Consider the following 72,089-nt stretch of genomic DNA (forward strand, 5'->3'; position numbering starts at 1 on the left):
TCGAATAAAATAATACCTAGGAACTTAAACTTAAATAGCAATGCAAAATATTTATCTATCTACAACAATGCTATTCTGAATGCATCATCCTATCTCTCCTCTTCGAATAAGGAATGAAGATTTTGCGCGCTTGCAACCGCGGGACTAATCTCACTCACTAACAAATAATGAAGATATCAAATAGATTCATACAATGTCTAATCAATTAAAAATGGTACTGTGGAAGCAAAAAGATCACTAAGGGCTTTTCGGTTGAAGCTTGGTCAGGTTAACAAACAAGGGTCATTTCTAAGGCCATTGAAACGAAAGTGCCGATGCAAAAGAGACATTCACAATATTATTCACACTACTCGACTTGTTTCATCTGTTTCTTATTTGTAACCTTCACAACACATATTCCACAACTCAACTCTTATTTTTCACTATTTTTCTTCCAAGCAAGCATTCATTTTCATTCTTTATATTTTTGTTCTTTTCTTTCACATCAAATGTACAAAATAGATGTTTATTTTCTACATTTTCTATACATATATTTTTCTATGCTTGCTCGGTTTTTCTTTTCTTTTTCAAGAGTTGTGGTGCTTACCAATTCTTTTTCGTTCTCCCCAACTTATTTCTTCCACACCCTAAGTGAATGCTCTTACCTTTTTACGGCAGAAGAACAATAATCAATATTTTCCGGGTTGTAAAAAAAAGATTTTTGAGATCTCGCTTTATTTCAAGCCGAGATTCAACTGTTTAGGCTCAAAGGGGTTAACAAATACTCTCTCTACTCACAGGTAAGTTGTTTTTGGATGTAGTTGTGCTCGAAAGAAAACAAGTGCCTTGATCATTTCTAATTGCTTCCACAATTTCACAATAATAACAGACAAATAATGAATCACATGAATCAACAAAACTTATTAGAATCCAGCATTTAAGTGAACAATGGAGGTTTCCTCACACTTTGTGGTTTAGGTTCTAGATGAAACATTCATTCAATTATGTTGCACAAAGACAATATTCAATTTACCAAAAAGAGTAAAGTTCCTAATGCATTCTAAAATTCTAGCCGACGGTAACCATGTACCTTAGCTTCATTCACTTGTTATTCTTATCATTGCCATCCAAGCTCGGATGCACCTTCATTGGGTACTTCTTGAGGAGCAACCAATCTAGAAGGGTTTGCCACTCATTCAACCAAAAATTTTATTAAACACACAAAATTAACAACAAACAAAAATAACATTAACTGAAAAATAAAAATTTTGTTCGTGGGGGACAAAACACCCCAATAGTACAACCCATGGTCAAAATACAAAATTCAAAAGTACAAATAAAAATGCCATAAAAAAAAACTGAAATACAAAAAAACAAAAACTTAACCCACAAAGGGCTCAAGACTCCTCCTCACTACCGGCCTCAGAACCGGTCGCCTCATCATCATCCTCATCATCATCATCAGCTCCCACCCCCTCAGAATAGACTGGCACGTCCACGGGCCAATTTGCATTAGTCAGAAACTGCTCCCGTGTCATCAAAGCATGTGCACCACTACCCTGCAGCTGCAAACGCTGCATCGAGTCGTGCATGTCAATCATAGCCCTCTGCGATGCTGCCATCCACTCGAAATTGAATTCACACGCAGCCCGCAGGTATGGATCGACCCTGGGAGTAGAAGCACTAGGACCATCAGAAACCCTAGTGCTACCTGAGGCTGCACTGCTGCCGGTGGCCTTAGCTTTGCAGTATTTTGCCACATACCGGTCATCAATAGGAGCTGGGATCCTAACCTGACCCCGAGACGGAAGTCGCACTCGTGCCTTAATGCACAGACTCATAATCAAACAAGGGAATGCGAGGGGGCAATTCACCCGAGCCCCCGACTTCAGTCCGCTCTCTATTACCGTCTTCAACTCATTGGCAATGATCCTCGCCACATCAATCTCAACATTGGCGAGGATGGAATGTACTAAATGTGCCACTGGGATCGGCACAGTAGATGTGTGGGATTTGGGTTGTATGTTGGTCAAAACCAGAAGAAGAATCAGCTGAGCCATGGGAGTCATATCCTCCCGATGATATCTCATAGGAACCCCAGATGGGTTCGGCTCTACTGATTTCCCTGGTAAAAGCAGGGCGGCTGTAATTGCTGGGATATCCTTGTGCAGCCGGAGGTCAATATGGTACTGGTCTCTCTCATCAGCACCCAGCTGAAGCGGCTCCCCGAGGATTTGGTTGATTGTATCCCTGTCAAAAGGAACTGGCCGACCGGCCACTCTAGAGACCCAAGTGAAGGGCTCATCATCATCAGGCAATGCGTTAGCGTAGAACTCCCGCACTGTAGCGATGTCATAGTGTTCCAAGGGATTTATCAACCTATCCCATTTCTTTGTATCGATCAACCCGGCAAAACTCCGATACGTGCCCTGTGGGTTGATCAGAAACCGCTTCTCAGGCAAAATGTTTCGCTTCTCCAAAGCGATGTACCGTGCCGCTTGTTTCGGGCCCACAAACTTGTCGTGGTCGAATTGGATCGGCACGGTTCGTGAAGTAGTTGCCGCTCCCTTTCTTTTCTTGCCAGCACTAGCTCTTGACTCCATTCTGCAAAACAAGAGATAAAGCAACAAACACGAAACAAACAGATTAGAACCAAAACAGTTTTATAAGGGACTGGTTTGCTCGCTGCTGCTTCGCCTAGCGACAGTGGCAGCGAATGCTCGCCCCAGGTTCGCCTAGCGAGTGCTAGCGAACCTTACGGGTTTGGGGTTTTCTGCATTTTCAAAATTGTTTCCCCAAAACCTGTACATACAAGGTTTCCACAGCAAAACCCAATGATTTCTCATGACTATGAATTGTTCTATGCTATTGGGGATACCTAATTTCATGGAAAACCTAAGTAAGAGTAAATCCCCAATTTAAAAACCTAAATGCACAACATTGCAAACTCCCAAAATTTCATGCAACCTCAAGGTTCCTATCACACCTATCCTATTTACCATTCAAATTTGGAAATAAATAATGCAACAAAAGAAACATGCAATAGGGCAAACCTTGAGGTAAACGGATTTGGAAAGGAGAAGTGGGAAGTGTTTGCAATTGACCGACACACAAATGTTGTTGATATGGATGCACGGTAGAGAATTTGAGAGGCCACGCACGAAATCCTCAGCAGAGCCGTTCAGACAATTTTGAAGGTAGGGCAAATTGGCTCTGCTGAAGTGTTTAAATAGAAAACAGTACTGCAGCGCTCGCTGCTGCCTCGCCTAGCGAGCAGGTAGCGAGCGCGCTCGCTGCAGCCTCGCCTAGCGAGCTGCAAGCGAGCATGACAGCAAGTGCATTTGCAAATGCAGCACTTGCAAGTCATCCAGCCTGATTAAGCACACAATACTCATACAAGATCAAACATAAAACAGGAAATACTTACAATGTTGGGGTGCCTCCCAACTAGCGCTTGTTTAACGTCGGCTAAGCTCGACGGTGCGATGCTCACAGAGGAGCATCGAGCGGCTGAGCACAACTCTCGCGATCAACATGACCGCCGAGATACACTTTCAATCGTTGGCCGTTCACGGTCCAACTGTCTTTCTCGTCCATGTCTTCAATGATAACGGCCCCGTACTCTTTTACTTCTTTCACCCGAAATGGCCCGGACCATTTCGATTTCAACTTCCGGGAAACAACTTCAACCGGGAGTTGAACAATAAGACCAATTGTCCGGGCACGAATTCTTTGGTTCGGATCTTCTTGTCATGATATTTCTTGGCTTTTTCCTTGTACAACCAACTTGAGTGGTATGCGGCATTGCGCATCTCCTCCAACTCAAGTAGTTGTACTTTCCTTTTTCACCGGCCGACTCATTCTCAAAATTTAAAAATTTGAGGGCCCACAAGGCCTTGTGCTCCAATTCAACCGGCAAATGGCAAGTTTTACCAAATACCAATTGAAACGGAGTTAGGCCAATTGGAGCTTTAAAGGCCGTACGGTAGGCCCATAATGCTTCGTCCAATTTTTGGGACCACTCTTTTTTAGAATTCGACACGGTTTTTCTAGGATTCTCTTAATCTCTCGATTAGAGACCTCCGCTTGCCCGTTAGCCTGAGGGTGGTACGGAGTTGTCACCCTATGCGACACACCATAATGTTTTAGAATTGTTTCCAAAGGTGCATTGCAAAAGTGTGACCCTCCGTCACTTATCAACACTCGGGGTGTTCCAAAACGAGAAAAGATGTTTTTCTTTAAAAATTTTATCACCGTTTTGGCATCCGCCCGAGGTGAGGCAATCGCCTCAACCCACTTAGAGACATAATCAACAGCTACAAGCATGTACTCATTCCCGTAAGAGGGTGGGAAAGGTCCAACAAAATCTATGCCCCAACAATCGAACACTTCCACTTCTTGGATATTTTGGAGAGGCATCTCATCTCTCTTACCTATCCCACCACTTCTTTGGCAACTGTCACAACTTTGCGCATGGGTATGTGCGTCTTTGAAAATAGTTGGCCAATAAAACCCCGATTGAAGAATTTTTGTGGCCGTTCTAACCCCATTATAATGACCGCCATAAGGCGAGTTGTGACAATGCCAAAGGATGCTCTGGGCTTCATCACCAGTTACGCATCTCCTTAACAGGTTATCGCTACCCAACTTAAACAAGTATGGGTCATCCCAAACATAATACTTCGCATCCGAAAGGAACTTCCTCTTTTGGTTCGAAGTTAGATCGGCCGGCACACAACCACTAGCCTTGTGGTTTGCAAAGTCTGCAAACCACGGCCTAACTTGAACCTTAAACAATTTTTCATCAGGAAATTCTTCCCGGATTTCCTTTTCAGATGCGGTAACCTCGACATTCACCAAGCGGGATAAATGATCCGCTACCAAGTTTTCCGACCCCTTCTTGTCTTTAATTTCGACATCGAATTCTTGTAACAAGAGGATCCAACGGATGAGCCTTTGCTTCGAATCCGGCTTGGTCAGCAGATATTTAATCGCCGCGTGGTCGGTGTACACCACGACTTTAGACCCTATAAGATAGGACCTAAACTTTTCTAGCGCATACACTATTGCGAGTAGTTCTTTTCCGTTGTGGCATAATTTATTTGAGCCTCGTTAAGAACCTTACTCGCATAATGTATAGCATGAAAAGTTTTGTCCTTTCTTTGGCCAAGTACCGCTCCAACGGCATAGTCACTCGCGTCACACATTAGTTCAAAATTTTCATTCCAATCGGGAGCGACTATTATTGGAGCGGTAACCAATTTTTCTTTTAAAACTTCGAAAGCTTGCAAACAATCGTCGGTGAAGAGAAATACCTGATCTTTGGCGAGTAAATTGCTCAAAGGCTTAGCTACCTTTGAGAAGTCCTTGATGAAGCGCCGGTAGAACCCCGCGTGCCCCAAAAAACTATGGATGCCCTTCACATTGACCGGAGGGGGTAATTTTTCAATTACATCAACTTTAGCTCTATCCACTTCAAGCCCCCTTTTAGAGACTTTGTGGCCTAGCACAATCCCCTCGGTCACCATAAAGTGACACTTTTCCCAATTTAGCACCAAATTAGTCTTCACACACCTTTCCAACACCGTCTTCAAATTTGCCAAGCATAGACTAAACGTCCCACCAAACACCGAGAAGTCATCCATGAAGACTTCCATTGTTTTCTCTATTAGATCGGCAAAAATAGCTTGGACACATCGTTGGAATGTCGCCGGCGCATTGCAAAGCCCAAAAGGCATTTTTCTGTATGCGAACACTCCAAACGGACACGTGAAAGCCGTCTTCTCATGATCAACCGGGTCAACCGCAATTTGGTTGTACCCGGAGTAGCCGTCTAAAAAACAGTAGTATTGTTGGCCCGATAGTCTTTCAAGCATTTGATCCATAAATGGGAGTGGAAAATGGTCCTTACGAGTCGCGGTATTCAACCGTCTATAATCTATACACATTCTCCATCCCGTGGCAACTTTAGTCGGGATCAATTCGTCTTTGTCATTACGGATTACGGTCATTCCACCCTTCTTCGGAACCACGTGCACGGGACTAACCCACGGACTATCCGAGATCGGGTAAATCATTCCCGCATCCAAAAGCTTCACCACTTCCTTTCTTACAACCTCTTTCATCGTAGGATTTAAGCGGCGTTGTGGTTGAGCCACCGGCTTGAAATCCTCCTCCATCAAAATCTTGTGCATACAATAGGATGGACTAATTCCTTTAAGATCGGAAAGAGTCCAACCCATAGCTTCTTGATTGGTTTGAGCACAATGATTAGACGGGCTTCTTCTTCATTTGTCAAGAGGTTGCTTATGATGACCGGCTTTGCCTCGGTCTCATCTAAAAACACATATTTCAAAGTCGAAGGTAACTCTTTTAATTCAATTGGCGCTTTCTCATCAATTACCTCCTTCTTCAAATTTTCTTCCTCTATTTCCACGGTTGTAGGTCTTCCAAGCTATCAAGTTCCTTCAAGCATTCCTCAAGAGCTAGCTCCTCTTCAACAGTGAAAACCTCCAATGAGTCGTCGAGAGCTAACTCCATAGGAGATATCTCGTGAATATGCTTTGAAACTTCCATAATAGCGTCTTCGATCACATCGATTCGAAAGCCATCATGTCTATCTTTGGAATGCTTCATCGCCTCGAATAGATCAAAGGTGACCTCCTCATTTTGAACACGCACCTTCATTAAACCGTCATCAACATCAATCATCATTCTTGCGGTCTTCATGAATGGTCGGCCCAATATGAGCGGAGCATCATCATCTTCCTCCATATCAATTACAATGAAATCCACCGGGAAGAAGAATTTGTCGACCTTCACCAACACATCTTGGGCTACGCCATGAGGATGGGTCGTCGACTTATCCGCCAATTGTAATGTCATTCGGATAGACTTAATCTCGATGTTGCCAAGCCTCTTGATAATTGACAAAGGTATAAGATTTATGCTCGACCCCAAGTCAATAAGTCCCTTTCCGACATACACATCACCAATTTTAATCGGCAATGTAACTCTTCCGGATCAACCTCTTTCTTAGGAAGCGTCCTTTGAATGATGGCACTACAGCTCGCATCAAGGACGATGGTCTCCGGTTCCGTATACCTCCGCTTTTTGGTTAGTATGTCCTTCATGAACTTGGCATACTTTGGCATTTGTTCCAAAGCTTCAGCAAACGGAATGTTTATTTGTAATTGCTTAAAAATATCCATGAACCGGGCGTAATGCCGTTCATTCTCCCTTTTTGACGGGGCGTGAGGGTAAGGAAGGTTTTGGACAGGAGTAGCGCTCACTACCTCCTTCCCTTTCGCTATTCTAGCGCTTTTCCATCTCGGCTTCTTCACTACCTCCCTTATTACCTCATCATTTTTATTCTCCTCAATCTCCACATTTTTTTCATTTTCAACTTCACCATTATTTTTATTCTTTTCAACTACTTCCTCATCACTCCACACTCCTACTTCACCATCAACATTTTCTTCCACTATTTCCTCCTCAATCTCCTTCTCTTTCTCTCTTTTTCACTCGCCATTCTTTTTTCGTTTTCACTACCCAACTCCCTTCCACTTCTCGTCACAATCGCCTTACAATGCTCCTTTGGATTTGTTTGCGTATTGGCCGAGAAAGAAGGACCGGTTTGTTGTTCAGCTAGTTGCTTGGCAAGTTGCCCAACTTGAGTTTCAAGATTTTTTATGGCCGCGTCATTACTCTTTTGATTGGCCATTGACATTTGCATGAATTGCGTCAATGTCTCTTCCAATTTAGAATTGACTACCGGGGGTTGTTGAGATTGATACGGATTTTGGGGAGGATTTTGACGGCTAGAAGAACCACCTCCATAACCTTGGTTATGATAATAGTTGCTTCTAGGTTGGAACCCTTGGTTCCCTTGGAATTGTTGTTGTTGTTGTTGTTGTTGAGGGTGCGGTTGATAAGGTTGTTGTTGTCTTGGTTGATAGTCCCGTTGATTGGCCATATAGTTCACTTCGTCAAAGCCGGGAGGTGGACAAAATCCGGTGTCATGTTCACCTTTACAAAGTTCACAACAAGCTATTTGTTTAACTTTTGACGGTTCTCTTAACTCTTTGATTTGTTGCGTTAAAAGTTCCACTTGTTGTGAGATGAGCTTGTTTTGGGCAAGTATGGCATCATTCGTCCCTAACTCAAGCACTCCCGCCTTCTTCAAAGAACTTCCACGACTTTGACTTTGAAGATCATTCAAAGCCATACGGTTGATAATGTTGGTGGCTTCTTCGGCACTCTTTGACATCAACGAGCCACCCGAGGTGGCATCCAACAACGTCTTACAGTTTGGTTGAAGTCCATTTCGGAAGATATGGATTTGAGTTAATTCATCAAATCCATGCCCTTTACATTTCCTTAGCATGGACTTGAATCTCTCCCACGCTTCATTCAACGATTCACTGGTTCCTTGAGAAAACACCGAGATGGCCGTCTTTGATTCCATGAATCGGTTATGAGAGAAAAATCTTTCAATGAATTTCTCCTCTAACACATTCCAATCTGTCATTACGGCAGGTGTTTGATCGAGATACCAATCCTTTGCTTTACCGAGCAAAGCGTGAGGAAATAAACGTCTGAACAACGGAAGCTCCTGAGCCTGATCCACTCCGGCAGCCAATGCTATCTCATAGAATTTTGTGAGAAAAGCAAATGGGTCTTCATGGTCCATTCCGGTGAATGGACTCCCATACAATAAATTCAGAGTTCCCGTCTTCATCTCAGCTTGCCTTCCAGTTTGGTTGGCAAACTGAGCGGTGTTCCTTGGACTGTTGATACATGGAGTAGAAATCGGTGGTGGTGGTTGTGGCTCCATGTTTGGTACGAATGTGTGTGGATTGGTGGTTGAAGAACTTTCTCCTTGCTCTTGGCGCTGCCTAGCCTGTTGCCTCCTACGTCTTGTTTTGCTATTGAGCCTCCTTGCGGTTCTCTCGATCTCAGGATCAAAAAGAAGTTCGTCCACAGGGATTTTCCCTCGCATAAAACATAAGCTGCACACTAAACCAAACAAATTACAAGCACAAGTCAAAAATTCACAAGCTAAAACTTAAACAACCAATGCGATGCTCGCAATATCAATTTACAATCCCCGGCAACGGCGCCATTTTGTTGAGACAGTTTTTAAGTGTCGGGTTTTGTTATCGTATCCACAGAGATTGTAAGATATCGCTGCCGTTCAATGGTTGAATTAATCTTAACTTAAAGTAACACTAGGGTTTTGGGTTTTAATCAAGTTATCTTGCATACAAAGTAATTAATTGCGGTAAAAGTTACGTTTTGATTAATATGAGAAATATTGTCAGAGTTAGGTTTCAATGATTACATTTGCTTTGCATGTTTTTGCACGTTCAACAATATTATAAACTCCTTTAGATGATAAATAATTTCACAAAGTCCTCTCAATGCGTTTCTCTCGAACACCCATTGTGAGTTTTGTCATTTTGATCCATTGTTTCTCTCGAACACAATCTATCAAAAAGACAACATTTTGGTTCAACCTTATGGTGAACAAAATGATTCGTTACTATCTCTAGCTAACAAACAAGTTTGGATGAAAACCTAGGTCAAGAATCGGTAAACATCTCTCGATCAAATACCAACACAAAGAGTTTTAAATAGAAACAAAGTTTTCATCATATATTTACCGTTAAAGAGTTTACAAATGAGGATCCTTACATTTACACACAAAGCTTGGAAATCACCTACATCTAACCTTGACAAATGGAGACTTAGCTACTCATTTTCATGGTAGCTTGGTCGGCAAGTAAGAAAAGAGGGTTGATCAACATCCAAGTCGAATGATCGAGGTTGGATGGGAATCTACCTTCTTTTTGTGGAAGATGGTTGCTAGATGAAGAGAAAATGAAATTAGGGCATAAAATCTCCCTCCAAACAATGCTGTAAAATATCTAAGAGAAAGTACAAAAAATGGAAAAGTTGGTAAAAAGTGGTATGGGCACAAAAAGTGGCACCTGCTACTTATAGACAAGTGCAGAACTGTCACGTTCGCTAGGCGAGCAGAATGGCTCGCCTAGCGAAGGCCAAAAATGGGCACAAAATGCCCCTGCGCCCAGAGAAAACTGGGCCTGTGGAACTGTCATGTTCGCCTAGCGAACAGACCTTCGCCTAGCGAAGAACTCGCTTCAACCTTCGCCCCAGCGAGGTTGAGAGGTTTTGCTACTGGAATGCTCGCTGGGGACTCGCTAGAGCCTCGCCTAGCGAGCTAGTGCTGGCTGCTCATTTCACCAAAACAGACTGAATTCGCTGCCACTTCGCCTTCAGTTCGCCTAGCGAATTAATTAACCAATTTACTGGAGCCTTTCGCCAGGAGCTCGCCTAGCGAAGGTTTTGCTTCGCCACATCCTCGCCTAGCGAGCTGGCAGATGAAATGCTCCTTTGCTTTGGTTCCTTTGCCAATTCTCTTGTGTCTTTATTATCAATTAATTCATGCCTTTCCTGCACAATAACAAACACATCAAAGGCACCAAGCTTGTTTATCAATGTACGCATTCCATGTAAAATAAATGTGATTTTGGCAATTTGAGCAAGGCAAAAGAGTGAAAGATGCCCACATATGATAGCTCAAATAAGCACTTTTGGGCATCTAACAGGACCGGCTAAGGAGTCCCGGACTTAGTGTTTTGGGTGTATGGCTATTTGGTAAACAATGTTTCTGACTGGTTGAAAGAGTGCAAACGAGACTCTTGACGAGTCAGGGAAGTAATAAAGGTAAAATGAAAAGTAGAAACGATAAAGTACTGAAACAAAGAGGATAAACGATAAAGCGAGACAAGACAAAAGATAAACTTTGCAAAGATTAAATGACTTATAATTATAAAATGGAGGCAAAATACATTGTTTGTGAGGAGAGTAACTTGTTTCTCGTAAACGCTTTGATACTTCAAATTTTACCCCTACTGCCAATGTTCAAATTGTCACCCCCTAGAATTTCACCTAACATTGGCTTAAATTCTAGTTGAAAATAACCGTTGGGAGGTTACAAAGCCTTCTCGTAGTGCCACGTGTCGGTCCACTTCCACCATCTTGACGCATAACTACCCACGACCTTTTTGCGTGCCCATGTTCTCATTCTCCGCTCAAAACCTTTCGACTTCGACCGAAGCTTGCATGTGCCGACCGACAGACTCGTTCACCCTTCTGTCGAGGAGCTTCCGACAGAACCCCTGGTAGAAACTAGCTTTTCCCTTAGCCGAAATTTGTCAGCTAACAAATTTCCCCCTGGAAAGGCTGGCTTCGACATGAGCAAATCGATCGAGAAGCTTGCCTTTTGATGTTCCATATTTTAGCTAGCTGTCTTGTCATTACTCATGACTTCATACGCGATGATGATTTTTTTCGGACGCGCGATTTCCAAGAAACTCAACCATTATTAGCAGCCGTCCCTGGGTCGTGGGATCTCAACCGAAACCCACTAACTTTTCTGATTACTTCCTAGCTAGCCACTTTTCAAACATCTACTGCTCGACTGTTCACCTCACTGTCTTATAAATAGTGTCTTCTCCTTATTTACACATTCTTCTACTTCCATACGTGTGTATCCTCTTGTTTAAACCTTAGGCATACTTCTGCATTGGGCTTTCTCACGTAGCATTTCCAAAACCCTCAAACCTTTGCTTCATTTCCCCAATGGCTTCCTTATCTCTCGCGAAAGAAACTGTCTCTTACGGTACTGGTCACAACCCCATCGCCTTCAAGCTTACTACTAAAGAAGGGATGAAAAGCATTCCTCAACCTTCATCGTCTGATGAAGCCATTCTCAAGAACTGGCAAAACCAGTTGGCGATCCCGTTTGGAGTGGACAAAAAACTATTGGCTTTCCACGGTCCCCTTGTTGATACCAAATTTTCCCCAACAAAGGTCACACCCTTCTTTCCTGGGTATAAACCCGCTATGCCTCCTGCTTTCGACAGATCTGTCGCACTTGATGTCAGGTTCATGGAGGCAAAAGCTAGAGTTTTTCCCTCCACGCCCACTCCTGGAAACAAGGAGTATTTGGTGTGGCTTAATAAGGTCTAGAGCAAGCGACAAGACCAGTGGAGGAGTGCTGGGATTTTCGACCTCATTCAGGTCTCGAGGTACGCCCGTCGTGTTAACCCTTGCATGTTGCTGGCGTCCCTTTACTTCTGGGAAGGTTTGACCAACACCTTCCAGCTGCCATGTGGGATGTAGATGCCCACTCTCTTCGACGTGGCGGCGATTACCGACCTTTCACCCCGTAGCGGTAAATTCATGACCATCATGCTATGAATAAGCTAGATATTAATTAAACTAGAGTCGCCACCACGTTTTTATTGTTTCCAAGGGAAAAGGGAAAAGTACGAACAAAACCCAAAGATAAGAAGATTTCAAATCAAAACTAATAAAATGCCAGAGATTACAGGTAAGGGGGTTGGTTACACAGAGGAAAGGTGTTAGGCACCCAAAGTGTCCTAGGTACTCCTTTGGAGCCCTTTTTTGTGTGCATATGTATTTTTGTACAAAAGATGTTTGTAATAAATAGAGTGGAGGGATGAGAAAAGAATTCATTAATTATATTTTTTTGTTTGACAAGACCTTTGGACTTGTGCCTATGTACCAAAATAAAATGAGGGATTAAAACCTCGTAGTTCGTGGTAACAATTTCAAAATGAGTGGATTGCTTTTAACAAAAATTAAAATTTAACAAAGGTATAAAAGGCCTAAAAAGGTTTGAATGAGTGTTAGTTCTTTTTGTCTTTTGAAATTTTATGTCAAGTATAGTTAAGTTCATTTACAAGTTTGATTAAGAAAATGATTAAAAAATGCAATGACATAAGGCCAAAGTTTCTAATTTACAAAATGGTCTAAGTTTAGAAAATAAACACAAGCAAAGAAGATTTTTAAAAGAAGGGAGAGATTTGAAATTAAAGAAATGTGGGAGGAGATGAAGAGACTAATCCTAAGCACAAATTTAAAAGTTAAGAGTTGAAAAGATCTGACCAATCGGCTGCAATCCAATAGACAAGAATGTCATATAGAAACCCAAATTTCCCTTGGACTTTAGAGTCAAGCAATATCAATACACAAGTAGCAAGATGAAGAGCAAAGCATCAAATAAAGATAGCCACATCCAAGCTTAGCAACTTCATGATCTTCTTCATAATTTCCCATGCATCAGATGAACTCAAAGATAGGCACTAGGCACAGGTTCAGAGTAACAGCTCCACAAGACCGTGTAGTAGATGAACTCAAATGGGATCACAATACTTGCTTCAGATGAAGTTCAAATCACAAGCACTTGGTTCCATGAAAGTTGGCATTGGCCAAGTTCTTTTGCATAGGGAATGTTGCCTAATTCTAAGTCCAAAGTCTCAGAGCAAACCAACAGTCCACACAAAATGTCTTTTAGGGTTTTTGTTGTTATTATGTACATTAAGGTCAAAAGACCCCAAACACAAACAAGTATAAACAAACACAATATAATCAGAAGATATGGCTCAAATGAGCAAAGTGAAAATGAGATTAAAGTAAACAAGTTAAATGGTATGCATAATGGCAAATGAATAAAGGCTCAAAATTAAAGTGCATGAAAGTAAATGGCTTGAAATTAAATGTTAGTTGTTAGTTGATTAGAAGTTACTATTGCTTTTGCTTTTGTTTTTTTTAATTCATTCTTTTGAAAACACTCAACCCACTTGTCACAAGCATGGATCCTTGAACCAAGACATCTTCTAAAGGAAGGAAAAAAGGCCAAGTTTCCACACAATACCATGAAAGAGGGGAGACTTACAATCTCACTTACTAGAATTCTATTCCTTTTGTGTCACAAATTTAGCGTTATGTTAAGCAATCGTAATTGGACTTATGTAGAAGTCACAACTATTTAAGGTCGAGCAATAGAAAATTTAGTGTTAATGCATGTTAGAGACATGGTATTATGAACCGTGCTCCTAAAACATACGACACTTAAAAAGAATATGCAAAAGGGTGGACCTAATCTCATCCACACTTATGTTGATTTTGCAATCAACTAGCCTTAGGATATAGAGATATCATGGGTCCATGACATGAATGAAGAGAGAATGGGATCAAGATGAAGAGGGAGGGAAATGGAATCAACTCAAATTGGTCAAATGAGGACTTTTATCAAATTAAAATCATTCATTCATTTTGGGAGATGAAATGTACATTTTATCAATCCCCTAAATTCAATGATTTTAACTCAACAAAGTCAAATCAATCTTGACCAAGGCCCAACAACATAAGTCAAACTCAACAAGTCAATATCAGATGCTCAACATAATTTATTTTACAATTAAACAATTAAAATCAATTAAATAATGCATTAAATTAAATTATGGTTTGTCAAATTGCTAAAACCTCATCAAAATATCAAAGAAATGGCCATGAGATTTATCATAGGTCAAACAAGGTCAAAGGACCTTGGAGAAAAAATTTCATAATTTTTGGAAACTTAAAAGTATTTTTAAACAATTAAAAATATTCACAAAATCAATTAAATCGTGAAAAATATTAATAATGATCCAAAAAATGATTTTAATCCAGAAAATGAAAGAGGGATTTATTTTAAAAAATTTAGTGAAACTCTCATATTTTTTGGATCAATATTAAAATTAATCTGAATTAATGAAAATAAACCAAATAAAAGGAAAAATCAGAAAATAGAAAAAAACGTGGACCACTTGATCTGTCTCATTAATTGAGGTGGCAGATCAAGTGGCTGCTAGTGCGCTTTCCACCATAGTCATGAGTCAACGCGTAACACAAGTGGTAATCCAAACCAACGCACAAGATTAGATCAATTCAAATGGATCATGTGGCTCTGATAACTGCCAATTCACCACCGGAGTCAAAGCTCCGGTTTCCTTCTCCGGTGAGCTTCACCGGACTGGTTCAGTCACAACCATCACCAAAATTAAAAATAAGGACATGAATTTAAAGTAAAAATGCCACTAAGCTCGAATCTGGCCTTAATTTATCCTAACTCCAAGTATATTGAGAGATACAAGGAGTTGGAATTTGAGGTGCATGATCTGAGTTGCTTCAATTTGACCTCAAAGCAACTCAATCTTGTTGCCTACATTGGCAGGACTTCAGACACCCAAGGATCCAAGAAATTATGGAGAATTTAGTGAGAATCGAAGAGATGAAAATTTCTGGAAAATACCTTCAATGCAGGTTTGAATTCGATTGATCTTGCTTTTGCTTGTGCTTGATCTTGCTTAGGACACTTGGAGGAGTAGAATTGAACGATCAAAAGGTTCAAGATCCTTGGAGATTTGAATCTCAAAACAGTGAGATTCAAACTCAATTTCCAATGGAAATTATCAAGATTATCCTCTGCAATGAAAGGGTTTGAAGGTTTGGAAGCAAAGTTGGCGCACAGGGTCCTCAATTCTGATGCATAGAGCCTCTATTTATAGCCAAATGGTTTGATATTTGCCCACTTGAAATGGAATCCAAAAATAGCAATGTGTATTTTCATGGGTGCATGGGCGTGTACAGGCCCATGAAATCAGTTCTTCTGATCCATTATTGAATACAAGCAATACTGAGATCATGTTGGAATGCAAGGCAAAGGTATATGGAAGTTTCAAGTCCAATCTTGCCAAATGATGATCCAATGTTCAAGCCATGTTCAGCCCATTCAAATCTTGTCCAAAATGGATGAAATTGGAGTTTTTGTAAAGGTTAGATCAAGAGGAACAACTTTCATGTTGGACACTTTTTCATTTGAAGCTTGGATCATGATGAATGTTGAGGTGGAAGTTGGGAAAATCAAACATGTCAAAATAAATTCTAAGTGTCAAGCCATATGTTCACTTATTCCACCTTGGCTAACATTTTATGTGAGCTTCAAATGAGAAACGTCCCTTCATCAAAGTTGCATCTCTCTAAAAGTCCTTAAAAATGGTCACAAATTTGACCTCATTTAGATTTAATATGAAATAGTTATGCATTTTTGAAGTTGAGGAAAATCACTTGTTCAATGGCATTGGTTCAAAATGACCTATAATGTATCCTCATATCATATGTACATAAAAGTTAAATTAGCTCTTCCTCCAAACATAAAAGTTTAAGTAGACATCTTGAATTTGATTTTTCAACTTGGAAATATTTCATCTCATAAAAATTGAGCAAGTTATGACCTTGGGAAGTTGATCTCCTAAATTAGGGTTTAGACAAAATGACCTATAATCTTTCACCATAATAAATGACTTTCGAAGCAAAAGTAGCTCTAGAACTCAAAATGAAAGTTATTTGGAATGTAATTTAGAGTAAAGTTGCTCTTGGAATTATTTTCATATGACAAACATTGTAGGAGATAGGGTCTAGGGAACCCAATTTTGATCTGATGAACTCCTCTGGTCAACCACCATCAACCAACTTGCTAACTTGCAATTCTATTGACTTTTGGAATCCATGGAAGATAATATATGCATAATATAGTGAAATTTGAAGTATCCCTTGAATTATTTGATCAGTTGTTGAAGAAGTTACACAAGATACCCAGATGAATTTGGGCTTCCAAGGCAAACAAACTCCAAACTCTTGATGATTTCTTGATCAAACTAACACGTGAAGATCATGGGGATCCATATATGATGTCTAGAGCCATAGTAAAACACTTCTTTATTGAGCTTCTTGCAATGAGGGTCTTAAACCCTAGATGTGAGCTTGATGAATCAAAGGTGAGCACATGCCCTACCTACAAAAAGAGTTAGTGCATACAAAGACATATTTTTGGTATTTTGGTTAGTAAAGATGATAAAATACAAATTATGATATAATCAAATGGTGCTTGATGATCTCTCCCAATGCAAACCCAATGAATGAGGGGTAAGGATGATGCCAAGATGTGATCCCAATGCCAATGCATATTATGAGATAGCATGAGGGATCTTAGGGTCAAAATTGGGGTCTTACAACTGCCCCTATTTAAGGACGTTCTAACTGAGGAGATGAAGGTTAAAATCTTCACATCGATTCAGTAGAATGGGCTTAAATAACAAAATATAGAAACAAATTTTGGTCCTTAAGAGACCTCATGATGCATATCTTATGAAATGTTAAAATAAATCTATGTGGGGAAATGTTGCTACAAAGGAAAAGAATCCGGAGAGACTGAGAGTCCTTCGGAGCGTAATGCATTCCGTAAGAAAAACTCACTAGGGATACAGAGACTTTGGGGGGGGGGGGATAAAAAGGTTATGCGTAGGCCAGGCTATGACTTAAAACTGCTGGGGGACTAGAGGGATTCCATGAAAATAAATCAATGGAAAGACTCGGCCTGGGAAAGAAGAACATCTACGGGGGAAGCGAGTAGATCAGAACAAAGCTGAAATACTCGAGCCAAGCAGGAAAATGGCGATTTCACTAAGGAAATATGCACTCACACTCAACTGGGGGAAGAAATGATCTTCAACACAGGAGTAACATAAGTATACTATCCACTACCGGTTACTGGGTAAGTAGATAACAAGATTTGACAGAGAGGACATCCGTTACCAGTTAGGGTAAACATATCAAGGATGACTCGCTGAAGGCAACCAGGAGGCGTATTCATTACCGATTACTGGGTAAGAATAAACTGTTGGGAAAAACCAAAAATAGGATTTACATCTACCAACTACTGGGCAGAAGACCAAAGAGAGAGAATATCTGTCACTGGTTAAAGTGAACATATCAAGGATAGACTCAAAGGAAAGAAAATATGTCATCGGTTAAGATGAACATATCAAGGATATACTTGCTTGGGGAAATCAAGGAGGATATCCGTCACCGGTTAGGATGAACATATCAAGGATATACTACCTGAAAAAGTAGGAATTACATCTATCGAATGTTGGATAGAATACCAGAAAGAGAATAGCCGTCACCGTTAGGATGAACATATCAAGGATAGACTCCAAAGGGGAAGAATAGGAATTATATCTATCAGTTACTGGATATAACAACCACGAAGAGAATATCCGTCATCAATTAAGATGAACATATCAAGGATAAACTCTACAAAGGGGAGAAAAGCAGGATTTACAACTACCAGTTATTAGGAAGAAGACTGCAAATAGAAGGAAACCCGTCATCGGTTAGGATGAACATATCAAGGATTAACTCTATGGGGAAAGAGAACAGGGATTAAAACTACCTTTTTACTGGGTAGAATACCAGAAAAGAGAATATCCGTCACTGGTTAGGGTGAACATATCAAGGTTAGACTCAAACGAAACGTGAAAACGAATCCGCTGGGGAGAAAATAGGGGTTACTCCTGTCGGGTATCGGACTGAAGTAACAAACTGCAAACTAAGAAGAATATCACCAGTTACTGGGTAATAAACTCTTAGAGGACCAAGGGCATCTATCTAGGTAAGATCTAGAAAGAAACGGTCAATCAAGACTCAACCCAATGAGGAAAAAACTCAAGGGGAGTGGTTCCATCCAGACAATCAACTGGGGAGGAAACTGAAATAATAATCATCCACGAGGAAATAACTCAATGGGGAATAAGAGAAAGGTTAAAGTCTTTCTGCTTAAGGGGCTGACACTCTACAATTGAAGGAGGACAGACACACCAAACCTGCATGGGGATAAAGTACCGCCATAGCAGAGAGTTAAAGTAACAATGAATCACAAAATGTAATGATGCAATAATGAAATTTCTAAATGTATATGTATATGTATATGTATATGTGATGATTATGCTGACAAAACGATCGCAAAATATACATCTGTCGCTGATTTGAATCATCGATACAATTCTTGGCCAATCCACACAAGAGGGAAACAACTGCTGGAGAAGAGATCACACATCTCGAAGACTCAATCCTGGCTGGGGAAAGCACAAGGATCTGTTGAGGAAACTGTTATGAAGCCTGCGGGGAATTTTAGGTCAACATCATATCAAATGGGAGACAACCCTGCAAAGGGAAACACAAATAGCTGCTCAGAGTCAGAGAAAAATTCTGACTGGGAACGAATCTGATGGTGATTTACGTAGAAGCCAAAATTCTGCCCAAACCAAACAAACAGCTGAAATAGCGCGCCTATTACTCAATGGAGGCCAACAAACTCGACTAGGAAAACCAACAAACATCGGATGCTGACATGCTGCCGGGGATGAAAGACAAGGGTCACACCGACTACTTGGGGAGAACCAATAATGCTCCACACTTAGGGCTTACCTCTTTTCAAACCACTGTTGATATTCTTTTAAATGAAATCAATTGCTTTTAAAATAACTACTTTTAAGAAAACATGATTTTGTTTTAAAATTTATCTTCAAAAATGATCATAATAAAATTTAAATCTATTTGGCTGAATAATAAATAAGAGTAGAAACAATTGGATAAAAGCTCAACTTTATTTAATAGAATGGTAGTCTGTAAATGACAAGACTCCATAGATCTTTACAAAAGTTGAAAAGTGGTAATTTACATGGGAAAGGGCTACATTGACTACAATGATCACTAATCCTTCTACTAACTTTTGATGTCCACTATGCTCTTGGTGACGATGGGAGATGATGAATCAGAATTGACCGACTTGCTCAAGAATGTCTTCAAAACTGAAGATCAGCAGGATGCAGTTACTTGTCATAATCCCTAATTTTTGCATAAATTTCCCCAAGGTGGGGTACTCAATTTATCGGGATAATTCTTTTTCTGTTTTATGTCTCTAACTTTTGCCTGGATTTCCCTTTCAGGTTCAATCCACCGAGACACTCATTTTTTCCTAAGTCGCCCTTTCAGGTTTTCAACTTAGCGAATTGTTTTTTTCTTTTTAGGCGAAGCATTTCTTGACTGCATCTGCATTCACAGGACGTGTGAAATCTTCACCATCCATAGTTGTAAGAATCAAAGAGCCACCTGAAAAGGCTCTCTTAACAACATATGGACCTTCATAATTAGGAGTCCACTTGCCCCTAGAGTTTGGCTTGAAAGATAAATCTTCTTGAGCACAAGGTCACCTTATCTGAATACACGAGGTCTGACCTTCTTATCAAATGCTTTCTTCATTCTCTGTTGGTACAACTGACCATGACACATGGAAGTCAACCTCTTCTCTTCAATCAAATTCAGCCGATCATACCTAGTCTGACACCATTCATCCTTGGTCAACTTGGCTTCCATCAGCAAAAACAGTGATGGGATCTCAACCTCTACGGGGAGAACAACTTCCATGCCATAAACAAGTGAGAAAGGGGTTGCCCCTGTTGAAGTGCGGATGGATGTACGATACTCGTGCAAAGCAAATGGGAGCATCTCATGCCAATCCTTATATGTCCCAACCATTTTCTAGATGATCCTCTTGATGTTCTTATTTGCAGCTTCAACATCCCCATTCATCTTAGGTATGTAGGGAGAAGAATTATGATGTGCAATCTTGAAGTCTTTGCAAATAGCTTCCACCATATTGTTATTCAAGTTCGATCCATTACCAGTAATGATCTTACTTGGCACACCATATCGGTATACAATTTGATTATTGATAAACCTCACAACAACTTGCTTGGTTACATTCGCATACGATGCCGCTTCGACCCACTTTGTGAAGTAGTCAATTACCACCAAAATGAAACGATGTTCGTTTGAAGCTTTGGGCTCAATCATGCCAATCATATCAATTCCCCACATGGAGAAGGGCCATGGGGAGGAAATGACGTTCAATAGTGTTAGAGGAACATGAATCTTATCTGCATAAATTTGACACTTATGGCATTTCTTCACAAACTTACAACAGTCAGATTCCATTGTCATCCAATAGTAACTTGCTCGCAACGTCTTCTTTGCCATAACATGTCCATTGGAATGAGTACGAAAGGAACCTTCATGGACTTCAGTCATCAACAGGTCTTCTTCGGGTCTCTCCACGCATCTGAGCAGAACCATATTGAAGTTTCTCTTGTAAAGCACATCACCATTCAGGTAGAAATTTCCGGCTAATCTTCTCAAAGTCTTCTTATCTTTCAAAGATGCCCCAGGCGGGTAAATTTGACTTTGGAGGAAACACTTGATATCAAAATACCACGACTTCTCATCTTTGACCTCTTCAACAGCAAACATATGAGTTGGCCTATCAAGACGCATCACAGTCAGATTGGGAACTTCATTCCAATACTTCACTACAATCGTCGAAGCTAAAGTTGCAAGAGCATCTGCCATCTGGTTTTCATCTCGAGGGATATAATGAAACTCAACCTTTGCAAAGAAAGTTGAAATTCTCCTCGCATGATCTCTATATGGTATCAAACCGGGTTGGTTCGTCTCCCATTCACCTTTGATCTAATTCACAACCAAAGTTGAATCTCCATAGACGTCCAAATACTTGATTCTGAGATCAATGGCCTCTTCAAGACGCATAATGCAAGCTGCATACTCAGTCATATTATTCGTACACTTGAAAGTCAATCTAGCTATCAATGGAAAATGCGTGCCTTGAGGAGTAATAATCACTGCCCCAATGCCATTACCATACTGATTAACAGCCCCATCAAACACCATGCCCCAACGGGAACCAGGTTCTGGCCCTTCTGCAAGCAATGGTTCATCATAATCATTCATTTTCAATTACAAAATCTCTTCGTCACAAAACTCAAACTGCACTAACTGGTAATCTTCAATCGGTTGGTGAGCCAAATAGTCAGCCAAGACACTACCTTTGATTGTTTTTTGAGATTGGTATTCAATATCATACTATGATAACAACATCTACCAACGGGCAATCCTCCCAGTTAAAGCAAGCTTCTCAAAAATATACTTGATTGGATCCATTCTGGATATCAACCAAGTGGTATGATTCAACATATATTGACGCAGACGCTTAGCAGCCCAAGCCAATGCGCAACAAGTCTTCTCAAGCATAGAACACCGAGTCTCACAATCGGTGAATTTCTTACTGAGGTAGTAAATAGCAAATTCTTTCTTTCTAGTTTCATCTTGCTAACCTAGAATACAACCCATACTCTCATCAAGCACAGTCAAATACATGATTATCGGTCGTCCTTCAACAGGCAGAGACAAAATCGGAGGTTCAAGCAGATACTCTTTGATACTGTCAAAAGCTTTCTGGAAATCTTTGGTACAATCACAAGACTAATCTTTCCGAAGAAGCTTGAATATAGGAGCACATGTGGCATTCATGGGTGAAATGACTCTGGAGATATAATTCAAGCGGCCGAGAAAGCCTCTGACTTGATTCTCAATTTTGGGTGCATACATCTCTTGTATTGCTTTGACCTTGGCGGGATCAACTTCAATACCCTTCTCACTGACAATAAAGCCCAACAACTTACCAGAACGAACACCAAATGTACACTTATTAGGATTCAAGTGGAGTTTGTACTTACTCAAACGCTGGGACAACTTCAACAAATGCTCAACATGTTCCTCTTCATCAATAGATTTAGCAATCATATCATCAACATAGACTTAGATCTCTTTATGCATCATATCATGAAAAAGAGTAACCATTGCTCTCTGGTAAGTTGCACCAGCATTATTTAAACCGAAAGGCATCACTCTATAACAGAATGTTCCCCAGGGTGTAATGAATATGGTCTTCTCCATATCCTCGGGTGCCATCTTGATCTGATTACATCTAGAAAATCCATCCATAAACAAAAAGACATTGAACTTAGTTGTATTGTCTACCAACATATCAATGTGTGGCAGAGGAAAATCATCTTTCGGATTGGCTTTATTCAAATCTCTATAATCGACACACTTACGGACTTTTCTGTCCTTCTTAGGAACATTCACAATATTGGCCACCCACTGCAGATACTCAGTAGTAACAAGGAAACCGGCATCAATCTGCTTTTGCACTTCCTCTTTGATCTTCACGGCCATATCTGGATGAGTTCTCCTCAATTTCTGCTTGACTGGCGGGCATTCTGGCTTCAACGGAAGTCTATGCTCCATATTCTCATAATCTAAACCAGGCATGTCTTGATAGGACCAAGCAAACACATCTGAATACTCTCGAAGAAGATCAATCAACCCCTTCTTCACTTCTGGGCACAGTTGAGACCCAATCTTGACTTCCTTTACATCATCTTTGGAACCCAAGTTGACTAACTCAATCTGCTCTTTGAATGGCTGAATGGCTTTTTCCTCGTGCTCGAGAAGACGGGATAATTCATCAGATACATCTTCATCACTTCCCTCCTCAGCCTTAAATACAGGGAATTCAAAATTTGGCGAAGGAGTAGGATCATTGTATTCAATGGGTTTAGAAACCAACCTGCATAATGATTTGATATTTTGATTTTAGAGAAGTGAATTGGTGACCAAATATTATGCAGATGGACAATTATTATTTATTGATTTATGTTTTTTGTGATTCCATTTTCCAGAAAAAGCGAAAACTAAAAATAAAACATCATAGATGTGGATGAATAGAATTATATTTTATTGATGATCAAATTTGAAATGCCTAACAATGTTCACTTCTCCCTTAGGCATAGGAGAAGGATTTTCAAAAACAAATAAAAGCAATTACTTAGATCGATGCACAATAATGGGAACATCAATAGCAGTCCAATTGTTGTAAGCTTTTCCATGCATCACAAAATTGGTGCATTCTTCATCTTCATCACCCTCGATTACGGCATCTAAGTGTTGTTCATTACCATGAATGAACCCTCCGCTACAGAAACTAGGTTGCACATCTTCAGCTCTAACCACAGATGAACCTCGCTGGAAACCCAAACCAGCTTTGCTCTTATTGTTGGCGACCTCTACCATCTGGCCCCATTGATCAGAACTACCATCTTTGACAATCTTCTGCGCATCTTTGAATAAGGACATAGGTGCCCCAGCTCTCTTTTCCTTAGCAATAGATAAGGCTTGGAACGGAGTTCCAATCTCATCCTCAGCTTCTACGTAAGAGAAAGACGACAGGTGGCTTACCAATAAATCCTTCTCTCCATCGACAATAACCAGCTTACCATTCTTGACAAACTTTAATTTCTGATGCAACGTTGAAGTAACGACCCCTGTCTCATGTATCCATGGTCTTCATAACAAGCAGCTATAGGCCGGGTGGATATCCAGTACTTGGAAAGTAATTTGGAAATCACTCGGACCTATCTTCATAGGAAGGTCCACTTCACCAATCACAGTCTTGCGAGAACCATCAAAAGCCTTGACGATCACGCCACTATATCTCATTGGAGCACCTTGATACGAAAATCTTGACAAGGTTTATTTGGGAAGTACATTCAATGAAGAGCCAGTGTCGACCAACACATTTGACAAAGCGTCTTTCTTACAGTTCATTGATATGTATAGAGCCAAGTTGTGACTTCTACCCTCCTTGGGGAGTTCTTCATCACAGAAGCTCAAATTGTTGCAGGAAGTGATGTTAGCCACAATATGATCAAACTGATCCACCGTAACATCATGCTTAACATACGCTTGCTCCAATACCTTTTGTAATGCTTCTCTGTGCGCTTCAGAGTTCATAAGCAGAGATAAGACTAAAATCTTGGAAGGAGTTTGGAGCAAATACTCCACCATATTAAATTCGCTTTTCTTAATCAAACGAAGCACCTCATCATCATCGTTAGGCTTCAAACTGCTGGATTCACCAGACTGACACTTTGGAGCACTAACTGGATCTACTGCAGGCACTTCCACCTTCTTACCAACTGAACAATCTTCCACATTCTTTGGGAACACCGACCCAAAAACTCGACCGCTACGGGTCACTTTTGTAACATTGGCTATGCTCACAACAGAACTAGTCGTAGGAAAAGGAACCTCTTGACCATTCTCTAACATGGTTGCATTATACTGATACGGAACAACTTTATCGGATGCATACGGGACTGGACCCGCTAACCGTATTACCAACGGTGATACCGATCTATTGCTGACACTGTTATTGTTGTTGCTGTCAAATTGGATCACCACTCTCTCTGGTGTCTTGAACACAGGAACTATTACATTCACATCGTCATCCACATGACGGGACTGGAGATTTTGGATCATGCCTTCATCCATCAACCTTTGGATGTCTCTCTTCACAACCACACAACCTCGGGGGTTGACACTGCAGATTGCACAACCATCATGATCATGCTCACAATTGCTTACCAAACAGATATCCTTGTGCATCATCACCAAGGACCTTCTTATAAAGCGGACATCAAATACCTTGGACTCCCCAGGACAGCCATCCACCATATTGACAGAAGGGTTGCCATGAGAAGGTAGTGGATTAGCTTTGACATTTGGCGCACGGTCCTCAAAGGACACCATCCCACTTTTCACTAGCTTTTGGACTTCATACTTCAGGGGGTAACAATTCTCAATGTCATGACCGGGAGCTCCTTGGTGAAAGGAACAACGAAGTTCCGGTTTATACCACCATGGAAGTGGTTCAGGAATCTGTGGAGGATTTCATGGTTGCAAAAGGTTCTTGAGAACCAGAGATGGATACAATTCAGCATAAGTCAAAGGAATTGGGTCAAAAGGGACCTTCTTCCTCTCAAAATTTTGTGGTTGTTGATGATTGTTGGTATTGTTGTTGTTGTAGGTGTTTGTTTTTTGCGGTGGTTGTTGTTGATGTTGTTGTAGAACTGGTGTTGACTGATTGTTAGAAAATACCGGAATTACAGATGATACTTGATGATGGTGTTGACGGGGTTGTGGATTCCTCCTAACATTAGGCCTCATCTGAAGGAGAATTGCGGTCCAAAACGAAGCGGAAATTAAAATTTTCTCCTTTAGAGATCCTTACGAATGGTCATGATCAGTGATAAAATATTTACCTCTTGTGACGATTGAAACCTTTGGTGTAGATCTCTTGTGACGATCAAAACATTTGATGCAGATCCACGGAGCGATCACGAACGTTGAACGATGACAACGTCTCTACTCAGTCCACACGAACGGATTCCTTCAATCTCAGTGCTAGCTGGTACGAAAGAAGGCTTTGAGTGAGAGAGAGAGAGAGAGAGAGAGAGAGAAAACGAAAATAATGCAACCGCAATAAATGCTTCTGCACAAGGGTTCTATTTATAGAACCACTTGTGTGGGCTTCAAGCTAAAAAGCCCACTTAAGTGTATTTTGGCCCATATCTTATAATATGCCCAAAATCACTTAAGCTCATGGTACCTTACCATATTTCGTATTCTACTTAAGTACACCGTAACTTTACGATGTTCTACAATTCACTTAAGGGCACCGTACCTTACGGTGTTCCTTAGTTACTCTATCTCTCATCAATCCGTCCTTTGTGTGTCACCCTGTAGGTTTTCGCGACATTGGCAGTTATATTAAATCATGTATTTAACATAATAAACAGTGAGCGGTATCTAGCAACACATCACTGCTACCCAAGACACGAAAATGTCATGTGATCTGACAATTCCTTCTGTGATAATACTTATGTGTATAATTACCTTTTTGCCCTTATGTCTATATTAAACATAAGGCATAGACCGTGTCATCCTTGTCTAGTTCAATATTGGGCCCATAGACATTTATCCTGTTATGCAGGATGGGCAAATTCCATCTAGGTCACTCATGTTCCTCAACATGCTTCGTGGAGTACCCATCAACTGTCTTTATGGTTATCCAGTTACGGACAACGTTTGATCAACAATAAAGCACTCGACTCAACATCTAGGGTCCATAGTGGTTTCAGGTCGAAGAGTGGTATACACCATTATCACCATGAGAATAACTTATGACACTTTGCATAACTTTCTATATAGTATTCTCATAGCGGGTCAATCCGGTATAAATATTACTCTTAATATTCATACCTATGTTTAAGACTTGAATACTCCTTATCCATGATCCATGAGATGTGATCATCAGTATATATACATAATAGTCTTAATGCTTTAATGTCATCCCACTTCACAATAAAGCTCGACTACAGATACTTTAAGAATAGTGTCCTTATGTTTAATGTGATCTCATGATTAAGTCATACTTGATACATTAAACAGACTAGCTATTCTAGGGACTTTATTAAACAAATGTAATAAAGAAAAAGCCTTTTATTATTAATAAATAATTCGATACAAGTACCAAAAGTATTGGCCTCTAGGGCTTACACCAACAATCTCCCACTAGCACTAGAGCCAATCAGGCATACCCTTAATACCCATAGATCTAGTATGGCCATCATGCTTCTGCTGCGCAAGAGGCTTTGTCAGTGGGTCAGCAATATTGTCAAGTGTGGGTACTCTGCATATTTTCACATCTCCTCTATCTATTATCTCTCGAATGAGATGATAACGCCTAAGTATGTGTTTGGATCGTTGGTGAGATCTAGGCTCATTGGCTTGTGCGATAGCACCATTGTTATCACAGTAGAGACCAATGGGATCCACAATGCTAGGAACTATGCCAAGTTCAGTAATGAACTTTTTTGATCCAAACAGCTTCCTTTTCTGCACTTGAGGCAGCAATATACTCGACCTCGGTTGTAGAATCAGCAATTGTATCTTGCTTTGAACTTTTCCAGCTCACAGCGCCACCGTTTAAGCAAAACACATAACCAGATTGCGATCTAAAGTCATCCTTATCTGTCTGGAAGCTAGCATCGGTGTATCCAATTACAACCAACTCTTCCTGACCTCCATATATCAAGAATGAGTCCTTAGTCCTTCTTAAATACTTAAGGATATTCTTGACAGCTACCCAGTGAGCATCATCAGGATCAGATTGGTACCTACTCGTTGCACTTAAAGCATACGAGACATCTGGTCGAGTACATAACATGGCATACATGATAGATCCTATTGCAGATGCATATGGAATCTTATTCATGCGATCCCTTTCTTCCTTAGTTAAAGGGGATTGTGTTTTTGATAGACACAGGCCATGTTGTATAGGTATGAATGCTTTCTTGGAATCATGCATATTAAAGCGTCTTAACACTTTGTCTATGTATGTACTCTGACTTAGGCCAAGCAGTTTTTGTGATCTATCTCTATAGATTCTGATTCCTAATATATAGGCTGTTTCACCTAGGTCCTTCATAGAAAAGCATTTCCCCAACCAAGACTTTACTTGTTGTAGGGTAGGGATATCGTTTCCAATGAGTAATATGTCATTTACATATAATACCAGGAAAATGATCATGCTCCTACTAACCTTCTTGTAGACACAAAGCTCATCTTCGTTCTTGATGAATCCATATTGTTTTACTGTTTCATCAAAACGAAGATTCCAGCTTCTGGAAGCTTACTTCAATCCATAGATTGATCTTTGTAACTTACATATCTTTTGGGCCTCCTCTGGTATGTCAAATCCTTCAGGCTGTGTCATGTACACATCCTCAAGAAGATTTTCATTAAGGAAAGCAGTTTTGACATCCTTTTGCAACCAGTCTTGCCTTATAGGTATGTACCTTACCATCCATGTCAGTCTTATTTTTGAAGACCCACTTGCATCCTATAGGGTTAACTCCTACAGGAGGCTCTACCAAGGTCCAAACTTGGTTTGTGTACATGGAATCCATTTCAGATTTCATGGATTCTAGCCACTTCTCAGACTCGGGACCAGTTATGGCCTCTTGGTAGGTCACAGGCTCATCTTGATCCATGAGTAATACATCACCTTGATCAGTTATGAGATATCCATATCTCTCAGGTAGTTGACGTATCCTGCTTGACCTACGCTGGTCTTGTTCTACTTGAGCAGGTTGCTCTTCCACAATTTCTTGTGTTTCCTGCTCTAATTCCTCCATAGGTGTATCTATGCTTTGTGATTCTTGAATTTCTTCAAGCTCTACTTTCCTCCCACTGGTTCCTTTGGAAATAAAATCCTTTTCTATGAAAACTCCAGTTCGAGCGACAAACACTTTGCCCTCAGAAGGATTGTAGAAGTAATACCCTCTTGTTTCTTTAGGATGCCCACAAATAAGCATTTGTCAGATTTGGGCTCAAGCTTAGTTGAAATTTGTCGTTTCACATAAACCTCGCAACCCCAAATCTTTATGTATGACATATATGGTTTCTTACCACTCCATATCTCATATGGTGTCTTCTCAACCTTTTGGGATGGAACACGGTTAAGTGTGTAAGCTGTTGTCAATAGTGCATGTCCCCAAAAGGAGTTTGGAAGATCGGCGTGACTCATCATGGATCGGACCATGTCTAACAGGGTTCGATTTTTTCTCTCAGATACACCATTCCATTGGGGTGTTCCAGGAGGAGTAAGTTGGGATAGGATCCCACAGTCTTTCAGATGGTCATCAAACTTTAGGCTTAAATATTCACCACCTCGATCTGATCGAAGAGTTTTAATATTCTTACCTAGTTGGTTTTGTACTTCATTCTTGAATTCCTTGAACTTTTCAAAGGACTCTGATTTGTGTTTCATTAAATACACATAACCATATCTACTGAAATCATAGTGAATGTGATGAAGTACTGAAAACCTCCTCTGGCTGGTATGTTCCGTGGTCCACATACATAAGTATGTATGAGGGTCAAAAGATCATTAGCTCTTTCACCTTTTCTCGTGAATGGAGATTTTGTTATCTTCCAAGTACTTTGGGCAGTTTCTCTTCCAGTGTCCGGTCTTACCGCAATGAAAGCAGGTGCCTGCCTTTGCTATGCCACCACTAGGCTTCAAAGCAGCAACAATGGGTCTGGGTTTGGCAACTTCCTTGCCCTTCCCTTTATCACCTTGCTTGGTGGGCCTTTTGTTCTGTCTCTTTCCATTTTTGATCATCATAATGGACTTCCTTTTTGTCTTCAAATTCTGCTCAGCAGTTCGTAACATGGCTAGCAGTTCATGAAGAGATTTGTCCATATCATTCATATTGAAATTTAGGACAAATTGACTGAATCCATCTGGCAACGATTGCAAGATCAAATCAGTCGCAAGTTCCTTTCCGTGGGGAAAACCCAACCTTTCAAGGTTTTCCACATACCCAATCATCTTGAGCACATGGGGACTTACAGGGGCTCCCTCAGCTAACTTGCTTTGAAAAAGGGCTTTTGAAACTTCAAACCTTTCATGCATTGCTTGCTCTTGATAGAGCATCTTCAAGTGTTCGATCATATCGAACGCTGTCATGTTCTCATGTTACTTTTGCAACTCTGAGTTCATGACATCCAGCATGAGACAAGCAGTTTCATTTGCATCATCGACATGCTTCTTATAAGCATCTCTTTCTGCCTTAGGTGCAGAACTAGGAGGTTCCTCTTCAGGAACAGGTGTCTTAGACATACAGATTTCTATTATGTTTGAGGACAATCCTCATGTTTCGGTGCCAATCCAGAAAATTTGTCCCAGACAATTTATCTTTGTCAAGGATTGATCGCAAAATGTTTGTTAGAGGTGTTTGTTGAGATTAATGAAAATATAAGTATCATTGACATATTTAATTAGGCCTTTAATTAAATATGCTCCCACTATTTTACTCAAAACAAATGACCCTCATCATTTGATTCGGAAAATCCCGTTGGAAGATTTTCTAGTGGGTCGAGATCCATATTTCACTTCGTTCTAAGTCCGCGTAGGCGGATTACACAAAACTAGGTTATTTAGGTAGGAACTCCTTCCAATTGTATCTCATATAACTCTCGAAAATTTCAGTTGGATGAATAACTCCTTATTCCAATCCATCATATGAATCATTCCTAACTCTTGCTTCTAAACATATATAATATTATTATAATTAAGTTTGACCCATCGTTTTAGCAGTTGGATATTACAATTATCCCATCGCACCTTACTAATATAGAACATGCACCTCGCGTAGGCGAAACCTACATTATCCGATACTAGTCTTGATGAGTGCTAAAACTTGGAAAGCAAACATATGTAATATTATTATAATTTGTTTAGTTAAGTTTGACCCAATGTCTTAGCAGTTGGATATTACAATTATCCCATCGCACCTTACTAATATAGAACATGCACCTCGCGTAGGCGAAACCTACATTATCCGATACTAGTCTTGATGAGTGCTAAAACTTGGAAAGCTTAAACTTAATATTTTAATTTGAGGGAATTGCAATTATTCTGATCTCACCAGCTTATTTATCATATATATCGTCTCTCACATGCATTAACATATATTCACATACATTCACATGCATCAACATACATAATGAAACAGTTATGGCTCCTAGCGCAATTGTTCTCCCAAGCCAATGAGAGAACCTAAGCTAACCTAATAACGATCTAAGCTTCTCCAAGCAAGATCTTCAAGGCTGTCCTCCTTTGATCTTCAAGGTTGTCCTTCTTTGATATTGAAATCTTCTCTTTCTTCATAACATTGTCTTCTTCTCTTCCTTCATAACATTACATTACAGAAGAAACTCGTTTTACATACGAGGGATTGAGATGAGAAAAGAAGTTACATTAAGAGATTAAAAGGAGAGGCACGACACGCAGGTCGTATTTAAAAACCCAAAACAAAATGAAGGAAGACTAAGGCCATAACTGATCACCATAAGGCAATAATGATAAACACATTATTATTATTTATTATTAATTTTTAATTCCTTTAATTAATTAAAACCAAATTAAATTTCGGCAACCGATCATACTACGCAGAGTTAGCCGGGGGTTCCGCTGCCCGGTCAGGCCCATGACGAACGTCACGCGGCCAAAAACAGAAACGCCTAGAATTCTGGATCTGTGAATGTGACGACCGTCACAAAGCACGTGACGACCGTCACCTCCAGCTTGTTACGATCGTCACAAGTCCATGACGATCGTCACGTGGCCAAAAACCAGCGCTTTGAAACTGTCAACAGACGTGTTCCAACAAGCCCTTAATTCACAACTTCTTGACGGCACAACCCTTGCGCCGTCATTAACCCTAATGCACCAATTTCAGACCGTCAAACACACCTCGATTGTTGATTTAGTATGATTGATCAGCAGGTCATTGCTTCACCATACTAATGTTGGATTCCGAAGCAAATGACCATTGATCGCTCAAAGGAAAACAACCATTTAGTGTTTGAATGAACGAAACAGAAACAGTATATCACATATACCGTACTTTGCATTAGGATTACTTATATCATATATAAGTTTATCGGTCTCAATTGCGTAACCTATGGACGATCGATGTATCGCTGCTTCACCATACTAATGTCGGTTCCGAAGCATAGTCAACATCAATCATCCAACTCGTACACTCATGATGCCAAATTTAATTACTCGTTTAATTAATTGATTCATTCTGTCTTTTAATTATATTAATACAGAAAATAAACAGCTATTCGAGTCATGGTTTCATAAGTGGCTCTGATACCACTGAAGGAGAATTGCGGTCCAAAACGCAGCGGAAATTAAAATTTTCTCCTTTAGAGATCCTTACGAATGATCATGATCAGTGATAGAATATTTACCTCTTGTGACGATTGAAACCTTTGGTGTAGATCTCTTGTGACGATCAAAACCTTTGATGCAGATCCACGGAGTGATCACGAACGTTGAACGATGACAACGTCTCTACTCAGTCCACACGAACGGATTCCTTCAATCTCAGTGCTAGCTGGTACGAATGAAGGCTTTGAGTGAGAGAGAGAGAGAGAGAGAAAACGAAAATAATACAACCGCAATAAATGTTTCTGCACAATGGTTCTATTTATAGAACCACTTGTGTGGGCTTCAAGCTAAAAAGCCCACTTAAGTGTATTTTGGCCCATATCTTATAATATGCCCAAAATCACTTAAGCTCATGGTACCTTACCATATTTCGTATTCTACTTAAGTACACCGTACCTTTACGATGTTCTACAATTCACTTAAGGGAACCGTACCTTACGGTGTTCCTTAGTTACTCTATCTCTCATCAATCTGTCCTTTGTGTGTGACCCTGTAGGTTTTCGCGGCATTAGCAATTATATTAAATCATGTATTTAACATAATAAACAGTGAGCGGTATCTAGCAACACATCACTGCTACCCAAGACACGAAAATGTCATGTGATCTGACAATTCCTTTTGTGATAATACTTATGTGTATAATTACCCTTTTGCCCTTTTGTCTATATTGAACACAAGGCATAGACCGTGTCATCCTTCTCTAGTTCAATATTGGGCCCATAGACATTTATCCTGTTATGCAGGATGGGCAAATTCCATCTAGGTCACTCATGTCCCTCAGCATGCTTCGTGGAGTACCCATCAACTGTCTTTATGGTTATCCAGTTACGGACAACGTTTGATCAACAATAAAGCACTCGACTCTACATCTAGGGTCCATAGTGGTTTCAGGTCGAAGAGTGGTATACACCATTATCACCATGAGAATAACTTATGACACTTTGCATAACTTTCTATATAGTATTCTCATAGCGGGTCAATCCGGTATAAATATTACTCTTAATATTCATACCTATGTTTAAGACTTGATAACTCCTTATCCATGATCCATGAGATGTGATCATCAATCTATATACATAATATTCTTAATGCTTTAATGTCATCCCACTTCACAATAAAGCTTGACTACGGATACTTTAAGAATAGTGTCCTTATGTTTAATGTGATCTCATGATTAAGTCATACTTGATACATTAAACAGACTCGCTATTCTAGGGACTTTATTAAACAAACGTAATAAAGAAAAAGCCTTTTATTATTAATAAATAATTTGATACAAGTACCAAAAGTATTGGCCTCTAGGGCTTACACCAACATCATCTCCCTCCCAACAGATACTACATTGGCCTCGTTCTCTTTCTTTCTAGCAAACCCACTGCCATTCTTCTTGCTAGATGAAACCTCCTCTTTAGACAACCGTCCCTCTCGGACACCTTCTTCTAACCTCATCTCCATGTTTACCATTTCGGTAAAATCATTGGGGGCACTGGAAATCATGCGCTCATAGTAAAATAAGCTCAGGGTCTTGAGAAAAATCTTGGTCATCTCCATTTCTTCCAAAGGAGGGTTGATTTGAGCGAGAATTTCTCTCCATCGCTGAGCATCTTATTTGAACGTCTCCTTACCCTTCTGAGACAATGATCTTAAATGGTCTCTATCCGGCACCATATCCACATTATACTTGTACTGCTTTATAAATGCTTCACCCAAATCATTGAACATGCAGACACTCGCACTATCCAGACCTATGTACCGCCTCAGAGCGGCACCAGTCAGACTGGCTTGAAAATAATGAATCAGTAACTGATCATTATCAGTTTGCGTCGATATCTTTCTAGCATACATGACGAGATGACTGAGCAGACAAGTATTCCCCTTATATTTTTCAAAGTTAGGGACTTTGAACTTCATCGGGATTTTCACATTAGGAACCAAGCAAAGTTCCGCAACACTTTTATCGAACAAATCTTTTCCCCTCAAGGTCTTCAGCTTCTTTTGCAGCTCAAGGAATTGGTCTTTCATTTCGTCCATCTTCTCATAAACATCAGGGCCCTCAGATGGCTCAGAATGATAGATGTTGTCCTCAACATGAGGCAGAGTGTGAACACCCGGTGGTGGCACAGGCATGACCGAGCTAGATGTCAGCATGGAAGCGAAAGTAGGCACAAAACCTTCAGGCATGAAATTGGGCGGCATTTCCCACGGGAATCTGGAAGGCATGGCAGGCATGAAGTGAGCAGTAGTAACAGGAATGGTAGAGGTAGCAACCTTTGAAATGACTATCCTCTGAGGAGGAGGAGTTGTAGGCGTTGGAGACGATTGACTCTAAGCATCTAACACTGACTCCATCATGGCAGTCAGACGGGCAATCTCGTCCTTCAAGTGTCTGTTCTCTTGCTCTAGATGTTCCATAATTCTTGAGTGATTGACACATGTATTATATCGATGAGTCAGCTTGGCTGAAGCACAGAAGAAATACCAATAAGACATCTGGCGAAAGAGAAACCTCTATGCAAATGATGCATGAAATGCAATGCTTGATTATTTTTATTTTCAAGGAACTTACTGTTTTATTTGCAAATATATAATAATAACAATTGCACAATTTAACCGTAAAATCTCTTTTAATTATATAATTGGAAGGACTACGCTGAGTACAATTTCAGAAACCAAAGTATAAAAAATACAAGAGAAAGGGGGACTAGTCATCCTAAGGATCCCTAACAACAAAATTAGAAGATCTAGCTGCAGACACGTACTTCCTTCGGATGCGTCGAATCTCGGACTCAAAAGAAGTCTTCATCTGAATCTTCTCGAGGACAAGCTGATCAACAATCTTCTTCCAAGCAACGGAAGGATGAGGCATACTGGAGGAATATGAGACCTCTGGTTCTCTCTGTCTCTTCACTACTCGGTCTTCAAGAAGCTCAATAAGTGCATCCTTGTCCTTAGACTCAAGTTGTAACACCTCATGCTTTCTGCTCAATGCATGGAAATACTCTTCCCACATGTCTTTCTCTTGCTTCATCTTGGCGAGTGCGTCTTCCAACTCCTCTACATCTTGGTTAGGGAGAGTTAACGGTTCAACCACAACCATAGACGTATGTATCTCACAAGCATAAGGCTTCTTCAACTCCAAAGCTCCCTTCTTCACCCAAGAAGTGTAAGCTTCCAAAGCTACATAGTTGCGCGGACCAAGCTCAGATCTTCCTTTCCTATGCACATTATGCCAAGCATGCACCATCTTCTGCTTCAAATGTTGGGGATCTTTACCCTCTTGATAGAAAAGACCTTCTAACAAAGTGTTATTAGGTTTTCCTCTCAAGGGGAACCCAAGTTGGCGACGAGCCAAAACAGGGTTGTAGTTGATTCCTCCTTATGTACCAATCAGAGGCATGTTAGAGAATTCACCACCACAATCAATAATCTCCAAGCTACTCAATTAAGAATCATACCAAACTATATCATCATTAGTGAGAGACATAAGTCTATGAGACCACCTTAGACATTGTTTGTTCTCCATAAAAGTAGGCGTCTGAGGCAAGTGTGAAATAAACCACTTGTATAGAAGAGGAATGTAACAGACAATAGTTCCACCACCTTTAGAATTCCTTAGATGCAAAGAGAAGTACATATCTTCTAACAGAGTAGGCATAGGATTCCCAATCAAGAAAATTCTAATAGCGTTAACATCAACAAAACCGTCAATGTTAGGGAACAAAGATAATCCATAAATGAGCAACACAAAGATAGCTTCAAAAGCATCCACACCGCCGGCTTGAGCAAAGGCAGTAGCTTCCTTGATGAGGAACTCAGAAGTCAATCCAAACAATCCTCTTTTCTTCACCCAATGAGCCTCAATCTCGAACTTCTTCAGATGAAGAACTTCAACTATAATATGAGATCTGGGAATCTCTTCCAATCCACTAAAGGGCACTTTGTCAGAAACAGGTATTCCCAAGAGATGGGCATACTCCTCCAACGTAGGCACAAGCTGATAATCAGGAAAAGTGAAGTTATAGTAGAGAGGATCATAAAACTGAACCAACACACTCAAGAGTCCTTCAACCACATCAATAGACAAGATAGGCAGAAGTTTCCCATGACGTTGCTTGAAGTCCAAGGGATCTAATATAAAGAATGATACCTTCCTCAACTCTTTCAAGTACGGACATCTGAAACTGTACTTCTTAGTGTTCCTTCGTCCACAATCCATGGTCTGAAAATATTTGCAAATAAGACCTCAATTCCTTGAAATTATTTTTGGTGTGATGAATGTTATGATGCGCATGAATGCATAAATGCAACAATCACAAATAAGGGATCACACACAAGGCAAACACACAAAGTTCAAGGGATGAATCAAGTCATTGTCAAGATCAATCATCCATTTTGGTGGATTATGGTTTACACCTTATCAACACCCAAGTTCCATTGATATTGACAAGACTTGATTGGATCAACCAAGAATCAAGGGTTTGTTGTGAGTCACGAGCATGGAGTCAGGGTAAGAACCATCCCAAAGGAGTGTACTAAGGATAAAACCTGTTGATCATGTTCTTAAGAGTTCCCAAAGTCTTAATTCCATCTATCGAATATTACAAGTTAAGATGACTGACTCATCAACCCATAATATTCTCAAGCGAAACTCGTGTGAGTGAAGTATCGTGTGACAACTGTTATCAAGTCTACACTTGAACAGTCTCCACACTATGTCCTAAATAAGCCAAAAGGGGTTAAATATTCTATGGTCCTTAGCTTCTCGGACCCCAAATCAGAGATAGTAATGCCTAACCACAAATAACTTGTGTGACATTCATAACTCCAAAAGGGTCTCCACTGAGTAGATGGGTCTCAAGCAAAGTTGTTAAGGACTACTCCACACAAGTCGAACATGACTATACCATCCTCCTATCTTAATTGAACTCATGTTCAGGTTAGAACTTATCTCACCACTCAGAGATCACCAAGCATAATAAGCAGACTATATCATACAAACAAATATACATACATCAAATATACAATTATATACACACAAAAAAGTAGGCTAAACCCATTGGAGACTACTCCCCAACAGAGTCGCCACTTAATTTCTGTAGCGGTAAATTCATGACCATCAAGCTATGGATAAGCTAGACGTCAATTAAACCAGAGTCGTCACCGCGTTTTTATTGTTTCCAGGGGAAAAGGGAAAAGTACGAACAAAACCCAAAGATAAGAAATTTTCAAATCAAAACTAATAAAATGCCAGAGATTATAGGTAAGGGGGTTGGTTACACAAAGGGAAGGTGTTAGGCACCCAAAGTGTCCTAGGTACTCCTAGGGAGCCTTTTTTTGTGTGCATATGTATTTTTGTACAAAATATGTTTGCAATAAATAAAGTGGAGGGATGATAAAAGAATTCATTAATTATATTTTTGTGTTTGACAAGACCTTCAGACTTGTGCCTACGTACCAACATAAAATGAGGGATAAAAACCTCGTAGTTCATGGTAACAATTTCAAAATGAGTGGATTGCTTTTAACAAAAATGTAAATTTAACAAAGGCATAAAAGGCCTAAAAAGGTTTGAATGAGTGTTAGTTCTTTTTGTCTTTAGAAATTTTAAGTCAAGTATAGTTAAGTTCATTTAAAAGTTTGATTAAGAAAAGGACTTAAAAATGCAATGGCATAAGGCCAAAGTTTCTAATTTACAAAATGGTCTAAGTTTAGAAAACAAACACAAGCAAAGAAGATTTTTAAAAGGAGGGAGAGATTTGAAATTAAATAAATGGGGGAGGAGATGAAGAGACTAATCCTAAGCACAAATTTAAAAGTTAAGAGTTGAAAAGATCTGATCAATGGGCTGCAATCCAATAGACAAGAATGTCATATAGAAACCCAAATTTCTCTTGGACTTTAGAGTCAAGCGATATCAATACACAAATATCATGATGAAGAGCAAGGCATCAAATAAAGATAACCACATCCAAGCTTAGCAACTTCATGATCTTAAAACATGCCCCACTTAAAAAGAATATGCAAAAGGATGGACCTAATCTCATCCACACTTATGTTGATTTTGCAATCAAATAGCCTTAGGATATAGAGATATCATGGGTCCATGGAATGAATGAAGAGAGAATGGGATCAAGACGAAGAGGGAGGGGAAATGGAATCAACTTAAATTGGTCAAAGAAGGACTTTTATCAAATTAAAATCGTTCATTTATTTTGGGAGATGAAATGTACATTTCATCAATTCCCTAAATCCAATGATTTTAACTCAACAAAATCAAATCAATCTTGACCAAGGCCCAACAACATAAGTCAAACTCAACAAGTCAATATCAGATGCTCAACATAATTTATTTTGCAATTAAACAATTAAAATCAATTAAATAATGCATTAAATTAAATTATGGTTTATCAAATTCCAAAAACCTCACCAAAACACCAATCAAATGGCTATGAGATTTATCATAGGTTAAACAAGGTCAAAGGACCTTGGAGAAAAAATTTCATAGTTTTTGGAAACTTAAAACTATTTTTAAACAATTAAAAATATTCATAAAATCAATTAAATCATGAAAAATATTAATAATGATCCAAAAAATGATTTTAATTCAGAAAATGAAAGAGGAATTTATTTAAAAAAATTTAGTGAAACTCTCATATTTTTTGGATCAATATTAAAATTAATATAATTTAATGAAAATAAACCAAATAAAAGGAAAAATCAGAAAATAGAAAAAAAAACGTGGACCACTTGATCTCCCTCATTAATTGAGGTGGCAAATCAAGTGGTTGCTAGCGCGCTTTCCACCATAGTCACGAGTCAATGCGTAACACAAGTGGTAATCCAAACCAACGCGCAAGGTTAGATCAATTCAAATGGATTATGTGGCTCTGATGACTGCCAACTTACCACCGGAGCCAAAGCTCCGGTCTCCTTCTCCGGTGAGCTTCACCAGACTGGTTCAGTCACAACCATCACCAAAATTAAAAATAAGGACATGAATTTAAAGTAAAAATACCATGGAGCTCGAATCTAGCCTCAATTTATCCTAACTCTAAGTATATTGAGAGATACAAGGAGTTGAAATTTGAGGTGCACGATCTGAGTTGCTTCGATTTGACCTCAAAGCAACTCAATCTTGTTGCCTACATTGGTAGGACTTAAAACAACCAAGGGTCCAAGATAATTATGGAGAATTTAGTGAGAATAAAAGAGATGAAATTTTTTGGAAAATACCTTCAATGCAGGTCTGAATTCGATTGATCTTGCTCTTGCTTGTGCTTGATCTTGCTCAGGACACTTAGAGGAGGAGAATTAAATGATCAAAAGGTTCAGGATCCTTGGATATTGGAATCTCAAAACAGTGAGATTCAAACTCAATTTCCAATGGAAATTATCAATATTATCCTCTGCAATGAAAGGGTTTGATGGTTTGGAAGCAAAGTTGGCGCACAGGGTCCTCAATTTTGATGTATAGAGCCTCTATTTATAGCCAAATGGTTTGATATTTGCACACTTGAAATGGAATCCAAAAATAGCAATGTGTATTTGCATGGGTGCATTGGCATGTACAGGCCCATGAAATCACTTCTTCTGATCCATAATTTAGTACATGCAATTCTGAGATCATGTTAGAATGCAAGGCAAAGGTCTATGGAAGTTTCAAGTTCAATCTTGCCAAATGATGATCCAATGTTCAAGCCATGTGCAACCCATTCAAATCTTGTCCAAAATGGATGAAATTGGACATTTTGGAAAGGTTAGATCAAGAGGAACAAATTTAATTTTGGATACTTTTTCATTTGAAGATTGGATCATGATGAATTTTGAGGTAGAAGTTGGGAAAATCAAACATGTCAAAAAAAATTCTAAGTGTCAAGCCATATGTTCACTTATTCCAACTTGGCTAACTTTTTGTGTGAGCTTCAAATGAGAAAGGTTCCTTCATCAAAGTTGTAGCTCTATCAAATTCCTTAAAAATGGTCACATTTTACCTCACTTATATTTAATATGACAGAGTTATACATTTTTGAAGTTGAGGAAAATCACTTGTTCATGACCTATAATGTATCCTCATATCACATACACATAAAAGTTGAATTAGCTCTTCCTCCAAACATAAAAGTTGAAGTAAACATCTTGAATTTTATTGTGAAACTTCGAAATCTTTCATCTCATAAAAGTTGAGCAAGTTATGACCTTGTGAAGTTGATCTCCTAAATTAGGGTTTAGACAAAATGACCTATAATCTTTCACCATAAAAACTGAATTTCCAAGAAAAACTAGATCTAGAACTAAACATGAAAGTTGTTTGGAATGACATTTAGAGTAACTTTGATCTTGGAATAATTTTCATATGACAAAAATTGTAGGAGATAGGGTCTAGGGAACCCAGTTTTGATCAGATGAATTCCTCTGGTCAACCACCATCAACCAACTTGCTAACTTGCAATTCTCTTGACTTTTGGGATCCATGGAAGATCATATATGCATAAGATAATGAAATTTTAAGTATCTCTTGAATTATTTGATCAATTGTTGAAGAAGCTTGTTGAAGAAGTTACACAAGATACCCAGATGAATTAGGGTTTCCAAGGCAAACAAACTCCAAACTCTTGATGATTTCTTGATCAAAATAACATGTTAAGATCATGGGGATCCATATATGATGTATATATCCATAGTAAACCACTTCTTGATTTATCTCCTTGCAATGAGGGTCTTAAACCCTAGATGTGGGCTTGATGAATCAAAGGTGAGCACATGCCCTACCTACAAAAAGAGTTAGTGCATACAAAGACATATTTTTGGTATTTTGGTTAGTAAAGATGATAAAATACAAAGCATGATATAATCAAATGGTACTTGGTGATATCTCCCAATACAAACCCAATGAATGAGGGGTAAGGAGGATGCCAAGATGTGATCCCAATGCCAATGCATATGATGAGATAACATGAGGGATCTTAGGGTCAAAATTGGGGTCTTACACACCCTTGGGAGAGACTTTCGACCCAACTCTTTCGGTGGAGCATACCTTCACGTTTGGTCGGGCCAGCCTCCTAAACTATATCGAAGACCACCACGACAAAGACATTGTCGAAGTGTCTGACGAAGAGCACATCACTTTCCTCACCTTATGGCTCTCTTATCGTGTCTTCTGTCCAGGATCCCTGCAGATAGCCAAGAGTTATATTACTTTGGCGATCCAGATATACGAGGGTTGATAAATATTGTTTGGAAAACTACTATTGGCTTCTTTATATCAAGCGCTGGGGTTGGAAACCTTGAAGCTGAAACTCCTAGCCAACACCCCCAAAACGTTGAACTTGTCGGGTCCTTTGTGGCTCCTGCAACATTGGCTAAACGCCACCTTCGAATATCAGTGGAGATATACCACATCGGAGCGTTTTTGCGACTGAACAAATATCGACCAATCGAAGGGGCCAAATTGGCTTTGACAACCTGTCAAGAAATTCCAAACACCAGCATTTTCATGAAATATCTAAAGATGTTCATTGAAGCGGACAAGTTCGCTCCTGGTATGGCGTCGTTTGCTGACAGGAATTTTGGCTCTAAATGGTTTAAGGATCCCTTTCCTGGTAGCTCTCCCCAAACTACGACTCAGTAGAATGATATATGGAGGGATTTTCTGACTCTAGCCTTGCTGTCCTATAGGATTGAACCAGGGTCGAAGGGATTCGGCTTCATGAGCCATCAGCCGAACCTTATAGCTTGTCAACTTGGCCTAAGCCAAATGGTCCCAAAATCTCTGGTATCTCATGATATCGACATCGTTTGGTCTGATCGATCGTTAACCGCTGATGAGCACAAGGCCTGTCTTTGTTTCTGTCGATCCAACAACCGTTATGAACTTCCGGTTTTTTGATTCCAACAATCGTTTCTGACAACCACTGAGTTTGATGACTGGTGGAACTCCTATTACAATCGTGCCTTTTCCAGTGACCAGTTCCTCCAGAACGTGGTCGATGCACTATCCACCCTCGCTGATGACATACAGCCTCCACCTCCGTCTGTCATTGCTCCCGACCCAAAAATCTAAAAGCCTGTTATCCATGAAGCCCCTAAAAAGGTACATGTACACCGACTTAATTTCATTTACTTGGTGTTCTGCCAATCTGACGGTTTTTTTTTTGCTATTAGGGCCGAAAGAGGGTCACTGAACCGCCTGTGGCAAAACCTCTAAAAAAAGAAACGGGTGCCTTCGATCCCACCTCCAAAGGCATGTCCCATTCTTCTTGTGAACCAGTTTTCTGCTAAGACTTTTTACCAACTCTTTATATGTCTCTATATCCAGGTGTCTGAAGAAGCGCCTGTGGCGGACGAGAAGACTCAAACGGGAGTGCACACTCCCATATTTTCTCTCCATCAAAAGCCCCACCCAAGACTCCACCTACCCCTACACGGCGGAAGAAGGCTCTGACCCAGAAAACTCCGACCAAGGTGGCTCATAGGGCTTCCCCGACAATCCAAAAAGACGTCAAAGAGGTTCTCACCCCCCGGGATTCAGAAAGTACTCTTATTGCTTCGCCTCCTATCGATCTCCAGGTATTTGCCCAACATTCTCTCATTATACATGGGTTTCTTTTTGCTTTGTGATCTAAGACTTGTATCTTTCAAGAACTAGTGGGCTCCCCGATTGAGGTCGAAGTCGAAGTCAGGGATTCGTTCGAACATGCCCCCACTGATGCTTCCTTAAGCCCCCAACAACAAGATGAGTTTCAAAATGATTCCCCTATGACCTCTCAACCTCCTGCCTCTCTGTCATCTGTTGATGCGAACGTGGCTGACAGAAATGCAACAACCAGCCTTTCGACCCCGGATCACATAAGGCTAATCAAACACCGGAATCCTGTAAAGGCCTTAAGGAAACTTCAACAAATTCGTCAGTTGTCGACTGACGCACCGCCTCCATCAACTGTTGTTGGTGATTCCTCAGAGCTTCATGCCGAGGTTGTCTTCATCCTTCAGCAGCTGAAGGCATCACTCTGCAACGATGGATTTCTAGATGCTCTTAGAAAAAATGGGGAGGTCACTTGTGATATCTTTAAGTTTCTCGACTCTTTGGCCCTTCGCGACCTTCCAGCCTCAATGGTGAAGTATTTTATCGAGTTCGAGGCTTTCTTTACTCAATTCACCAAGGACTTGAACCTCCGACAAAATGCTGACTTCCAAATAAACATGAAACTCAACGAGGAGACGATCGAATGGGATTCCAGTGAGGCTTGTGAACGGGAGCTTGATGAGTTCGAACACAAGAAGGAAGAGCGTCTCCGTCAGTGGGAAGTCTTCGATCAACAAATCTCTGATTACCAAGCTCAAATCGTGGAGCTTCACAAAAAGATTGCTAAAGTGGAAGCGCAAAAGGATTCTCTGGAGACAGTTGAGGGGATCCCTGACCAGGAGGCAATCGACAGTAAGGTCATGAGGGGAATATCTCATGGGGAAAGAGCCCTCAAAATTGAGGCTGACATCAAGAATCTACGCGGGAAGAAAATCTCTCTGGATAATAGGATTAAGCATAAGATGACCGTGTTTGAGGATTTCAAATCTAGGTTCCCCATTTAAATCTTTCTTCAATTTTTGTAGGTGTGTCGACCATATTTGTAATGTCCTCCTAGGGAAATTTCTCAAAAATCAATGAAACTTATGTTTGGATCTGGATTTCTTGTAGCATAGGTTTATACTTCTTCAAATATTTTCCATTTACTCTTAATACCCATTGATCCCCCCCCCCCAAGTTCTTTGATTTCATACGCATTGTTATTGTATGTTCGAGTTACTTGAAATGGTCCTTCCCACTTTGGTGACCATTTACCTAGGGTTCGATCTCGACGATCGATAAGCAAGATTAATTTCCAAACGTAATCATTATCAACAAAGGGTTTTTCCTTTATTTTTCTATTGTATACCTTGGTTACGTGTTCTTTTTGTCGGATCAGCATTTCGACTGCAACCAATCTTTCTTCGTCTAAATCAGCCAACTCGCTGAACATCATGTTCCAGTATTGCTCTGACTGAAGATCATTTTGACGCTAGACACTAATGGATTATAAGCATATCTCCACCGGCAATATGGCGCCGTAACCAAACGTTAGTCGAAATGGCATCGACTTTGTTGCCTCTTTGTGGGACGTTCGACATGCTCATAGAATTTGGTCCAAAGTCTTGTGCCAATTCTTTGGCATTTTACAAACGTGCTTCTTAATCAAACGTATTATTACTTTGTTGGCCGCTTCTACTTGGCCATTTTCTTGTGCATCGTAGGGTGTAGAGGTAACCAATCTGAAACCCGTCTCGCCGACAAATTCCTGCATCTTTTGTCCCACGAATACTGACCCTTGATCTGTAGTAATGGTGTTTGGGATACCAAACCTATACATGATATGTATCTGAATAAATTCGATCACCGCCTCTTGGTCCACTTTACCAGAGGGATAGCCTCGACACATTTGGTGAAGTAGTCTATCCCAACTAGGATAGAATTTTGTTGCTTCGACGAGGCCGATCGAATTTCTCCAATGATGTCTAAAGCCCACCCCCTAAAAGGCCATGGTTTGATGATAGCATGCAACTCGCTTGCTGGCATATGTTGAATACCCGCGTGTCTTTGACATTCCTGGCATCCTTTGACAAACTCGATGCAATCCTTCAACATGTTAGGCCAGTAAACTCCTTGTCGGAACAACAACCATTTCATCTTATGGCCTTCCTGGTGGGTGCCAAATGCTCCACTATGTACTTCGTATATGGCTAAGCAAGCTTCGGTATCTCCCAGGAATTTGAGTAGTAACCCTTCTGGTGTCTTCTTTAGCAATTCGTTTCCTGACCACACGTAGCTCAAAGCCCTATATTTGGTTTTCCTATCATTACTTCCGACTGGATTCTCCAAATACTCGATAATTGGTTTCCTCCAGTCTGACGGTGTCGAACTATTGATAGTAAAAACTCCATATTCCCATGCCTCTTCGACTCCACGGGTTTCTTGACACTCTTAATTGGGCTCCCCACCACGACTAACGTTCTCGTCGAGGACGTCTTTTGTTGGGGGCGTACTTGACACCATTTTTCCTCGAACCTCGATCATATCTTGTAAATTTGACTTAGAGATCTTATACTCTGAAGCGACTTGGGCTAGCTCGTTGGCCTCTTGGTTCTCTCCTCTGGGCACATGTCTTATGTCTGCAACTTCGAAATGTTCTAGTAACCGTGTTGTAGTCACAAAATATTTCAACAGACTCCCCTTGATGCACTTATATTCGCATGTGACTTGCTTTATTATCAACTCCGAGTCTCCCCTTACTTCAATTCGACTAGCCCGCATTCCTTTCAAAAGCTGAAGACCGACTATTAAAGCCTCGTATTCGGTTTCATTCTTAGAACACTTTTCACTGATCATGTACTTAAACTTCGTCGGACCCACCTGAGGGGATAATATCAATACCCCAACTCATGTTCCGTCTTTGTGACTCGATCCGTCGAAATATAGACGCCATGGTGTGGTGTTGACCACATTCAAGGATGATACGACCATGTCATGATCCACTATAAAATCCGCCATGACCTGGCCTTTCATGGCTTTTAAAGGCTTGAAAGTTAGAGAAAACTCTTTCAACGCCAGTGCTCATTTCCCAATTCTACTATACAGAATAGGCTTAGACAACATATGTTTAATAATATCGTAATGAGACGAAACATAAACATCAACTGGTTTAATATATTATTTTAATTTCATACAGGAAAAGTACAAACACAAACATAGTTTTTCTATGAGACTATACCTAGTTTCAGCATTACAATCCTCTTAGGCTAACATGGTCCCTATAGTTGTATCAGATGCAACAATATATAAACTCATACTTTTATTTCTACTGGGGGGCAACAAAATAGGAGGCTTGGTAAGATACCCCTTAATCGCGTTGAAGGCCTCTTGTTGTTCAGGGCCCCAGTGAAAATCACTCTCCTCCTTAATTTTAAGTAGCGGCGAAAACACCTTTGTTTTACCACTTAGATTCGAGATGAACCTTCTTAAGAAGTTTATTTTCCCCAACAAAGACTGGAGTTGTTTCTTTGTAGATTGGCTTTTGAGGTCTAAGACCGCCTTCATCTTGTTCTGATTGATCTCTATACCTCGTTTGTGTACCATAAATCCCAGGAAGTCACCTGCGTGCACCCCGAAAGTACACTTTAATGGATTCATTTTCAATCCATATTTCCTCATTCTACCAAACGAGTGTCGAAGGTGATCCAGGTGTCCTTCTTGAGATGACGATTTCACCATGATGTCGTCAATATATACCTGCATGAACTTCTCAAAGAAGTCATGAAAGATGGAATTCATGGCTCTTTGGTAAGTTGCTCTTGCATTTTTTAAACCAAACGGCATGACGACCCACTCGTATGTCCCTAGCACACAAGGGCATCAAAACGCTGTCTTGGGGACATCTTCTTCGGCAATGAGAATATGATTGTAGCCGGAGTATCCATGAAGTAGGCTCAGATACTCAAAACCTGCGGCCGAGTCGACCAACATCTCCGCCACTGGCATCAAATATTCATCCTTTGGCGTGGCGTTGTTTAGATCTCTAAAAACTATACAAATCCTAAGAGTTCCGTTTTTCTTGATGACGGGCACTATGTTGGGCAGCCATTCGACGTACCTTTCTGTTCTTATGAAACAAATTTTTAGGAGTCTTTTGATTTCTTGCTTGATCTTCAAAGTAACATTTGGAGAAAAACATTGAGGGTGTTGCTTCACCGGCTTCTTCCCAGGTTGGATAGGCAGTCGGTGTTCTACTACGCTTCGATCCAAACCTGGAATTTCGTCATAATCCCAAGAAAGCAGTCCTTGTATTCAATCAATACCTCGACTAGTTTTGCCTTCATCTCTAACCCCACCTTAGTACTTATGTAGGTTGGTCTTTTTGTGGTTCCATTTCCCAAGTCAATCTCTTTGAGGGGATCTTGTGCTTGCATCTTTTGTGACTCATTTTGTGGGTTCTTTTTGGACCCCAACGCTCATTGTCATAGATACAATCAAGCCTCCGACTTTATGAAGTTTTTGTCTGGTCTAGTCGACCATCATCTAGACCTTCGGCCTCACAAGCCTCACAAGCCAAATTCTGGAGTTTCTTCCTTTCCAGAATTGACTTCCTTTTGTTTTCAGCCAAATAGGCCGAAATTTGAGCCAGGCTTTCTGACTCAGCAGTCATCTTTGTCAAATTTCTATCTCTGATCCCATGTCTTCCTCGTTATCCCAAATGAAACCATGATCAGGGTCCAAGTTCAGAACTCGGCCAGTATTGATGGAAGTATAGGATCCCGATTTGTCATCACATGGCGCTATATTCGCCAAATGTTTGTTAAACGACCTCTTGGAACCCCTGTCATCGACCCGGTAATAGCTTTGGTCGGCTTCAATATTCTCTATGATGTCATCTTTTCTCCAGATTATAAGCCTTTGGTGGACCGTTGAGGGAACAACCCATATCCCATTGATCCATTCTCGACCCAAGAGTAAGTTGAAGTTGGCTTTTGAATCTATTACCATGAATAGTATTGAAAGTGTTATCGTGCCTACCGCGAGGTCGACCTGAACCACCCCCATTATATTGCTGGTTTTTCCTTCATAATTTGAAAGGACCATGTTGTTGTTACCACGAAAAATCTCTAAGGCATGCTGAAAGCATAGTTAGTGATAGAGTCCTGTGAATTTGGGGGTTATACCCCATCAAAGGATGAAGAGGTGTTTAAGGCAAGTAAGAGTGAGAAAAACACAAGTCAAGGGATGAAGCCGATAGGAGAACTTGTTTGGTCGACAGGCCATTCCGTCGGTTGAGGTGAAGCCTGAGACTTAAAGAATTTTTCTTTTATGCCAAATGCGTAGAAGACAGCGTCGCCCTAGCGTCTGGGCGGGAGAAATTTGAAATTTAAAAAATAACCAGCAGTTACAAGAAGAATAAGAGCGCCAGAATCTGGAGCAGTTAGCAAGACGTGAGGGCAACAGTTTGGTAGATCGTGTGACACAACATCTGCTTGTTTATAGGAGTTTTAGCTTATGAGCAGTTCCTTTAGTTTAGTATAAATAGAATGTCGCATGAGGGGCTCGAGGTGTTCACTTTGTACTAAAAATCACTTGTAAGAAAACTTCCCATTCCTAGCGCGAGGAAGCAAGAGTTTTTTGAGAGTTCTATGTACGTGAATCACCACATTTATTTCAATGCAACTTCCTTATTTTTCAATTGTCCCCGTTGAACATTTTATCGTAATATCATTTACTTTTGAGTTATCATTTTACATTGTCGTTTACGCTGTCGACACTGATTCTATTACGATAATAGAATTTACCAAAAGCGTGTTCGTCGTGTACATCTTTTGAATGCTATAGCACTGTCGGTCACGAGTCACCTATAGGTTGTAGCATCGTCTAAACCGTTCGTGTGGAAAATCCTACGCTTGTTCTACACTTTGTTAGAAGCCGTTCCTCACAAAGTTATTTCGTCGAGTTGGACAAGCCTCACCTGCACTAGCACATGTCCTAGGATCAACTGGTTGATCCTGCAAGTAACCCCTTTGTTTTAAGGCCTAGGGAGGACCAGCGGTTGTTTACCAATTTCCATAGTAAACAAAATGGCACGCCCAGTGGAAAGGTGCTAGAGAAGTTGCGAAATTGCATGAAACTTAGAAGTGGCAAATTGTATAGTAAGCCACGAAATATTGTGAAAATGTCAGAAACTAACACGGATGAAGTACCACGAGGAACTTTATCCACTACGGAAACAGTAATCTCACAGGTTGCCACTTTGCCACTGATGACAAGTGCAGCCTCAATCATGTCGACTACGAGTGCGGTTGGAACATCAATTCCTCAGCCTCCACCGGGGGGTTCAGGATCAACGATAACGACGTTCAGACCTTATGTGCCTCGCTTTGGCACCACAGATCCTCTTTATGGAATGCCGTATTCCTTAATGCCAGGATATCAGTTGACATCAAGTGCAGCGCTATTTTCAGAGACAAATGCACCCTTGCAAGGATCAGCGCAAGGGGGCAACATTAGGAATAATACTCAGAACAGAACAATGTCGCTGTCGAACACTTCAGTAGCGGTGTTGAGACAACAAATGGACGATAGTAACCAAGAATTGGTTAACATGTTGACCAACCAAATGGGCACAGTCTTTAATCCAGTAATACAAGAATCTGCTGAAACAAATAGGCAGGTGGCGAATCAATTGACACGCTTGTGCAATTTTCTGGGGGCACCGGCTCGACAGATGACACAAGTGATTAGACTGACTATTCCTGTGCAGATGGAGATAGGGGCAGCGGAAGAGGAGACAGTCCACGAAGGAAAGATCATTAGACCCCTTCAAAATCAAGGCGTCGAATCAGGAGTCGCGGGACGTAACCAGATGGTAATGGTTAACCGACACCAGGATGCTGATCAAATTGTCGAGCAATATCGACAAGAAGACTTAGTAGTGGAAAATAATTTGATAACTATTGTCAAAAGAATTATGGCCAGAAATGGTATGGGTGCTACATTTCAAAGGCCATTGTACGCCTCCCCGTTAGTTGAGTTTATTCTCCAAGCCGAGACGCCCAGGGGGATCAAAGTGCCTAAGTACACTAAATTTGGGGGAGAGTTTGGTGAATCGACAATAGAGCATGTTGCCAGATACTTAACAGAGTCAGGAGATCTAGCTCATAATGAATGTTTGAGAGTAAAAAACTTCCCCTCCTCTCTGACTAAGGCTTCCTTCACATGGTTTACTTCCTTGGCCCCAAGTTCAATCGATTCGTGGGCTAAATTAGAAAAGAAGTTCCATGAACATTTTTACGAAGGACACTCCAAAATTAGTTTGGCAGAATTGTCTAGTATCAAGAGAAGGTTTGCTGAGAGCATCGACGATTATCTGAATCGTTTTAGGTCCTTAAAGGCTAGGTGTTTTACGCAAGTGCCAGAACATGAACTGGTCCAAATGGCCGCGGGGGGTTTAGATTATTCCATTAGGAAGAAAATAGATCCAACTTTTGTGAAAAGTATGTAACAATTGGCTGATAGAGTCTGACATCTAGAACGGCTAAGGTTAGAAAAAGTTAGGCACAATAAGTTTAAGAAAGAAAAGGTAGTGTTTGTCGAATACGACGCAACAGGCCCAATATGTGAGGCTGATTATGCTTCATCGACCAAATTAGAAATCGACGTGGCTGAACTAAAGTCAGGCTCCGCCTATGAGTGTCGATCATTGATTCCTGCGCAGGGAAAAATCCTGTCGAACACAATCCAAAATTCCCTTCGAAAACTTATACTTTTAACGTGTCAAAATGTGAGGAAATTTTTGACTTGTTGGTCAAAGATGGTCAAATGGTGGTACCTCCTGGTACTAAAATACCATCATTAGAACAGAGACATAAAAGAGGGTTTTGTAAGTATCACAACTACCTTGGTCATAATACCTCTAATTGTTACCTTTTCGGGGATTTGGTTCAGAAAGCGATTCAAGAAGGCATGCTGAAATTTGCTGGCCGCAGAATGAAGATCGACGCTGATCCTCTTCACCAGGAGGAAGCCCTATTCGTGGAGCCGGTCGAGATCAACATGGTCGAGATCACCGAATACGATGAGGCCAACATGCTGGAGCAAACTGGTGAAAGCCCAGATGTCGATATAGCTGAAGTTTACCAAAGGGATGATGAAGACTTGGTGGATTTTCTATATCGCTGCAAGAACAAGGGTTCACAAGTGTGCCTGTGCCCTAGGTGTGGTGCTGTCACCGATAAAATAGCGGCGGAAAATTTCCAAAAACTGCAGTTGGGTAAAAGCAAAGGAAATGGGCAGACCAGGGGTTACCAGAATCAAAGAGGCTCAAAAAAGACTGCGGGAAATACCCAAACAAGGCCTAAGAGCTTTGTACCGTCGACAAGTGCCCCTAGAGGTACTTGGATCAAGCCTCAGGAAAAACAAGACACCCCACAAGGTGTTGCTGTTGCTGCTAGAGGAGGTCTAGCAATTAACTACAGGCATGAGTTTAAGTCTAAAAAAAGGACTCATGTCTCTGAAAATTATTTGTGGAAGAACCCCATGTCGAGGACTCAATGGAGACGCTTTCAGAGGCGTAAACAGGCCAAAAGAGAGGCTGTGAGAGGCATGACCAGCGAGGCGAATGCTGGGAAGAAAATTGTTGTGAAGGGCGACACAACAGCGAAGGAACAAATCAGAGAGTATGTTCGTCGACCAACTGAGAAATGTTCTGATGAAGTGACTGACGACTTCAATTCAGAGTCTGAAGCAAGTCTGTATATCTTGGTCAATGTGGTGTCAATCCTACCACAAGAATACAAATGTGTGACTGAAGTGGAGGAGTCGGTAGACGATGCTGACGCTGAAGAAATGGTTCTGCACCAGCCAAGATGTTATTTTGTGATGAACGATGGCTCTGCTGAAAGCCAAGAGGCAGTGTTCGAAAGACCAACGATGAACATAAAGAATCATTTGAAACCACTGCTGATAAGGGAAAAAGTGGAAGGCGTAACTGTCAACAAAGTCTTGGTCGATTGTGGTGCCACGATCAACATCATGCCGCACCATATTCAGAGGAAGATTGACAAGTATGATACTGACATCAGATCTAACAACGTGGTTTTTTCTGACTACAGAGGAAAGACGAAAAGCACCATGGGAGTGATTATGGTGAATATCACGGTGGGTTAAATACCCAGACCGACACTATTTATGGTGATAGACGCTAAGCCAAGTTACAACTTGCTATTTGGCAGAGAGTGGCTACATGGTGTCGGAGTTGTACCATCTTCAGCGCACCAAAGGTTGGTGATTTGTAGAGAAGATGGGGTGGTCGAAAATATCGAAGCCGACCAAGGGTACTTCATGGCTGATGTGAATAATGTCGGCAAGAAGGAGTTCGAAAGAAAAGCTGGCCAACATCTCTCCTTGCTTTCCAGCTGAGGATGTATATGCTAATCTGAGTGAAGCTTTCGTCTCTCTAACTCTGCACGAGACTCATGGCTTCATTTGGGATGTGGAACGCCTGGATGATCCACCCTATACAGGTATCCGGCCGATAGGCTGGGGAGACGTCACTGATGATGACTGAGCTAGAAGCTCTAAGAAATATTTCGGTATACGTTGCCGAGAACAAAATAAAGTCGGCTCTAGAGGCTTAAGAAAACATGGTTGTCGAAGCCTATGCGTTAAATAAAAAGGGTCATATGGCTATTGGGCCAGAGGCCCCAGACAAGCCAATTTTGGCTAAAAGGAACATCGACATGCAGCGTTTAGACTGTATTTATGACAATGAACCTTTAGGGTTTGAAAAAGACCCAAAGGCACCAGAGAGGATACGACCAAAAGACCCCTTGGAAGAAGTCGACCTTAGCGAGAATGGCGAGAAAAGGCCAACATACATAAGCGCCAACATCGACAAAGAAGTAAAGTCTGAGGTAATATCCATACTTAAAGACTGTAGGGACTGTTTTGCTTGGGATTATAACGAAATGTCTGGTTTAAGTAGGGATTTGGTCGAGTTAAAACTGCCAATAAAAGCTGGAAGAAAGCCAGTAAAGCAAACGCCCAAGCGTTTCTCCCCAGAGATCATGGCAAAGATAAAAGCAGAAGTAGAAAGACTCCTGAAAAGCAAGTTTATTCAAACTGCAAGGTATGTCGAATGGTTGGCCAATATTGTGCCAGTCATCAAGAAAAATGGGTCTTTAAGAGTATGTATTGATTTTAGAGATCTAAATGCTGCCACCCCAAAAGATGAGTATGCCATGCCCGTGACGGAAATGTTGGTCGATTCGGCCGCTGGTTTTGAATATTTAAGTATGTTAGATGGTTATGCTGGATATAACCAAATTTTTATTGCAGAAGAAGACGTGCTGAAGACGGCGTTTCGATGCCCAGGAGCCTTGGGGACATATGAGTGGGTTGTCATGCCATTTGGTTTGAAAAGTGTCAGAGCAACATACCAGAGGGTAATGAACTCAATGTTCCATGATTTTATTGAAGATTTCATGCAAGTATACATTGATGATATTGTGATAAAATCAAATGGTCGGCATGCTCACGTCGAACATCTTCGAAAGGCCTTTCTAAGGATGAGGAAATGTGGATTAAAAGTGAATCCATTGAAGTGTGCTTTTTGTGTGCAAGCATGCGACTTCCTTGGCTTTATGGTGCATAAAAAGGGTATTGAAGTAAACCAAAGCAAAACAAAAGCCATTATGGACGTCAAGCCTCCGTCGACCAAAAAGGAGCTACAATCTTTTCTGGGAAAAATAATTTTTCTTAGAAGATTTATATCAAATTCAAGTGGCAAAACAAAAGCTTTCTCCCCACTACTTCGACTGAAGAACGAGGATTTCAAATGGCAGGATGAGCACCAAGAGGCTTTAGACAAAATCAAAGAGTATTTGACTAGGCCTCCAGTATTGGCCCCTCATGTTAGGAATAGGCCAATGAGACTGTATATTGCAGCCTCAGAATCGACTATAGGAAGTAAGTTAGTCCAAGAGGATGAAAAATGTGTCGAGAGACCTGTGTATTACCTTAGTCGAATACTTAATGATCCTGAAACTAGGTATAGTGATATAGAAAAACTATGTCTATGCTTGTATTTCTCTTGTATGAAACTAAAGCAATATATCAAGCCTGTTGATGTGTACGTATCTTCCCATTTTGATATTATTAAACACATGTTATCGAAACCAATTTTGCATAGTCGAATTGGTGTTGATTCTAAGAGTTGGCAGCAATTTTGGTAAAACAAAGAGTGTTCACAAGATGTCATGTGTGATGTCTTAACATGAGATATCCTATGTACCTGCTGGAGATGAAGAACATATGCAAGCAGGATTGTTTCAGAATGCCACATACATTGACAAGGCTTCTAATATTGGATGTACCTGCTGGAGCTTAAATGGAAGACATATGTTGCAGGATTGTTTCAGTTGACATACTCATTGTCATGGTAACTGATATGGTTGTACCTGCTATAAAAGGAAACTGGATTATGCAGGATTTTTCCAGATGTCAGACCCGATGTCATGACATCTTGTACACAAAACATTCAGTATGAATGTCTGGTGTTTTGTGATTGCACAATTGGTGGCAATCATTGGTTGATTGAAGATATGGCTAGCTGGCGCATTCTATAAGGGATATCAACCAGATTTGTTTATTTTCCAAGGAGATCTTTACAGTTGATATGAAAAGATTTGATTGGAAAATATATCTAGGGTTTCAAGGTGTCCAATACTTCTATAAAAAGGGACTTAGAAAACCTGATTGAATACACAACCAAGACTGAGCGAAATTTAGAGAGAGAGCTAGAGTTTGTGTCTGTAGGTCATTCAAGTCATCCATTGATGATGAATTGGACTGATTTGTCTTCTTGATCAAAGCTTTGAAGCAAGATCAAGAGTGTGTCTTCTTAATTGAAACTGTGAAGTAAAATCAAGAATATTGTAATTGAAAAGTATTTTCTTTTCACAAGGGATTGTTGTTTAAAATCACGGGTGTGTGATTGTAAGGGAAGTGAGTGGGTTCTCATATCTAAGAGTGCTTAGGTAGAAATTGCACGGGTAGAGATTAGGTGAGAAAGACTGTAACTTGGTGAAGTGTACGGATAGTCTTTGAACTAATTCTATTATAGTGAATTTCCTTCCTGGCTTGGTAGCCCCCAGACGTAGGTGAGTTGCACCGAACTGGGTTAACAATTGCTTGTGTGATTTGCTTTTCAATTCTGTTTATTTATCCATTGTGTATTAACAGATATTAGTGTCGTGACATTTCCTTCGACATCTTATATCTGATACCAGAATTTCAATTGGTATCAGAGCAGGCATCCTGCTCTGGTTCTGGGTGAGATCTAGGGGCAATACTTTCTAGTACAATGGAGAGAGATGGAGGATCTGTTCATAGGTCACCAATTTTGGATGGTTCTAATTATGACTATTGGAAACCTAGAATGGTAGCGTTTCTAAAATCCCTTTATAACAAGGCTTGGAAAGTTGTGCTAACAGGTTGGGTGCATCCTGTCATTACTAAAGAAGGAGTAGCCACCACTGAGAAGAAGCCTGAAGAACAATGGTCCAAGGAGGAGGATGATCTTGCTCTTGGAAACTCTAAAGCCTTGAATGCAATATTCAATGGGGTAGACAAGAATATTTTCAGGCTGATAAATAACTGTGAAATAGCCAAAGAGGCTTGGGACATTCTCAAGACCACTAATGAAGGCACATCTAGGGTAAAAATGTCTAGACTTCAGCTGCTCACCTCCAAGTTTGAAAACTTAAGAATGAAAGAAGATGAAAATATTCATGAATTTTACATGAGCATTCTTGAAATTGCCAATGCCTCTAGAGCTTTGGGCGAGAAGATGTCAGATGAAAAGTTGGTAAGAAAAATATTAAGATCACTCCCCAAGAGATTTACTATGAAAGTCACAGCCATAGAAGAATCTCAAGACATCTTAAATATGAGAGTGGATGAGCTGATTGGGTCCCTCCAAACATTTGAGATGGGAATATGTGATGGAGTTGAAAAGAAGGCCAAGAGCATAGCATTTGTGTCAAACACCGAAGAGGAAGATGAGGTAGGTGGTCACGAAATTGATGAAGACCTGGAAAATGAGATAGCAATGTTGGGAAGACAGTTCAACAGACTAATGAAAAAGGTAGATGTCAGAGCTAAGGGTGAATGTCAAAAACATCACATCTGACATCAATAAATCCAACAGCTTTGGTAAGACCATAAAGTCTGAAGAAAAGCCCAAAGAAGTTCAGTGCTATGAGTGTAATGGATATGGTCATATTAAAACGGAATGTGGGACCTACCTAAGGAAACAAAAGAAGAGCCTTGTAGCCTCTTGGTCTGATGGTAGTGAAACTGAAGAAGCTACAAATCATGTGAATGCTTTGACAGGAAGATGGGGGTTTGAGGAAGAGTCAATTGATGATGAAAGATCCTTTGAAGAGCGGGACACTACCTACAAAGAGTGGTGCCACAGAAGGGAAGGAGTGTGCAGACAAGTTGAAAGACAGAAGGAAGAAATAGCTCAGCTGAAAAATGAGAAGAAAGAATATTTGGAATCCATCTCAAAATTGAAAACTGAGGTTGCTTTCTTGAATTCCAAACTAGACGAGATGACTAAGTATGTAAAAATGCTTAACAATGGATCTGCCACCCTAGACAAGATTCTCCAGATTGGGCAAATAACTGGAAACAAATCTGGCATTGGATTCAAGGCTAAGAGCAGCCATGGTAAAAGCAAACCTGAGATGTCACATCAGATGTCACAACAGCGGAAAAGGAACCATCAAAGATGGAAATGCCAATACTGTGGAAAATTTGGCCACCTGAAGCCCTTCTGTTATAAGCTATATGGCTATCCTAGTTCTTTTCAGTCTCAACACCAATCTAGGTCCAAACATCACAAGACTATCAGCAAAAAGCAATGGGCTCTTAAGACAAAGGTCACAAGTCTAATAGCCCACACTTCCCTCAGAGTCTCAGCCAAAGAAGATTGGTATTTTGACAGTGGTTGCTCCAGACATATGACTGGGAATAAAAACCTGTTGACTGAACTTCATCCTCATGCCATGAGTTATGTTACATTTGGTGATGGTGCAAAAGGTGAAATCAAGGGAATGGGTAGGCTGGATTGCCCTGGAGTTCCTGACCTTGATGATGTTCTACTTGTTAAGGGATTAACTGCTAATCTTATAAGCATCAGTCAACGGTGTGATCAAGGTCTGAATGTAAACTTCACAAAAACTGAATGTCTGATTACTAACAAAGAAAATAAAGTAATCATGAAGGGAGTTAGGTCCAAAGACAACTGCTACATGTGGAGATCTCAAGAAACTGGATACTCCTCAATGTGTACCTTAGCCAAAGAAGAAGAAGTGAAGATATGGCATCAAAGATTGGGCCATCTGCACCTGAAAGGTATGAAGAGAATCATATCAGTAGAAGCAGTTAGAGGGATTCCCAACTTAAAGATTGATGAGGGAAAAATCTATGGGGAATGTCAGATTGGAAAACAGACAAGGATGTCACACCAGAAGCTCAGACATGACACAACTACCAAAGTCCTAGAACTACTTCATATGAACTTAATGGGACCCATGCAGGTAGAAAGCCTTGGTGGTAAGAAATATGCATATGTGGTGGTGGATGATTTCTCCAGATACACCTGGATCAATTTTATAAGAGAAAAATCTGATGTGTTTGAAGTCTTTAAGGAGCTGTGTCTGAAACTTCAAAGGGAAAAAGAAAGTCATGTTATCAAAATTAAAAGTGATCATGGAAAGGAGTTTGATAACAGAAAATTTGCTGAATTCTGCTCTTCAGAAGGAATTCATCATGAGTTCTCATCCCCCATCACTCCCCAGCAAAATGGTGTGGTGGAAAGGAAAAACAGGACTCTGCAAGAATCAGCCAGAGCTATGATTCATGCTAAGAAGTTACCCTATCATTTTTGGGCTGAAGCCATGAACACAGCCTGCTATATCCACAACAGAGTGACATTAAAGAAAGGGACTCCCACAACTCTCTATGAAGTCTGGAAAGGAAGAAAACCTACAGTAAAATACTTTCATGTATTTGGTAGCAAATGCTATATCTTAGCTGATCGTGAGAAAAGAAGGAAGATGGATCCCAAAAGTGATGAAGGAATATTTTTGGGCTATTCAACAAACAGCAGAGCCTACAGGGTCTTCAATTCCAGAACTAATGTGTTGATGGAATCCATTAATGTAGTGGTTGATGATCAACAGACTGATGTCATAGACGATGTCGAGACATCTCTGAATGATTCTCCAGTTGACTCCTCAGACAAGACTAAGGAAGAAGAACCACCTCAAGCTGAACCTGAAGATGACAAAATCAACAAAGGACCCTCTATCAGAATTCAGAAGGATCATCCTAAAGACCTTATCATAGGAGACCCAGATAAAGGAGTCACTACTAGATCAAGAGAAGTAATCTCACATGGCTGCTTTGTGTCGAAGATTGAACCTAGAAATATCAAGGAAGCCTTGACTGATGAGTTCTGGATCAATGCCATGCAAGAAGAGTTAGGTCAATTCAAAAGGAATGAAGTATGGGAATTGGTTCCTAGACCTGAAAGAGTAAATGTCATAGGTACAAAGTGGGTATACAAGAATAAATCTGATGAACAAGGGGTTGTTACTAAAAAAAAAGCTAGATTGGTTGCTCAAGGATATACTCAAGTTGAAGGAGTTGACTTTGATGAAACTTTTGCTCTTGTAGCTCGCCTTGAGTCCATTAGATTACTGCTTGGAGTGGCATGTATTCTGAAATTCAAACTGTTTCAGATGGATGTAAAAAGTGCCTTTCTAAATGGCTACCTAAATGAAGAAGTATATGTTGAACAGCCTAAAGGATTCACAGATCCAAACCTTCCAAAACATGTGTACAGATTGAAGAAAGCCCTCTATGGGTTAAAACAAGCTCCCAGGGCTTCGTATGAGAGGCTCACAGTGTTCCTCAATTGACAAAACTTTGTTTGTGAAGAATGAAGGAGGGAAGCTCATGGTGGCACAAATATATGTAGATGACATAGTATTTGGTAGAATGTCAGAACAGATGGTGGAACACTTTGTTAGACAAATGCAATCTGAGTTTGAAATGAGCCTTGTTGGAGAACTAACTTACTTTCTTGGGCTACAAGTCAAACAGATGGAAGACTCTATCTTTTTATCTCAAAGCAAGTATGCTAAGAACATTGTGAAGAAGTTTGGCATGGAGAATGCAAGCCATAAAAGAACTCCTGCTCCTACACATGTAAAAATCTCCAAAGATGAAACTGGTGTCAGTGTAGATCAAAGTCTATACAGAAGCATGATAGGAAGTCTGCTATATCTCACAGTAAGCAGACTTGACATTGCATTTGCCGTTGGTGTGTGTGCTAGATATCAAGCTGAACCAAAAGTCAGTCACATAAACCAAGTGAAGAGAATTCTGAAATATGTCAAAGGCACTAGTGACTATGGGATGTTATATACTCATGCATCTGGATCTATGTTGACTGGATACTGTGATGCAGACTGGGCTGGAAGTGCTGATGATAGGAAGAGCACATCAGGAGGATGCTTCTTCTTAGGGAAGAATCTGATTTCGTGGTTCAGTAAGAAACAGAACTGTGTATCTCTATCCACTGCTAAAGCTGAGTACATAGCAGCGGGAAGTAGTTGTTCTCAACTGGTCTGGATGAAACAAATATTGTCTGAATACAATGTCACACAAGAAGTCATGACATTATACTGTGATAACCTGAGTGCTATAAATATTTCCAAGAATCCTATTCAGCACAGCAGGATAAAGCATATTGACATCAGGCATCACTTCATCAGAGAACTGGTAGAAGAGAAGATCATAGCACTGGAGCATGTTCCTACAGAAGGGCAATTAGCTGACATATTCACAAAAGCTTTGGATGCCAATCAATTTGAATGTTTAAGAGGAAAATTGGGGATTTGTGTGTATGAGAATTTATAGCAATCAAAGGGGTGTGTGGTTAGTTCTCACAAAAAGAGTATGAAGATTTGTGAGGAATGGTATGGTGAAAGAGGTAAGGAGTGTAAAGATGCTATGAAATTTGCTCACCTTTGGTCAATTTTGACTAAAAAGGGGGAGAAGAGCTTGATATGGAAGTTGGATGTGGCTGGACTGGAGGACAGCTATTATTGGAAGAAGTGCACATGTGCTACAACAGTATGGTTGTCTGTTTACAGATGTCAAACAGGATGTCTGATATGGTGCACAGGTGCTGATGTTGAAGCAGATTTCATTATGACATTCTGGCTGGTACAGGTACTGAAGTTTAGTAGCTGCTTTGAATGCACAGATTGAGGGGGAGAAGAAGTACCCTGGTGCATTGTGCATTTGTGTGTCTTACTAGTTGCATCCATAACTAGTAATTCTGTTGATTGTTGCACAGATTTAGGGGGAAGAGAAGTACCCTTGTGCATGTGTGTATTACTAGTAGCCATAGCTAGTAATTGTTTTGCTTCTGCTGCTGATTAAACTACTATGATGTGGTTTAACTGCTGATAGTTTACCTTGTGAACAAAAATGACAGATATATGTTTTAGTCAAAATATGCCAAAGGGGGAGTTTGTTGATTCTAAGAGTTGGCAGCAATTTTGGTAAAACAAAGAGTGTTCACAAGATGTCATGTGTGATGTCTTAACATGAGATATCCTATGTACCTGCTGGAGATGAAGAACATATGCAAGCAGGATTGTTTCAGAATGCCACATACATTGACAAGGCTTCTGATATTGGATGTACCTGCTGGAGCTTAAATGGAAGACATATGCTGCTGGATTGTGTCAGTTGACATACTCATTGTCATGGTAATTGATATGGTTGTACCTGCTATAAAAGGAAACTGGATTATGCATGATTTTTCCAGATGTCAGACCCGATGTCATGACATCTTGTACACAGAACATTCAGTATGAATGTCTGGTGTTTTGTGATTGCACAATTGGTGGCAATCATTGGTTGATTGAAGATATGGCTGGCTGGCGCATTCTATAAGGGATATCAACCAGATTTGTTTATTTTCCAAGGAGATCTTTACAGCTGATATGAAAAGATTTGATTGGAAAATATATCTAGGGTTTTCAAGGTGTCCAATACTTCCATAAAAAGGGACTTAGAAAACCTGATTGAACACACAACCAAGACTGAGCGAAATTTAGAGAGAGAGCTAGGGTTTGTGTCTGTAGGTCATTCAAGTCATCCATTGATGATTGAATTGGACTGATTTGTCTTCTTGATCAAAGCTTTGAAGCAAGATCAAGAGTGTGTCTTCTTGATTGAAACTGTGTAGTAAAACCAAGAATATTGTAATTGAAAAGTATTTTCTTTTCACAAGGGATTGTTGTTTAAAATCACGGGTGTGTGATTGTAAGGGAAGTGAGTGGGTTCTCATATCTAAGAGTGCTTAGGTAGAAATTGCACGGTTAGAGATTAGGTGAGAAAGACTGTAACTTGGTGAAGTGTACGGATAGTCTTTGAACTAATTCTATTATAGTGAATTTCCTTCCTGGCTTGGTAGCCCCCAGACGTAGGTGAGTTGCACCGAACAGGGTTAACAATTGCTTGTGTGATTTGCTTTTCAATTCTGTTTATTTATCCATTGTGTATTAACAGATATTAGTGTCGTGACATTTCCTTCGACATCTTATATCTGATACCAGAATTTCAAATGGGAAATGGGCTTTAGCGTTAACAGAATACTCCCTGACGTACGTACCCTTGAAAGCAATGAAAGGGCAAGTAGTAGCGGATTTCCTTGTCAACCACTCAATGGTCGAAATGGCGCAAAATTACGTAGACTTAGCGCCATGGAGGTTATACTTCGACGGTTCAAGACATAAGCACGGATCTGGGATTGGAGGAGTCATAATTTCTCCAGATGGAATTCCAGCAGAGTTCAAATATAGAATTGAAGGGGTATGGACTAATAATGAAGCAGAATACGAGTCACTGATCACAGGACTTGAACTACTGCTAGAATTGGGGACAAGGAATGTCGAAATTATGGGAGACTCGGAGTTAGTGATTAAACAAGCATCAAAAGAGTACAGATGTGTTAAAGAAAATTTAATCATGTATTTTGTGGTCACCATCAGATTACTCAAGAGGTTTGAGCAAGTCAACCTCCAACACATACCACGAAAAGAGAACCAAAGAGCAAATGATTTGGCACAGGAGGCTTCAGGGTACAAAGGATCGAATGACCAGGATGAAGAGGTCCAAGTAAGAGAGAAAGTACGAGCAACATTGTTGTCACCGTCAGATCTGTCGATTGTAAAGTTGGGAGCTGTAGATAAAAATTATTTTGAAATTCTGACCGCCGATGACAGGGGGGAAAGTGATTGGCGTAAACCGCTAGTCGATTACTTACGCAATCTCGTAGGGTCGACAGATTGAAAGATAAAATATAGGGCCCTTAGCTACGTCTTGTTAAATGATGAATAATTCAAAAAGACGGTTGAAGGAGTGTTACTAAAATGCCTAGGAGAAAGCGAGGCATACGTGGCTGTGTCAAGCGTACATAGTGGGGCGTGTGAGGCGCATCAAGCAGGTTTGAAGATGAAATGGCTTTTGATGCGCTCAGGAGTTTATTGGCCTTCAATGTTGAAAGATTGCATTGAATTTGCTAAAGGCTGTCAATAATGCCAATTACATGAAGCATACAGCATGTGCCTGCAAGCGAGTTGCACACAATTTTGAAGCCCTGGCCATTTCGAGGATGGCCTCTGGATGTTATAGGAGAAATAAAACCAGCCTCATCGAAACAACAAAGGTATGTTTTAGTCGGTATCGACTATTTCACAAAATGGGTCGAAGCCGTAGCATTAACAAATGTAGACCAAGAGGTTGTTATAGATTTTATCCAAAGTTATATCATCTGCAGATTTGGCATCCCATAAACAATTACAACCGACCAGGGGTCAGTTTTCACTGGTCGAAAAGTGCAAGATTTTGCAAAAGAAATGGGAATCAAATTACTGACTTCTACCCCCTATTACGCACAGGCGAATGGCCAAGTTGAAGCTGCTAATAAGGTGATCATCAACCTAATAAAGAAACACATAGGAAAGAAGCCAAGAAATTGGCATAAGACGTTAGACCAAGCTTTGTGGGCATGTCGAACGTCACCAAAAGAAGCAACTGGAACAACTCCATTTCGACTGGTGTATGGGCATGACGTAGTGTTGCCATTAGAGATTCAGGTCCAGACGATCAGAACCCAAAGGCAGTATGAAATACCTTCTGAAGATTACTGGAGTATGATGACAAACGAACTGGTCGACGTAGATGAAGAAAGAATGTTAGCTTTGGATTCCCTCCAAAGGCAGAAAGAAAAAGTCGCCAGAGCCTACAATAAAAAGGTGAAAGGTAAAGTGTTTGTTATCGACGATCTGGTTTGGAGAGTGATCCTGCCTATGGACAGAAATGATAGAGTTTTGGGTAAATGGTCCCCTAATTGGGAAGGACCGTTTAAGGTTTTGCAGGCCTTTTCTAACAACGCCTACGAGGTCGAGGAACTGGCACCAGATAGGTGAATCCTGAGAGTGAATGGAAAATACTTGAAAAAATATAGGCCTCTCCTTCAAGAGGTCAAAAATGTTGACAGACTAAATAACTACCGAAAGAACTATGTTGGAGAAAACTATGTTGGAAACCAGCTACAAAAGGCACAGAAAATAAATACACAGTGCTAAAAGTAAGAAGGATAACATTAAAGTGGTAAGAAGCCATTGTTAAAATATTACAAAAAAATTCATACAAACAATAGAAACGGTCAAAGTTGGCCGAACTTAGATTGGAAAGATTTAAGCTCAAAATTATAATGCAAGGACGTAGGCTCCAAAGTGTCGGCATGGGCTTTGAGCTTCTCAAGCTTCCCTTCGACGGTCATAAGCTCTTCAGCGACCGCTAAGGCATCACCGGTGGTTTGCTCCACGGTGGCCTGGGCAGGTTTTAGCACTTCGTCGGTAAAACATGACTCCTCCTTGGTAATTGATTCCAACTCACTGTCCAGAGTGGCAATTTAACGCCGAAGGGCATCAATCTGTTGACGTATCTCAGTGGCCCTTGTTTGTTTGGAGATCAATTCTTTCTTCCGCTCCTCCATAGCCCCCAACATGTTGGTGACCTCCGTGTCGGCATGCATCACCAACTCCCATTTTTCCTTCACAGAGGCCTCAATAGCAGCAATCTGGCGTTCAGTGTCCCTGACACTATCGAGTTGGCGCAGAATGGGAACCAGAAGTTGTTCTAAAGCGGCCATTGCACGTTTGACATAATCTGAGAGCTGGAGATCTTTTAGTTGGGCAAGCACGCACAGGATCTCTGGACCGACAGCGGGTTCATGCATGAGCACGAAAGGAAGGTCAGGATTCAAGGCGTGAACGCGGATTTTATCCATTAGAGCCTTAGTCTTCGTCGCCTCAGGGCCCATTTTGCCAGAATGAAGCTGCTCAGAGTCGGAAGAGGCATCACGCGATTTCACCAGATTGCAGAGCCTGGCAATTGCTTCTAAAGCAGAAGGCTTTATCGCCAGCCCCGGGAAAGACAAAGGGGAAGCAGCCGACAGAGGAGTAGTCTGAGAAGAGGGAGAAGCATTCGACAGAGGAGTAGTCTGAGAGGGTTGTTGCTTATGGGTTTCGACACCTACTGGTCCCCTTGGATCCTGCAAAGGCAAGGAAGCTGAAGAGAGACTAGAGTTAGAACTAGTCGAACTGGAATCCGGATGCATTACAGGACCAGTGATTGAGTCAAAGTCACTATCACTAATCTGGATAGGGAATTCAATGAACTCACCAGCGGTGTCGACAGACTGAAATGGGCGAGCTAGAGAAGAAACCGGCGACGAGGGAGTGCAGTCGGAAACAGGTTGAGTCGGCTCAGCAGAGGCATCAGCCTGCAGTAAGAAAAAATGTAAGAGAAGTACAAAAATCCAAGGGAGTAAACAGGAAAACAGGTAAATACCTGTGGCGACGCAGGGGAGACTACATCCTGATTTTCTTTCCCCAAGGCAGCAACAGGGGAGGTGCCAATCAACTGTGAAGCTCCCACAGCTGGATCAGGGACCTTGTCGAGGATGGAAGTGTCGACCACAATGGTGTCGATGTCTTCAGCAGGATTCTCCGGAGTGGGAATTGTATGGTGCCTCTTTTTCTTGGTTTCGCCACTCTTGGAGGGAGAGTCATGCTTCTTCCTCTTGTGACCATGGTGGTTTTGGATTTATGCTGGGAAGTGTGCTGGAGACACGAAGAGAGGTTATAAGCAGATATTCTACCCAGAAGAGCAGACAAGCCGATAAGAAATACCTCAAAGCCTGTGGGGGCAGAGCGTTTGTGTTTTTTGGATTTTTTGGAGTGAGAGGAGACAGTGGGTTCTTTCGAACGTGGTTGACCTTGCACATAAGTGAGATATTAGAGATCACGTAGTATTTCTCTTAAGAAGTCACAAGAGTAAATGGAAATGTTTCAAATAGGTGCATATAGAGGAACTGGGTTTCCTCAAGACTTGAGCAATAGGGCGCCCATCATCATCAGAGGATTTCTCAGGAGCAGTCTGCAAGAAGGGAGATGATGGCTAAGAATAAAAACAAAAAGCCAAAGGAAATAGCAACTCAGCCAGAGTCGAACCTGAGCCTCCTGTGTCGAAGGAGTAGGTTGGTTAGCAGGTGCAGGACCTACAAGATCTAGAGGGATCGCTGCAAATAAGCAAAAGAAACGCAAGTGAGCGACGAAATCCAACTGAAAGGAGGTGTTAAAATTTCCAGAGAAGTGTTACCAAGTTGTGTGGATTCGAACACACTAACATATTGAGGATCAATATGAAGTGGTCCTGAGTAGTCAGGCAGATAATGCTTCGTCGGGACCACTTTGTCGGCCTTTTTCTTAGAGGCGTTTTGTACGTATGAAATGGGACAATAAAACCACACCGGAACCAAATGACCAAAGGCCAAAGCCAAGGGGCTAGATGGCAGGGGAGGGAACTTAAGGTTTCCAAAGTGAAGAGCATAAAGATACTTGTCTTTCGCGTAACCGGGGATTTTAAGTTTTGGAAGTCTGTCGGTCACTTTAGCCTTTAGTTCGACCGTAGCCTCCCAGATGGTCCCACGAAGATTATGTGGTCGATACAAAACTTGGATTTAATTCTGGAAAGCACGAATTTGTTTGACATGAAGAACCTTATACTTGGTCGACTTCGCCTGCAAATGAACAAAAGCTTCAGTTAATTCAGATAGTTTGACCTCAGAAGCGCCAACATAAATGGTAAAATACGATTGCCGCCAATCATGGAATTCTTTGGTACAGTAGTAGACTGGTCGAAAAGGAAGAGAAGGGAGACGTGGTCAGTTTTTCCAAATGGTTTCAAGTTCCTCTTCGATCTCGCTCCAAGGTTGACCGCAGAGGATATTGGCGAGCAATTCTTGAGAGGAAAACAAGGACTTGGGAATGAATTGGCAAAGGCCAAATTGCCTGGCCACAAGGTTAGGCTGATAAACCACTAAGCCAGGATTGCTGCTAGAGGTTTAAGCCGACAGGAATCGAGGGACCAGAAGACGCCTCCAAATGAGGAAGGTTTCATCTCTATATTCCCCGTCAGTCGGAGGGAAAGGTCTGGTGAGCCATGCAGGACCCTCAATTCGACGGTTGAAAGGGGCCATAGAAGGTAGAAAATTGACATGGGTCAGCATGATGTTGAACAAAAGTCGAAACACTTGGAGGTCGGGGAAGTTTTTGTCGATAGGCGTCAGAGGGATTAGCCGTTTCTAGATAAGGTGTCGTTCCTCTGGGGGACACGCAACCCTCCTCATCCCGTAGGGGGCTATATCCTTAGAGAAGGTGGCATTGAGCCACAGTTGCAAAAACCAGAAAGGGCCATGGACCAACACATTTTTCTTTCTGGAGTTCTCAGGGTCGAAGAGTCTAATTTGGCAGAGAACCTCGGACAGAGACTCATAGAGAGAAGCTAAAATCAGTTGGCCCAAGGCAATGTCACGCTCTTGGTGCAGTTGGGTTGCCAGGAGAGCGAAGTGCTTGGCTACCTGCATAGATCTGGAATAGAAGACAAAGCGGCATAGCCAGAGGGTCAAGAAAGCCACATGTTCCTTGTCGGTCACAGGGCCTGCAGAGGTGGCATGATGATCAATAAAATTGTTGTATGTCGGCTTGCGAGAATCACCAACGTTGAACCTCAAGGAAATTGGCGTTGCAGCTTCGCAGTCGAAGACTTCGCCAGTCGGTTTCAAGCCAGTGATGGCAGCAATATCCAGAAGTGTCGGCGTGATCATACCACACTTGGTATGAAAGGAGTTGGTCGAACTCTCTCAAAATTGAAGGGCAGCTAATAACATGCCACAAGATTGGGGAGGGCCACAACGGGCAATCTATAGGAGGGTGTAAATGCCTGTCCTTTTCCAATGGTCGATTTTCTCTGATTCTAATCGATCCATCCAAGCACAAAACTTAGGACAGTTTTTGGGAGGAGCAGTCTTGAAGTTCCTGTCGACGTAGCGAAGGGAAAAAGGTTGTTGAGCAGAAATGACAGGTTCATAGATGTGACTGGAGGGGAAAAGGGAAGAATCTGTTCTGGTAATCTCTGGGTGTCGGTTTTCTGGGAGAGGACCTAAGAACGCTAAGGGTTCATTAGCCAAAGAAAGAGGAAGCAATACTTGAGAATGCCAGATTTTTGCCTTCTCTTCTGCAAACGGAGGCTCAGGAACATACTCCCTACCATCAATGTTGATGGGATGTGTGAGTTTAGCAGCAGAGGGTTTATTGGAGCTTGCCATGGAGAAAATGGAAGATTTTTTCGTTGTAGAGAAGAAGAGTTTTCACAGGGTGCAAGAGACAAGTGAATGCTGAAGCAAAAGGGCGAAAAAAGGGAAGAAGAAGAAGGAGTGAGGGTTTTATAGGGGTTAAACCCTGAGCAGAGAAGAGTGGGCGTTTGAGCTTCCATCTTCAACACGTATTCCCACGTTCCCACGCTTGTAGACACGTGGAGGAGAGAAGGCAGGTGTAATGACAAACATGTTTCAGTCATAAAGACGTGAAATGATGGAGACGTGATTTTGTGCGTCTCGAGGGAAAAAGGAAACGTTCGTCATGATTATATGACGTCATCCACGTGGGGTAAACAGAGGTCCCACTAAGTGGAAGTGGAAGCGGTGAGAAGTAAGTCGACATTTCAAAGATGCCATCATCTCACCAGCTTCGACAGTCGAAAATGGCATCTCTGGGGGGCATTTTGTTACCACGAAAAATCTCTAAGGCATGCTGAAAGCATAGTTAGTGATAGAGTCCTGTAAATTTGGGGTTTATACCCCATCAAAGGATGAAGAGGTGTTTGAGGCAAGTAAGAGTGAGAAAAACACAAGTCAAGGGATGAAGCCGACAGGAGAACTTGTTTGGTCGACAGGCCATTCTGTCGACTGAGGTGAAGTCTGAGACTTAAAGAATTTTTCTTTTATGCCAAATGCGTAGAAGACAGCGTCGCCCTAGCGTTCTGGCGGGAGAAATTTGAAATTTAAAAAATAACCAGCAGTTACAAGAAGAATAAGAGCGCCAGAATCTGGAGCAATTAGCAAGACATGAGGGCAGTAGTTTGGCAGATCGTGTGACACAATGTCGCATTACGCGAAAAACCGACGGGAAACAAAAACAACAGAGCCGCCACCGTGCGTTATTTATCCCAAAAGAGGGAAAGGAAACGCTCAGAGTAAACCTGGAAAAGACATGGTCTCGCGACCAAAGAGAATGGGATCGGGAGTCGGTTATGCGAAGGGAAGGTATTAGCACCCCTACGCATTCGTCGTACTCGACGGGATCCACGCACAAAAGGAAGGAAAATGGTTGCTAAAACACTGCTCAAACACACACACACACACTGGCTGAAAGATACGCAAGAAAACAAACAAGACGGACTCGGCAGGATATCGCATCCTGGGCCTACTTAGTCTATCAGGCATAGACATCAGAGTCAAAGTAGTTCGGACTGGGGAAACGACACATGCTCGCTAGGATATCGCATCCTATGCATACGTATCTCCTTGGACGAAGGAGAATCAGAGCATTCGTAGCTCGGCTGACACGCACACAAACAAACACAGGCAAAGGCAAACGTGGAGCCTGAATGCCAATCACTGGACTTACATCAGCATCCGAACCGAAACACACACAGGAAACCAACTGCCAATCGCTGGACTTACGTCGGACTCCAACCAGAAAAAGGAGAAACAACTCACACAAACAAAACAAAAGGGCGCCCGGAGAGATCAGCTCATCTCCTACCTACGTACCTCATCTGGTATGAGGATCAGGGCGACGTAGTTCCCCTACGCAGGGATACAGGACTAGCCTAACCAGATAACAGAGGGAGACACAACACTAGGGAGACTATGACTCGAGCCTAGATGTTGTCATGCAAAATCATCCCTAAGTTAAGGTTTCTAGCTAACTTGCACAGGAAGCAAGCCTATCCTAAACATGACTTGCACAGGAAGCAAGCCACACCAAACTTAACTTGCACAGGAAGCAAGCTAAAGCAAACCTAACTTGCACAGGAAGCAAGTCAAACTAAACCTAACTTGCACAGGAAGCAAGTCAAACAAACACACAAGCACAAGTAGCACACATTATATGCAAACAATGGGCTCAATCAAGGTTAGGTTTTAGTCGAGGGGTCATATCAACCTCAACAAACAAACCACTGGAACTGGGTAGTGTTAGCTCTTAACCTTGCCATTGAGGGGCTAAGGTGAAGCAGATGAAAGGTGAGTGAAGATGAGACTTCACAGCTCTTATCCCTGGCCTGGGAGAGCTTAAGACAAGAATGTGTGGGTTCAGAAAGGAGGAACCCTTCTACACATTTGAAACTGACTCAACTGTACAATTGTACAAGATCTTGGGTTTGTATCTGCAATGCATCAACACAGTGGTGTGAGCAAAGCAGATGACACACAGAATAGCAGGGGATAGATTGCATATCCCTTGAGTTCTGCCAATTGCCTCTTCACTTAGGAGGTCTTTGACTCTATACAAGGACAAATGTAAACAGTCACAAACATTGCCTCTTAAGGAGGACTTCAGACAGTTGCCTGGCCAAGTAACAGGCCAGGTCTTCCAGACTACATGAAGATAGGAAGTTATACCTCAATGCAAATTGCTATTAAGCAAAGCAAAGCAAAGTTCTTAAAGAACTAAAAGCAACTAAAGTACCTGAAATCAGTCAAGCACAGTAAGTATACAATTCAAAGTTAAATCAAAATGAGGTAGAAATCAACAGTCAACACAGTCAGTTAAATGTGAAATGCACAAGGCTCAAAGCATGTGAGCCAAGCAACCTACAAAACAAACAAGTTAGTCATGACAATCAAGCAAGCTCAATCAATTTGTATTGATCTCTTTGGGTATTTGTTGCTTAACCTGAAACAACAAACTTAAACATGAGCAACAGGACCACTAGGACAAGCCTAGGGTCAAAAGGGGATGAGAAAGTCAAAACAGCAAGTGAAATCCAATCAAAATCATATTCAAACAATCAAGAAACAAACTCAATTGGTTTCACATTCATATCAATCATCATCATCATTTCATAAGCAAATTAGGTCAAAGCATGGCATATGGAAGCTCATAGAAGTCAACAGCAAGACTCAACTCAAAACCAATCACAAACAATTCCAAAAATTCTCAAATAATTCATTATCAAACATCTTCCATAACATTATAAGCACACCAAATTTCAGCTCAATTGGATAATGGGAAGTAGGGAAATGAAAATCAGAAAGGCAAGGCAAGTTCAAACATGCTCAAAGAAGTCAACCAAACATGCATCAACTTCAATAAATCATAAATCAGTGATAGCAAATGATAAATGAATGGGACTAAAACCATGATAAACCTTAAGATGTATACCAATCACATGTCAAATTTCATGTCCATCCAATAATGTATGAGAATTTCACAAAGCATATGGCATCAAGTGTCACAAAAGTCAACATTTTTGTCAAACAGGGGAGAAAATTCCAAACAATTAGGAAATGCCATGAAAAACTCCATAAACAATCACATGTGAACTAGGCATCCACAAGTATGTTCATGCAAAAAATCAGACCAAATTGAGTTCATTAGGCAAGGTAGAAAAAATCAATAAGTTGGACATCAATGGTGTGACACAAATTGTCACACCCTAATTCAAAAAATCATAACTCACAAACCAGCAATGATAAATTCACAAACTCTATACCAAAATCACCATGAATGTGTCTAGTTTGAGCACAAAAATTTGGAAGCCATTGGATAAAGCATCATCATTTCACAATTGATTTGGCAAAGTGTACAAAAAATGGACACATGAACAAGACCCTAGCACAATTTAAATTCTACACGTGCAAAAAATTCAGGAAAAATCATGATAGATAACTAGAGATTAATATGAACAATATGCAAAAATCTCATTAATTTTGGATTAAAATTGGATGACTTATGAATTTTGAAAGATTGAGCACAAAAATGAAATAATTATTGAAACATAACATGAATTAATTAATTAAATAAATATGCAGTGCCATTTTTGTAAATATGTGGGCAAGTTAATGAAACGCAGCGCATAAGTAAGAAGAATGCTGCAACGTGATTGGCCAGGAGCAATAAAACAGTGATACCATGCAAAACACGTTCAGGACAAAGAAAAAAAATCTGGAAATGGCATTTAGGGTTTTATGAACAGTACATCATCATCTTCATCAATCAGCTCGTGCAAATTATTTTTCCAGAAAATGAAATTAATCACACCAATGTAACCAGCAAACATCACACATCAAGAAACTAACATTCATTTGCACTGAATCGAGCTACACAGCATGCATGATACAAAAACAAGTTTGAACATCAAGTTTCAACTCAACATTTCTCCCTAATTACTCGACCATTTTTAAAACCACGACTACCATTGAACTCAGAATACAAAACCTTTCTAAAACATGTCAAGATTTTGCAAATGGTCATGGTCGAAAACTCACCAAAGTTGAAGAACAGTTGAGATTCAATGATGATTTGGCTATGAAGAGTTGAAACAGATGTCCAACAAGCTTTCAAATGATGAATGGTTGAAGACTTTAAGCTCAACAATGTTGATTCCAGCTCAAATCGTGGACTGCCATGG

Source organism: Lathyrus oleraceus, chromosome 2, assembly GCF_024323335.1.
Source record: "Lathyrus oleraceus cultivar Zhongwan6 chromosome 2, CAAS_Psat_ZW6_1.0, whole genome shotgun sequence".
Classification (NCBI taxonomy): domain Eukaryota; kingdom Viridiplantae; phylum Streptophyta; class Magnoliopsida; order Fabales; family Fabaceae; genus Lathyrus; species Lathyrus oleraceus.